General features: G+C 39.5%; 1 protein-coding gene across 1 annotated transcript; it reads left to right on the forward strand.

The window, feature by feature from the left end:
• The first annotated feature begins 9,404 nt into the window (after nucleotides 1-9,404).
• Nucleotides 9,405-56,734, forward strand: LOC306864300 (alpha-aminoadipic semialdehyde dehydrogenase-like). The gene is made up of 18 exons (XM_079408237.1): nucleotides 9,405-9,627; nucleotides 34,303-34,356; nucleotides 34,454-34,519; nucleotides 37,414-37,494; nucleotides 37,575-37,698; nucleotides 37,799-37,931; nucleotides 38,016-38,060; nucleotides 41,031-41,108; nucleotides 41,226-41,323; nucleotides 44,929-44,970; nucleotides 45,146-45,240; nucleotides 45,338-45,422; nucleotides 46,546-46,652; nucleotides 52,879-52,995; nucleotides 53,080-53,177; nucleotides 53,288-53,361; nucleotides 54,874-54,949; nucleotides 55,558-56,734. The coding sequence occupies exons 1-18, from the start codon at nucleotides 9,409-9,411 to the stop codon at nucleotides 55,610-55,612; spliced, it is 1,647 nt and encodes a 548-aa protein (XP_079264363.1). The 5' UTR covers nucleotides 9,405-9,408; the 3' UTR covers nucleotides 55,613-56,734.
• Nucleotides 56,735-57,392: the final 658 nt, after the last annotated feature.

Consider the following 57,392-nt stretch of genomic DNA (forward strand, 5'->3'; position numbering starts at 1 on the left):
TTAACTATGCATAAAAACCTGTCTGTTTACTTACAGTTTATGATCGCTATGACAATTTTTTCAATACTTCTAACAATTTTCCTAAACTCTTACAGTTTTTTTGGATTGCTTAAGCACGATTTTCAAAACAGGGCCCGTGTTTACAAAACACTACACACAATTAGCACAACCACACACCCAATTAGCAAAACACTACAGATCCTTTGCTTAATTAAACACTCTTGTAAAAACTATACACTTCTGTTTAAAAACCAGACTTTGTTACCATATGAAACACACGTTTCACAGTTTACTATACTCTGTTTGCACGAGTTACACTCTGCTGTGATAAACCTAAAACACTTTTAGCGCTTCTGCTTCCCTATGATTAGAGTAGGCTACCATCAACAAAGTACAAATATAAAGTAAATCCACCAAACACTACACAAGACCAATGTTGCAGACTGAAGAAACTCATTTATTTCTCAACACGCCCAAAATGTTGACATGGAGATTCATAATACTGTAACAAAATGTCACTTTACGTATTGTACTGCAAGTTTACTGTTACAAAAAAAAAAAACTAGACATGGTCTCATCGCCTAGCTGGATCTGGCCAGAGAATTTCATCAACATCGCAGGCAATGTGGTCATTAGCAAGACACCTTGGAAAGAAACGTCTTGAATGACGAATCCATCCTTGCATTGCTGCTACCTCCATCTGGTCACAGGCCTCCTCCATGGCTTGGATGAGGGGTACCTCAGCCTGGAGACGGAGATCATATACCTTCCACCGCCATGCCGAGAAAAACTCTTCTATAGGGTTGAGGAATGGAGAGTATGGTGGAAGATATAGGATGGTGAAATGTGGATGTTGCTGAAACCAGTTCTGAACCAGAGCAGAGCGGTGGAAAGACACATTGTCCCAGACAACAATGTATTGCATATGATCGATTTGATTTGCTGCTGTTATGTTGTGCAATTGGTCCAAGAATGTAAGTATGAGTGCTGTGTTGTAAGGGCCCATATGGGCATGGCGGTGGAGGACCCCATTCTGTGTAATGGCTGCACAGAGTGTTATATTACCCCCACGTTGCCCTGGGACATTGACTATAGCCCTGTGGCCAATGAGGTTTCTTCCCCTCCTTCGTGTTCTCGTCAGGTTGAACCCAGCCTCATCTACGTAAATGAACTCATGCTGGATCTCCTCTCCATCCATTCGTAAAACTCCCTGAAGAACAGTGTCAGGCAAAATTGTGTAGTTCAGTGTAGATCTAGTATACATATTACAGTACAGTAAAAGATTATGAGACCGTATGCAAGATCACACTGCTAAAGTGAATACATATCTCTGCATAATCATGCCGCAGTCGTTTCAGCCTTTCGGAATTGCGCTCGAAAGGCACTCGATAAATTTGCTTCATTTGAATTTGGTTTTTTTTTAGGATGCGTGCCAGTGTTGATGTTGAGACCTGATGGATATCGTTGAAACTGGCATGGTTATTGACAATGTTAGCTTGGAGCTGATTGAGTGTTATAGCATTGTTGGCCCAAACCATGTTTACTATCTCCTTCTCTTGCTGTTCTGTGAACATAGGAGGCCTTCCCCCTTGTCGTTCCTGACCTTGAAAAAACAGTATACAATAGTACAGTAATTTCACAGGAAAAGGTAACAGAAGTGCTGATACTGCATAGAATACAGTACTGTAAGCAGTTACTGAAACCGTGCAGATGTTTTTGATATGGTGATATTTTTACAATACCTATTTTCCAGTCGAAATGTTCTTATCACACTTGCCACTGTGTATCGGCTTAGATTTGGCTGTACTCGCAGTCCAGCCTCCCTCAGCGTCAGGCCGTGGATGACAACGTGGTCAACCAGTGTTGCGCGGATCTCATTTGTCAGATTCGGTCCCCTTCCTCCTCCTCCTTCTCGTCCTCCTCCTCGTCGTCTTACTCTTTCTCTGACTCTTTCCATTGTGATTGAAGACCGATGAAGTCACCTGCTGCTTTTTATAGTGCTTATACACCTGATTGGTGTGTCTACAATTAAGCAAATAAGTGTTTGCACACCTGATGACTGTGTTGAACCAATTGGTTGGACGGTGCGGTAATTTGACAGTCAGTGCTTTGGTATTGCAAGGAAGTGACTTCATGATAGATTTTTGTGTGTAATGTATGTTAAGTGTGTTTAGTGTTTTGCAAATCACTGTGTGTAGAGTTTTGCAACAAGTGTGAGGTTGACAATGTGCTTATAGTTGTGCAAATATGGGCTGATGTTTTGCTTCTTGAGTGTAAGGTTTTGCTAATAGTGTACTACTTTTAATTTTAGTGTGTAAGCAATCCAAAAAAACTGTAACGCATCAACACACGTACAACACACAATTGACAAAACAGTTAATTTCATGCTCAAAATCACACATTGCAAACTAAACTCCAACACTAATTTTCAAATTACTATAATACACTAACACAATACACTACGTCTACCAAAACACTGCGAACATGTCTCAAAATGAAATTATTATTCCAAAACACATGTTCTCTTCCAACAGGAACATTAAGTCAATCATAGCACAATATCATAAAAACACTAACATCAGACGGAATTACAGAAATTGCATTATTTTATAAGTGTCAGATCTGCCCTTATACAATACTATATTGTGTTGATCATACAATAAAACATTTGCAAAAGCTACATTTTTGTTTCTTTGGGTTTGGTAAATGCATGTATTTTGTTTCTTTTGCTGCAAAAATTCTCTGTAAAAAATGAATGACCCGTCTCAAAGTAGCTTTAAAGAATGTACAGTTTGTGAAAAAAGAAGACAGACAATATTACTGAAGTAAAGGCTTTATTTGCCACAGGACTTTACTGCAAGAAAACAAAAATATGCAATACAGTTGCCATTTATTATATGAAACTACAAAATATACAAACAGAAAAAGCCACAGAGGAGTCTGTGGTCTTCTGCATTTGATCACATGTTTTCATCCCCATCACACCTGATATCTTCTTCTCTGGCAAGGTATCTTTTGGTATGCCTTATCCACCCCTGGCAGTGTTCAGCTGTGATGTCTTGGTGTGCAGCATCCATTGCATCCAGGAGGGACATTTGGTCAAAAACCTTCCATCTCCAGGCTCAGAAAAACTTCTCAATGGTTTTGAGGAAAGTGGAGTATGGAGCAAGGAAAATGGACTCCATTCTCGGATGGGCATCAAACCAGGCTGTGACTGCACAGGAATGGTGGAATGCCACATTGTTCCATGTGATCACATATATCTACCTCTGGCACAAGTCTTTCATGCAGATCTTCTAAAATCTCACAATTATTGCAGGAGTGGACTTTCAACACAAGATCAGCCCAAAAAGATCCTCTTTTACTGTATACTGTATGGTCATGCAATTGAAAGAACCTCAACACCTGAGTGTGTTGATGGGAATCAGCTGTAATTTATATATTTGCATAATCCGCTGTTTCTCATTAGCAATGGAATAAAATACAGGGGACATATTTCTGTTTCAATTCACAATATGAACAGCTGTTCACTTTGACTTTAGCCTATAAGTTAGGTTTAGGACATGATGCTATCTTTTCTGACATACAGCGTGAAAGCATTTGAAAATTTGGCAGTAAAATTAAATTGTTTTGGTCTTGTTTGAGCTTGTGTGTAAAAGAAGTTCAAGCATTTTAAATTTGTGTTAACTGCATGCATTTTGTTTCAAAGCAACAAGAAATGTGTTAATTGTATAGACTACACAGACAGATGTTGTGCTAACTGTGTTAAGAGTTTAGGAAAATTGTTAAAAGTATTGAAAAAAAATTGTCATAGCGATCGCAAAAAAAAAAAAACTGTAATTAGTTTTTACAATCACTTTGCTACTATTTTCAGAGCCTTGATGTCATTTTTCCCAACTCTAGACAAAACTCAAAACGGTTATCACTTGTAACACAGGCTGTCTAATGTTCAAAACATTGCATTGTGCATTCACATCTTTAAAGAAATCTTGCACAATCATTGGTTCAAAAAACAAATTTAATTGAAACATAACTATAGATCACCCACACACAAGCAACCGATAGTTTCACTGGCATTGTTCGTACAATCATTAAATATTGTAGAACAAAATAGGTGATACAGGTTTCATTATGGTACTACATGTACAGTAAATACAGCTCTGTAAAAGTGCTGCAGGAGTAGAGAGAATACTACAGACACAGTGGAATCATTGAACAAAGTTTGTAATATATTGATGCAAAACACTACAGTACAATCACAACATAGGTTTATTTGAATCAAAGCAACAATACAGTAATTAGCTATGAAATAGAAAAGAAAAGACAGTACTGTAAAACATCAAATGCAGTGTTCCTCAGCTTGCTTGTACTGTAAGAAACAAAACAGGAGTGATTACTGTACTTCTACATTGTCAACAACTCTGTGTTGTGGATTTGGCCACAGGTTCTCATCTACATCACAGTGGATGTTTTCATTAGCCAAACATCTTGGAAAAAACCTTCGGGCATGGCCAATCCAGGCCTGACACTGGTCTGCTGTGATGTCATTGCAGGCGTCATCCATGGCCTGGAGAAGAGGGACTTGTTCATGAGGGTGCCTATCATGAACCTTCCATCTCCATGCGGAGAACAATTCCTCAATCGGGTTAAGGAAGGAGAGTATGGGGTTAAATACAGGGTGGTAAATTGTGCATGGGCCTGAAACCATGCTTGCACCACATGAGCATGATGGAACCTGACATTGTCCCACACAATGACATAGGTCACACCTTCAGCTCTACAAACCTGATCGAGCTCATCAAGAAAGGTGACAAGGAGAGCTGCATTATATGGTCCAATATGAGGTCTGCGTCCCACCACACCATCTTCTGATATAGCCGCACACATGGTAATGTTGGCCCCACGTTGTCCAGGTACTTGGATGGTTGCCCGCTGGCCAATGAAATTCTGACCGCTCCTCCTTGTCTTGGCCAGATTAAAACCTGCCTCATCCAAATATATGAATTTGTGATGGTCGTCATCAGCATCCAGCTCCATCACCCTCTAGAAATACATTTTGGAAAGAGATTTAGAGATTACTGTACAATGTAGAATTTTTGGGAATGTTTTTACAACCGCCATCTTGAAACTGAACTTACCTGAACATACTCAGTCCTCATTTGCTTCTCTCTGTCTGCATTTCTTTCGAAAGGCACACGGTATAGTTGTTTTATAGATACCTGGTGCCTTTTCAGTATGCATGCAATAGTCGGCAAACTTATGGATCCCACATTGTTGAACATGTCTTCATTGTCCAAGATATGCTGGCGAATTTCTGTAAGGCGAATATCATTTCTGGCCCGAACCAAATCGACCACAGCCTGCTCTTGTTGGTCAGTTAGAATTTTGCCTCTGCCTCCACTATTTGGCCTGGTCACAATTCTACAGGGAACATTAGAGTAAGAAGACACTTGGTCACATCACCTATTCTGTGATACACATTGGTATGCAGTCATTTGACAATTGAGAGTAGCATAATGTTTAGTGCATGCTGATAACTTACCGGTTCTCATTGCGGAAAGTTCTGATTATTGAGGCCACGGTTGACCTTCTGAGGTTTGGTTGTATCATTGTAGCCGCCTCAGTCATTGTCATGCCATGATTTATGACATGGTCTACAACTATTGCCCGAATTTCATTGGACACTCTATGCTGTTGCTGCCGCTGTCTTGATCCGTGGCCTTGTCCTCTACCACGTTCCCCCGCACCTCTCAAACGAGGCTCACGACCACCTCTCAGAAGGTAGTGCCTGTCCTCTACCACGTTCCCCCGCACCTCTCAAACGAAGCCCACGACCACCTCTCAGAAGAGGCGCCTGTCCTCTACCACGTTCCCCCACACCTCTCAAACGAGGCCCACGACCACCTCTCAGAAGGGGCGCCTGTCCTCTACCACGTTCCCCCACACCTCTCAAACGAGGCCCACGACCACCTCTCAGAAGGGGCGCCTGTCCTCTGCCACGTTCCCCCACACCTCTCAAACGAAGCCCACGACCACCTCTCAGAAGGGGCGCCTGTCCTCTGCCACGTTCCACCACACCTCTCAAACGAGACCCACGACCACCTCTCAGAAGGGGCGCCTGTCCTCTGCCACGTTCCACCACACCTCTCAAACGAGACCCACGACCACCTCTCAGAAGGGGGGCCTGTCCTCTACCACGTTCCCCCTCACCTCTCAAACGAGGCCCACGACCACCTCTCAGAAGGGAGGCCTGTCCTCTACCACGTTCCCCCGCACCTCTCAAACGAGACCCACGACCACCTCTCAGAAGAGGCGCCTGTCCTCTACCACGTTCCCCCACACCTCTCAAACGAGGCCCACGACCACCTCTCAGAAGGGGCGCCTGTCCTCTACCACGTTCCCCCACACCTCTCAAACGAGGCCCACGACCACCTCTCAGAAGGGGCGCCTGTCCTCTGCCACGTTCCCCCACACCTCTCAAACGAAGCCCACGACCACCTCTCAGAAGGGGCGCCTGTCCTCTGCCACGTTCCACCACACCTCTCAAACGAGACCCACGACCACCTCTCAGAAGGGGCGCTTGTCCTCTGCCACGTTCCACCACACCTCTCAAACGAGACCCACGACCACCTCTCAGAAGGGGGGCCTGTCCTCTACCACGTTCCCCCGCACCTCTCAAACGAGACCCACGACCACCTCTCAGAAGGGGGGCCTGTCCTCTACCACGTTCCCCCGCACCTCTCAAACGAGGCCCACGACCACCTCTCAGAAGGGAGGCCTGTCCTCTACCACGTTCCCCCGCACCTCTCAAACGAGACCCACGACCACCTCTCAGAAGGGGCGCCTGTCCTCTACCACGTTCCCCCACACCTCTCAAACGAGGCCCACGACCACCTCTCAGAAGGGGTGCTTGTCCTCTACCACGTTCCCCCGCACCTCTCAAACGAGGCCCACGACCACCTCTCAGAAGGGGGGCCTGTCCTCTACCACGTTCCCCCGCACCTCTCAAACGAGGCCCACGACCACCTCTCAGAAGGGGTGCTTGTCCTCTACCACGTTCCCCCGCACCTCTCAAACGAGGCCCACGACCACCTCTCAGAAGGGGGGCCTGTCCTCTACCACGTTCCCCCGCACCTCTCAAACGAGACCCACGACCACCTCTCAGAAGGGGCGCCTGTCCTCTACCACGTTCCCCCACACCTCTCAAACGAGGCCCACGACCACCTCTCAGAAGGGGGGCCTGTCCTCTACCACGTTCCCCCGCACCTCTCAAACGAGGCCCACGACCACCTCTCAGAAGGGGTGCCTGTCCTCTACCCCGTTCCCCCACACCTCTCAAACGAGGCCCACGACCACCTCTCAGAAGGGGCGCCTGTCCTCTACCACGTTCCCCCGCACCTCTCAAGCGAGGCCCACGACCACCTCTCAGAAGGGGTGCCTGTCCTCTACCCCGTTCCCCCACACCTCTCAAGCGAGGCCCACGACCACCTCTCAGAAGGGGCGCCTGTCCTCTACCACGTTCCCCCGCACCTCTCAAACGAGGCCCACGACCACCTCTCAGAAGGGGTGCCTGTCCTCTACCCCGTTCCCCCACACCTCTCAAACGAGGCCCACGACCACCTCTCAGAAGGGGCGCCTGTCCTCTACCACGTTCCCCCGCACCTCTCAAGCGAGGCCCACGACCACCTCTCAGAAGGGGTGCCTGTCCTCTACCCCGTTCCCCCACACCTCTCAAACGAGGCCCATGACCACCTCTCAGAAGGGGTGCCTGTCCCCTGCCATTACTTTGACCAACACGTCTTCCTCGTCTTCCTCCCACCACCGCTTGACCTCCATTGTGACCTGGATCACCTGCTGGCTCCATGTTACGTATCGCTATGCTCTTGCAATTGGATCCCAATCAACTCTTTATATACTCATTCCACAATGTGCACTCAATCATCAGTAACGAGTTGGCAGAATTGGACAAGCAATTACAAGGGCCTGCATCTATACAGTGCAGTACTGTCAATACTGTAAATAGTCTGAAAAGGGGGTACAGTATTTGGGACCATAGACACAGTGTCTGATGAAGCATTATGATAAAATATTAGGCTACATCCATGGATATTGTAGTCTAATTGGTTCATGCTCCACACTAATTGGTGACAATGAATCTCGTTACAGTATCGTGAAACTTTCATGATTTAAACATGGAAGATTGTTTGTCTGTTTCCATACAACTATGCATTAATGCAACAGTTACTTATCATTTTGAGCAGTTGTATCAATTGATAGTTAGATCATTGTAAGGAAATGAATAGACACTCATTTGAAATGTAATGTGAATTGCCTTTTGAAATAGTAGTACTTTGATGTTAAGTTGTGTCATATTGAACAGGTGATTTTTGTTGAATGAACAAATGATCTAAGTTTTATGTGTATTGTATCCAAGCAACTGAGAAAAGGGTTAGAGTTTTGAAAAATGTGCATTTTGATCATTGGTTGTGAGTTTTGTGTTTAGAGTTGTGAAAAATGACATCAAGGTTCTGAAAATAATAGCAAAGTGATTGTAAAAACTGTAACAGATATGGGCTTCATGCCATAACATAGTTTTAATACGACTGACTTTATATTCAATGTGAATTTAACACTGAAAGTTAATATGAATAAATCATTGTAAGTTAAGCTAGTTATCCGAACACTTTCACTGAGTCTAGAGTTCAAGCACTCAAACCACATCTGCACTTTATTATTTCTGAGAGAGAATTCTGCAGAAAGAGGTATTCAGTGAGGGAAGAAAACACGGGCAGTAAGCGATGACTCATCTGACGCCTCTGATTGGTCCCTGCATTCAGCAGCTCAACACAATCGTCTGTGATTGGTTGTAATGCGCAGCACACAGATTTGAATTTAGCAGCTGATGATATGACGCGCTGATCGATTTAATTATGCCGGTGTGATTGTATCAAATATGAAAATATTATTCTGCTATTTTTTGTCTTTTGGAAGCTGCATTCAAAATCCACTTGGCTCAGAAATCTGAGGGGGCGTGTCCTCACTCTCACCCTCCCCACGTGATCTGCGAGACCATAACTAAAATAAATGCAAAGAAACAGTTTGTGATTTTTAATTATATTCATTCATGAAAGAAAAAACAGCCACTGTCAGGGAATATAATAAAACTGGCTTTCATAATTTTGTGAGAGAGGATCCTTCTTTGCTAGACCTCAAAGTTATAATTACAATTATATCAATATTGAAAAAGCATTTCAAAGTAGCATTAAAAAGTTATATTTAACTAGTAGTCTAATTCCACTGTAAAATAAAGTGTAACCTAACAAGTTTATACCCTATGGTTTACTCTTTGAAGGGGCGAGTCGCCGGCTGACCAATCAGAAGCGCCGTACGCACGTGACCGCGGACGGCATGCGCGTGGCTCTCGGCCGCGTGCGTCAGTTCAGGATGCAGCGCGTGCTGACGCGGTTCTTCGCTCTGAGGACTAAAGTGTCGCGGCGCGTCGGAGCTGGAGCGGTGAACATGTCGACGCTGCTTGTTAACCGGCCGCAGTACAGCTGGCTGAAAGAGCTGGGCCTCAGCGAGGACAACGCCGGCGTGTATAACGGCTCCTGGGGCGGTCAGGGTCAGGTAAGAGGACCACAGACATGACGCGACGCTAAATATAGCCGCAGCGACCTCACTCTTTCACGATCAAATACACCTTGTGTTCGCTTGTGTTAGTTTATAGGCCTGTGTTCACTTGTGTAGGTTTATAGGCCTGTGTTCACTTGTGTTAGTTTATAGGCCTGTGTTCACTTGTGTTAGTTTATAAGCTTGTGTTCACTTGTGTTAGTTTATAAGCCTGTGTTCACTTGTGTTAGTTTATAAGCTTGTGTTCGCTTGTGTTAGTTTATAAGCCTGTGTTCGCTTGTGTTAGTTTATAAGCCTGTGTTCACTTGTGTTAGTTTATAGGCTTGTGTTCACTTGTGCTAGTTTATAGGCTTGTGTTCACTTGTGCTAGTTTATAAGCCTGTGTTCACTTGTGTTAGTTTATAAGCTTGTGTTCACTTGTGTTAGTTTATAGGCTTGTGTTCACTTGTGTTAGTTTATAAGCTTGTGTTCGCTTGTGTTAGTTTATAAGCCTGTGTTCACTTGTGTTAGTTTATAAGCCTGTGTTCACTTGTGTTAGTTTATAGGCTTGTGTTCGCTTGTGTTAGTTTATAGGCCTGTGTTCACTTGTGTTAGTTTATAGGCTTGTGTTCACTTGTGCTAGTTTATAAGCCTGTGTTCACTTGTGTTAGTTTATAGGCTTGTGTTCACTTGTGCTAGTTTATAAGCCTGTGTTCACTTGTGTTAGTTTATAAGCTTGTGTTCGCTTGTGTTAGTTTATAAGCCTGTGTTCGCTTGTGTTAGTTTATAAGCTTGTGTTCGCTTGTGTTAGTTTATAAGCCTGTGTTCGCTTGTGTTAGTTTATAAGCTTGTGTTCACTTGTGTTAGTTTATAGGCCTGTGTTCACTTGTGTTAGTTTATAAGCTTGTGTTCGCTTGTGTTAGTTTATAAGCTTGTGTTCACTTGTGTTAGTTTATAAACTTGTGTTCACTTGTGTTAGTTTATAAGCCTGTGTTCACTTGTGTTAGTTTATAGGCCTGTGTTCACTTGTGTTAGTTTATAAGCTTGTGTTCGCTTGTGTTAGTTTATAAGCCTGTGTTCGCTTGTGTTAGTTTATAGGCCTTGTGTTAGTTTATAAGCTTGTGTTCGCTTGTTAGTTTATAAGCCTGTGTTCACTTGTGTTAGTTTATAAGCTTGTGTTCACTTGTATTAGTTTATAAGCCTGTGTTCGCTTGTGTTAGTTTATAGGCCTTGTGTTAGTTTATAAGCTTGTGTTCGCTTGTGTTAGTTTATAAGCTTGTGTTCGCTTGTGTTAGTTTATAAGCCTGTGTTCACTTGTGTTAGTTTATAAGCTTGTGTTCGCTTGTGTTAGTTTATAAGCCTGTGTTCACTTGTGTTAGTTTATAAGCTTGTGTTCGCTTGTGTTAGTTTATAAGCCTGTGTTCACTTGTGTTAGTTTATAAGCTTGTGTTCACTTGTGTTAGTTTATAAGCCTGTGTTCGCTTGTGTTAGTTTATAAGCTTGTGTTCGCTTGTGTTAGTTTATAAGCTTGTGTTCACTTGTGTTAGTTTATAAGCCTGTGTTCACTTGTGTTAGTTTATAAGCCTGTGTTCACTTGTGTTAGTTTATAGGCCTGTGTTCACTTGTTAGTTTATAAGCTTGTGTTCGCTTGTGTTAGTTTATAAGCTTGTGTTCACTTGTGTTAGTTTATAGGCCTGTGTTCACTTGTGTTAGTTTATAGGCGTGTTCACTTGTGTTAGTTTATAAGCTTGTGTTCACTTGTGTTAGTTTATAAGCCTGTGTTCGCTTGTGTTAGTTTATAAGCTTGTGTTCACTAGGGGTGTGCTCAAAATATCGATTCTTAGATACATACCGATATCATAAAAAAAGATACAGTATCGATATTCTAGCCCTTAGTATCGATACTCCACCCAGCCATTAGGGGGCGCAGCGGCGCCCGCGAGTTTAAAAAAACTCATGGAAAATGTTAAAGCAAGATGTAGCATTTAAGTGATTTCATAGTGAAATATGTTATGGCAGTACATGGTGTCACAAAAAAGAATTATAAGAAGATTTAATAAGAAGTTAAGAATAAGAAGATTTTGTGCTTGTGTGAGCTCAGACTGTACCCTTGGAAAGTTAAATGTTGACTTGTGGTAATTTCCAGATTAATACAATTTGTGTACAATTAATCAGAGCACTTAAAGTTGCAAATATTTAAGCAAAATGCACTTTGTTATAATGCACTTTTGTCTTCAATAAATTGAAGAAAAATGCAGAGTTCTGTTTGTTGAGTAAATGTGTTCAGCATTAACTAATTGGCTCTGGCCCATGTATTTTTATTGAATCGTATCGAATCGTGTCACATTGTATCAAATCGTATCGAGACAGCTCTGTATCGAGGTACGTATCGAATCGTGACCTGTGTATCGAGGTATGTATCGTATCGCCAGGTTCTCCAAGGTATACAGCCCTAGTGTTCACTTGTGTTAGTTTATAGGCTTGTGTTCACTTGTGTTAGTTTATAGGCCTGTGTTCACTTGTGTTAGTTTATAAGCCTGTGCTCACTTGTGTTAGTTTATAGGCCTGTGTTCACTTGTGTTAGTTTATAAGCCTGTGTTCACTTGTGTTAGTTTATAGGCTTGTGTTCACTTGTATTAGTTTATAGGCCTGTGTTCACTTGTGTTAGTTTATAAGCCTGTGTTCACTTGTGTTAGTTTATAGGCTTGTGTTCACTTGTATTAGTTTATAAGCCTGTGTTCACTTGTGTTAGTTTATAAGCCTGTGTTCACTTGTGTTAGTTTATAGGCCTGTGTTCACTTGTGTTAGTTTATAGGCTTGTGTTCACTTGTGTTAGTTTATAGGCTTGTGTTCGCTTGTGTTAGTTTATAGGCTTGTGTTCACTTGTGTTAGTTTATAAGCTTGTGTTCACTTGTGTTAGTTTATAGGCTTGTGTTCACTTGTGTTGGTTTATAAGCTTGTGTTCACTTGTGTTAGTTTATAGGCCTGTGTTCGCTTGTGTTAGTTTATAGGCTTGTGTTCACTTGTGTTAGTTTATAAGCTTGTGTTCGCTTGTTAGTTTATAAGCCTGTGTTCGCTTGTGTTCGCTTGTGTAGGTTTATAGGCCTGTGTTCGCCTGTGTTCGCTTGTGTTCACTTGTGTTAGTTTATAGGCCTGTGTTCGCTTGTGTTAGTTTATAGGCTTGTGTTCACTTGTGTAGGTTTATAGGCTTGTGTTCGCTTGTGTTAGTTTATAGGCCTGTGTTCACTTGTGTAGGTTTATAGGCCTGTGTTCACTTGTGTTAGTTTATAGGCTTGTGTTCACTTGTGTTAGTTTATAGGCTTGTGTTCACTTGTGTTAGTTTATAGGCTTGTGTTCACTTGTGTAGGTTTATAGGCTTGTGTTCGCTTGTGTTAGTTTATAGGCTTGTGTTCACTTGTGTTAGTTTATAGGCTTGTGTTCACTTGTGTAGGTTTATAGGCTTGTGTTCGCTTGTGTTAGTTTATAGGCCTTGTGTTAGTTTATAGGCCTGTGTTCACTTGTGTAGGTTTATAGGCTTGTGTTCACTTGTGTTAGTTTATAGGCTTGTGTTCACTTGTGTAGGTTTATAGGCTTGTGTTCGCTTGTGTTAGTTTATAGGCCTTGTGTTAGTTTATAGGCCTGTGTTCACTTGTGTAGGTTTATAGGCTTGTGTTCACTTGTGTTAGTTTATAGGCTTGTGTTCACTTGTGTTAGTTTATAGGCTTGTGTTCACTTGTGTTAGTTTATACGCTTGTGTTCACTTGTGTTAGTTTATAGGCCTGTGTTCGCTTGTGTTAGTTTATAGGCTTGTGTTCACTTGTGTAGGTTTATAGGCTTGTGTTCGCTTGTGTTAGTTTATAGGCCTGTGTTCACTTGTGTAGGTTTATAGGCTTGTGTTCGCTTGTGTTAGTTTATAGGCCTTGTGTTAGTTTATAGGCCTGTGTTCACTTGTGTAGGTTTATAGGCTTGTGTTCACTTGTGTTAGTTTATAGGCTTGTGTTCACTTGTGTTAGTTTATAGGCTTGTGTTCACTTGTGTTAGTTTATAGGCTTGTGTTCACTTGTGTTAGTTTATAAGCTTGTGTTCGCTTGTGTAGGTTTATAGGCCTGTGTTCACTTGTGTTAGTTTATAAGCCTGTGTTCGCTTGTGTAGGTTTATAGGCCTGTGTTCGCTTGTGTTAGTTTATAGGCTTGTGTTCACTTGTGTAGGTTTATAGGCTTGTGTTCACTTGTGTAGGTTTATAGGCCTGTGTTCGCTTGTGTTAGTTTATAAGCTTGTGTTCACTTGTGTAGGTTTATAGGCCTGTGTTCGCTTGTGTTAGTTTATAAGCTTGTGTTCACTTGTGTTAGTTTATAGGCCTGTGTTCGCTTGTGTTAGTTTATAGGCTTGTGTTCACTTGTGTTAGTTTATAAGCTTGTGTTCGCTTGTTAGTTTATAAGCCTGTGTTCGCTTGTGTTCGCTTGTGTAGGTTTATAGGCCTGTGTTCGCCTGTGTTCGCTTGTGTTCACTTGTGTTAGTTTATAGGCCTGTGTTCGCTTGTGTTAGTTTATAGGCTTGTGTTCACTTGTGTAGGTTTATAGGCTTGTGTTCGCTTGTGTTAGTTTATAGGCCTGTGTTCACTTGTGTAGGTTTATAGGCCTGTGTTCACTTGTGTTAGTTTATAGGCTTGTGTTCACTTGTGTTAGTTTATAGGCTTGTGTTCACTTGTGTTAGTTTATAGGCTTGTGTTCACTTGTGTAGGTTTATAGGCTTGTGTTCGCTTGTGTTAGTTTATAGGCTTGTGTTCACTTGTGTAGGTTTATAGGCTTGTGTTCGCTTGTGTTAGTTTATAGGCCTTGTGTTAGTTTATAGGCCTGTGTTCACTTGTGTAGGTTTATAGGCTTGTGTTCACTTGTGTTAGTTTATAGGCTTGTGTTCACTTGTGTTAGTTTATAGGCTTGTGTTCACTTGTGTTAGTTTATAGGCTTGTGTTCACTTGTGTTAGTTTATACGCTTGTGTTCACTTGTGTTAGTTTATAGGCCTGTGTTCGCTTGTGTTAGTTTATAGGCTTGTGTTCACTTGTGTTAGTTTATAGGCTTGTGTTCACTTGTGTAGGTTTATAGGCTTGTGTTCACTTGTGTTAGTTTATAGGCTTGTGTTCACTTGTGTTAGTTTATAGGCTTGTGTTCACTTGTGTTAGTTTATAGGCTTGTGTTCACTTGTGTTAGTTTATAAGCTTGTGTTCGCTTGTGTAGGTTTATAGGCCTGTGTTCACTTGTGTTAGTTTATAAGCCTGTGTTCGCTTGTGTAGGTTTATAGGCCTGTGTTCGCTTGTGTTAGTTTATAGGCTTGTGTTCACTTGTGTAGGTTTATAGGCTTGTGTTCACTTGTGTAGGTTTATAGGCCTGTGTTCGCTTGTGTTAGTTTATAAGCTTGTGTTCACTTGTGTAGGTTTATAGGCCTGTGTTCGCTTGTGTTAGTTTATAAGCTTGTGTTCACTTGTGTTAGTTTATAAGCTTGTGTTCGCTTGTGTTAGTTTATAATAGGGATGGGCGATATGGCCTAAAAAATTTATCACGATAATTTCAGGTATGTATTGCGATAACGATACAATTGACGATAATATATATATATATATATATATATATATATAGATAGATAGATAGATAGATATAGATATATAGATATAGATAGATAGATACAGGGCTCCAGACAAAAAAATCGAGTAAGGAGCCATTGGCTCCTATAAAAGAAAAACTTAGGCGCCAAATTATTTTTTTAGGTGCCACAGAATAAAAGTGGTTTATTTTATTATTATCATTTTATTTTTCCCCCCTATTTTAACATTTCAATCATTTTGTCATGTGTTTGTCTTATCTTTTCTAGGCTTTATCAGCATTTTAATCCATCTTGTAGATGATCAGGTCGACCGGGGGACTAAGGTTCACTTAAAGTGTGAATTAAATGTCTTTTACAACTTGAAATATACAGTCACAAAGAATTGTTCGTTACACACAATCTGTAGCAATATCATGGACCATAAGCATCACTTGGCAACTGAGTGCAGTGCATCCTATAAATGTTGTCACGTCTTTCACACATTCAGTCTGTTTTTCTTCATTAGTAAAATGCAATTTTATAGGAGGAGTTGAATCATGTACAACAGAATAAGTAAAAATATTAATATGCAACAGCGCATGAATATAGCAAAACGCTCCTCTTTATAGTTATTTTTCTAGCTGACTGATGAGTTTATGGACACTGAGTGGTTATTCTGAGGTAAATGTATTACAATGCAATGTTTACAAGCTTTATACATTTCCTCAGTTTGAAACAATGAGCTTTTACATAAAACATTTCAGTAAGTTGTATTATAGGCTTTCTTATTGCCTACCTTTTGATCATGTTCATTTCATACTATAGTAGTAAATGGAAATATATAATGGGTTCACTTGCTGCTTTAACTGAGGTGCTAAAGAGATCGCGCCTGAGCATTAAGTGCGATACTCTCCGCTCGCGCGATCCGGACACATACACGGACCGTGTGGACGCGGGGTACTGCTGTTTATATTACCCAAAGTGTGCGCTTGTGGTCCGCATTAAAGAGCACCCAAACCGCATCATTTGAATTTCGTAGCATTTTAAAGCTGATACTTTGTTTATTAAAAAGTAAGACAGCACAAAGCTTTTTGCGATTACTGGATGGCAAGTGCGCTTCAAATAACAGGAAGCATTAACAGAACACAGCATATAGACTAAGATCTCGATAAGAAGATCGACCGGACAAGTGTAAATGCATCTGGTTGTTGAAACCACATATGGTAATTTTACTCCTCCCATAATATTAAAGTAATAGACGTGTGAGAGCGTTTTATAGGCTATATGGCATGTTATAGTCAGATATGACAGCGCAATGCAACAAGCATCACCGCGGATGAGTAGCGGAGTATTTCTTCAGCAAGCGACGCGCAAACTGAATGAACCTGAAAGTAAGCCGCAGACGCTCAACACACAATCTTCTTCATTAAAAGTAGCGAGACTAGCCTATCTTTCCAGTGCTGATGCCGCGCGCTCTCTTGATATTGAAATTAGCTGATAATTAATAAAATTATCCATTGCTTTCATTGAGGTGAACTCCGTTATATTTGCATATGAAGCGGGAATTGAAGAACGGATTTATATCCGTTTTGCGAAGACACATTTATGTGGCCAAGTGTAAATGGGGAAACGTTTTAACAAATCATATAGATATCCGATCAGAGAAAATGCATGAAGTGACCAACAGGCCCTTTCAGGTCTCTCTCACTGCGTTCAGCAGACTGTGTGCGGCAGAGACGAGGACTGTTTGAAACTCTTTTCCAGTAAAACTATGATGCGCATCGTCTTATGTTTAATACGTGAACATAACAAAAGATGTGAGCGCAAAACAATCGGGAAAAAAGTCCTTTCATGCAAATTATATATAGTCGCCAGTGGCGACCTCAGCAAAAACTTCACTCGCAAATTAATATTTTTGGTCGCAAATGCGACCATTTTAGTCGCAGTTTGGAGCCCTGTAGATAGATATATATAGATTGTTTTAAAGATTAAGTTTATTTCATATAGTATTATTAATGCAATTAACTTGAAACTTTCTGTACACAGCCAACTTATGGCCATGCTAATTATGATCAACAGCTCATCTCCATTAATTGCTATTATCAACCATAATAATGCGTTACGGACGCTTCATATTAAATCATATGCATAGGCTACTGGCACACGTTTACCACGTTGCTGATGACTGAAAGTCTGTGTATGGCTATACTGCTGTGATCTGTTTCAGGCTTTCCATATCATAACATTTTAGAAATTAATTCATTGTAATATCTCAGAAATGGCATATTTAACGAGAACATCGCGGAGATTTAGACTGCTTTGCTGTTTGGGTCAGAAATGCACAGGCGGACTGAAGGAAAAATCGCCAAAACTATTTTAAATGTCATATAATGTTCATTGTTAATATTATCTTATCTAAACTTTTTATGTGTTTCAAACAAACTTATGTCGCCATCTGCGTTGCATTCATGCAGAGAGCAAGATTTTGCGTGTTCACGCGCATGCTGTGTGAGACGCTCAAGAGATGTGGGCTACATCATTCTTATTTGTCTACATTTTTTTTTCTTCATTACAAATCTTGTTTGGTTTTATTTTGTATCATTGCATGTTAAAAATAATTCACTATGTTATGCAGATGCAAAACGCTAGACTGCGAATAAGATTAGCTACAGTTTCACATTTTATAAATATTTGAACAATATATTCAGCATATTTAACAACCTGTTTTGTATCTTTATTTAATGCATAAGCGATTTATTAAAACAAGTTTATGAGGCTATGCTCTAGAGTCTAGATTATTATTCATATGCAAGTGTTTGTGCGGAAAAGAATGTGCATGCATGACAGTGAGGTGCTCGCTAGGGCTGGGCGATTTTGCCTAAAAAAAAAATCTTCAATTTTTAAAGAAAAATTCGAGTTTCGATTCGATTTTCGATTTTTTTTTTTTTCCAATGCACTTAAAAAATGACTGCAGGCATTAGATATAGTGTCAAAAGTGCAACTTTATTGCTATGATTGTCCTCAAGAGTTAAAATGCGTAGAATCCCAAAACAAAAAGTAAATGAGGCACTGTCATTCAACAATTTCAAGCTTTAACCCAGGTTTAAGCAAAAGTGCAACAACTTCACAGTAGCTTAAATTTTCTGTTCAAGAAATCAGATAATTACAAATTTTGTAACATAACATTACAATAATAATAAAAAAACTCTTCTCAGTATAGTGTGAATATAAAAAATGAAATATGCCTGTGGCAGACATATAGCCTGCTCAAAGAGTGAACAAATGTAAACTTATCTATAACAACAAAACACGTGCTTGTTAGATCTCTGAAACATTGTGCATGCTCATTCTAAACATTTTTTGCAAGAAAGATGAGCCTGTCCACAACCTCTGGCTTAAGGCAGGCCCGGTTGCAGGTAACTATTCCCCCACCCACACTAAATACCCTCTCTGAGGGGGCACTAGTGGCTGGAATAGAAAGATATTTTTTAGCCAGTAAGCTTAGCCTTGGAAAGTTGGGCTGATGCAGCTTCCACCATTCAAGAGGATGTGTGTCTGGCTCTATGTCTGGAATAAGGAAATGCGTTGCAAGCTCAGTCTCAATTTTTGTTTTCTCAGATTGTTGGTGTGGCGTGTTGGATGGTGCACTGTTTTTAAAGAAGGCACCCAGAGTAATTTTCTTTTTTGGTGGGGTGTTCTCTTGAACAGCTGAGGGACCAGCTTCCTCTGTGGTAGAATTGCAGAGAGCAGAGATCTCAGACACCGCTCTTTTTTTGACAACTTCCAGTTTGCTTGCATCAATGTAGGTTGTACGGAACCTCGGGTCTAAAAGTGTGGCCATGTCCAAAAGTTCCTCTTTCTCCAAATCACAGTATTTACTTTCGAGGTAACGCATGATGTTAGCTTTGATTGTTTTTGTTAGCTCCAAATCTTCCTCCTCTGGCAGGAGGAGACTTGTTTTAAACAAATGCAGCACTGGTTTGATGCATGACACAGTGACATATGATTCCCCTGACAGTGCATCAGTGAAGTCCTGGAGAGGTTTCACTGCTTTGTTGGTGGCTTCTAATACTTCCAAATCTTGCCACGTGGGAACAAGATGACGCGTTTTCTTGTCCGCACCCAGGACACGAGTTATTGCCTTCTCTTGCTCAAGAAAGCGCTCAATCATCTTTTGACGAGACCCCCAACGTGTTGGGGATTCTGAGATCAAAAGATGCTGGGGAAGTCCAAGCTCAGCCTGCACCTCTGTCATGTCTCGCCTTTTTTTCCAGCTGTAGGAGAAGGCTGATACAGCTTTTTTGCAAACCCCTATGGCCCGAACGATCCTTGGATCCTTCACACCATTCTCTGTAATGAATGTGAAAAGATATTTAGTATATTTTTGTCACTCCAAGCTTAAACTATATATTTGATTACGTGAGTTTTCAAAATTGTTTTGTACTTTTATCACAATTTTAATAGCTGTAACACAGTTTAATACATAATGTATAATGAATGCAGATTAAGGAAAAGTCAGGGTTATTTATGTAACCCAGTCTATGTGTGTAAACCAGTTGAAATATATACCATGTTCTGGCTATTAAATTATGAGCAAACAGTACTTTACAATGTGCAAGTATGTGCACCTATTTATTCTTACACCAACTCTTACCTATAGCGTTGTGGAGTCTGTGGCCAAAACACTGCAAGCTGGGCCAGTTGTTGTCCTTAAGGGCTTTTATGATGTTGGTGCCACTATCAGTTGTCATGCAGACGAGTCGTTCCTCCGAAAGTCCCCAGGAGCTGAGAGCGTCTTTTAAGCCATGGGCAATTATGTCAGCAGTGTGGTTGTCGGGGAAATACGCTGTCTGAAGGCAGATGCTGCGCAGAGTCCAACTAGTGTTGATGTAGTGAACCGTCAGACTCGGATATGGCTGCATCGTCCGGCTGGACCACAGGTCCGTTGTGGCTGAGTAAAACTGCATCTCCTCCAGCTCACTGCGGATTTTTTCCCGAGTTGTATTGTACAGGTGAGGCAGCGCTACATCGGCGAAATACTTGCGACTGGGGACAACGTACCTCGCATCTAATACTTTAAGCATGTGATTAAAGCCTCGCTTTTCGACAGAATAAATTGGCAGCATGTCTGTGGCAATATAAAACGTGATCGCCTCTGTAATCGCTTTCCATCGCGCTCCGTTCTTATCATAAGGCACACAGTTTGTAAAGCTCTCAGGAAGTGTAGTTTGCTTTTTAGCAGGTGTGCTAGAGGAGCCGTTTTCGCTACGGAGCCGGCTGCACTTCTCCCATTCTTCGGGATGTTTATTCCTCAGGTGCTGGAAAAGATTTGTTGTACTGCTGCTTCCAGTAGCAACAGCCTTGAAACATATTTTGCAGCAAGGCTTCGTCTGTGTTTCGTCTGCTGCATCAAAACCAAACCATTTCCAAATTACGGAATTACCTGTGCCTTTCTTTGGAAGTAGTTCTCTGCTACACGCTGCCATGTTGTTTTGACTGTGTTACGCGGGGCGGGGGCTGGCTCATATCGCGCTACGGTAACCCACAATGACGAAACGCGGAAAAGTCCGAAAAAACTATTGTGGCAAAAAACTCGAGTTTGCAAAATAAAAATCGTTTTAAACTACAAAATCGATAAATCGATTAAATCGATTTTTTGCCCAGCCCTAGTGCTCGCGCGGATCACTTGCATTTTTTCCTGATAATGAACCAACTTAAAATAATAATAATTAAAAAAAGAAAACTTAAAATTGGGGCTCGTCACATACATGAGAAATATTTCTCAGGGCTCTACGCTTTTCTTTTTAGGAGCGCTTGTGCTTCTAATTTAAAATATTTAGGAGCACGGTCAAAAATGTAGCAGCACCTTCAAATCAATAATCAACAATTCTGATCAAAAATGAATCTTCCCATTATGAGGTAATATTTGACTCCTTAAAGTGATTTACAGGGAATTTTGTTTTTACCTTTGTAATGGCATTTTTCTAACTTTATTAAAAGAATGGCATCTTTTATGTCAAATTCAAATTGGACGTGTTTCCACTCTTTGTAACCACCATTTTTCTGTACACTTTGCATATTACGGTAGTTTGCTCCTCATCTGATTTTCTGTAACCAAACCAGTTGCAAATTGTGGAGGTAGCTCCTCGCGTAACAAGCTCCTCCTCATGGTGCGTTCACACCAGACGCGAATGAAGCGTTAAGCGCGAGTGATTTACATGTTAAGTCAATGCAAAGACGCGAATAGACATCCTGCAGCGCAATTCGTGCGAATGATGCAGCGCGAATTGAGTGTTTAGAGCGAAATTCTATATATCGTCGCTGTCGGGCGGAATCCTCGCATCTCCAAAACCATTATTTTTCAGGAAATAAAAAAAACTGCATATTTTTTGAGTTATTAAACATTGTATCGTTAAAGTTGGTATTATACCTTATATTGCTATCATATACTGCTGTGTACCAACATTAACACAACATTTCCCCAAAATCATGTTTAATTGGAGATACAAGATTTATGACTTGGGAGCAGGGAGATACGAGGTTACGCTGTCATTGATAAGAATGGGACGGACACAGACATCGCTGCTGCCAGCAGTGTTCATCAAAGTCTGCGGTCGCGTTGAGCCTTTTGGCAAGAGAAAAGGCTTTAAGAGCTAATCAGAGTTAATGATTGTGGTTACATACATCTTCCTAAACTCTATTTTAAACGTTAGAGCTGAGTGATGCAATACCAAAATAAAATGATAAACTGACTAGGCTGTCTAATAGGCGGAAATTAATCAGCACGCAAACAAAGTCGGCGGTCGCGTTGAACCTTTTGACAAGAGAAAAAAGGCTTTAAGAGCTAACCAAAGCTAACGACTGTAGTTACATACATCTTCCTAAACCCTATTTTAAATGTTTAAGAGCTTATAAGTGATGCAATACAAAAACCGATGAGCTGACTAAACTGTCTAACCTGCTCGCAAACTTACCTTCGTGGTTCACGGGCTTCCTTCTGCACCGAAGCATTACAGCTATCGATTTTTAACAAAACAGGCCTATTCAAATGCATCTAACCTAACTATTTTCACTCATTATTGTCTAAAAAACAGACAGTTATCCAAAGATAGGCTTACTTGGCGCCATTAGACAGCCCTTTTTTCTCCCATAAATGAAAACCTTGCTACTTGAGGTATTTTACATGCACAGTGCCAAGAGAGGCATAGTCTAGAACAGCTGAACTTAAAGTCAGTAAAATAATCATAAAAACAATCATTTAATGGTGGTATTCAAAACATTTAATTCAATTCAAGTATTATATTAGATACATTTTAAAACTTCAATGCACATGTATAATAAGCCTAGTAATAAGTAGATATTTAAAATACATCAATAACTGATCATAGTTTAACAGATAAAATCATAGTTAAGGCTTGCTTTATTAAGCCCATTTCTGAGTGTATTTGTGTTTGTGAGTAGGGTGAGCCCTTGTCTGTGTGCATGTATCTGTGAGGCTCTGTGTGTGTTGTTACATTGCCATCATATTGACTGTGTTAATAGTGTATCCTGTGTTAATAGTGTATCCTGTGTTAATAGTGTATCCTATATTAAGCTAGTGAAGCAAATTGTTGTAAAAGCTGTGAAAGTCCTTCGGGATGACTTCCTTCAGGTCTTGGAGGTGTCTGAATTTCAGCTCTTTGATCTTCAGGCGGTCTGAATGGAGTGGGGTGACTGTGTGGCTGTCTGAGGTGGAGTTTCGGAGTTGGTGACTCGGATGTGGATGCCAGTCATCAGAGTGGTTGATTTTGAAATCCATCGTTCCATTGTTGTTGTACCTAATAGCACAAAATATTACACAACAACATAATCACTGTAAGATTTTATAAAACAATATGCAACATCATAATGTTATGTCTACAGTATATTGGTAAGACATAAGATTTACATTGGTAATTACCTGATGGCTCTGATATCATGAACAGTTGGGTCACCAGGCCTTACTCCAGGGCGCAGAGACTTGCAGAGCCTCAGCTTGGTGAAGTCCTGGAAAAAGGTGTGGTCAATGTACTTGACTTCATATGGATGAGGCTTCACACGGGCCCTCTTCATCAGGTTAACATACTCCGCTGGGAGATACACATCCTGGTCCCTCAGACGTCTCTCGATGACGCTGTGAACGGAGTCGCATTCCATCTGCGTATGCCCTTTCTCAAGGTACTTCTGAATGACGACTTTGTTTTTCGTCATGGAGAACAGAAGAAGTGCATTGCTTAGAACTGCATTCCGGTTCTGATACCCGCAGCCGTCACTCCACAGAATAAATGTGTCAGGCTCAGTGTGTGCAGACAGGTAGTCGACAATGCATGAAGCAAACTCACTGGCAGACAGGGATCCCTCACCTTCATGCCAGACATAACATGTGGCACTGTGTGTCAGCATGTTGTACACGGTAAAATTGTGAACTGCAAGCTTTGTTTTGTAATACAAGGCAGAGGCTTTTAGCTTTGGGCACAAAAGAAGGGCTTGTAAGTCCATACATATGACCATGATGTTGTTGCTGGCCTTGCTTTTGTCGGACAACTTTTCGGCTCGGGCTTCTTCTTTTTGAAGGAGGTGGTGCTGCCACTCGTCATCAGGTAAGTTGCCAGTCTTGAAAGCACAACAGATGTTGCACTGGTCCTTTTTTGGGTGGTAAAGGCCTAGGTTGAGACGCTTGAACTCATCTGTGAACACTTGCCTTGACAAAGGTATTACAGTCTTCTCTGCTGCAGCGCGACAATACACTGCATACAGATCAGCCATCGACTGAAACACAGGTTCCAGATACTGTTTGGATGTTGTGGATCTGCAGTAGTGTGAGGGCACCTTTGGGAGGTCCTGCAAAAAGCTACGAATAAATTCATGGCCTGCCACTGAACGACGTGCGTTGCTGTGTGTTTGTCCCTCAGTGTCTGCTTGCGTGTGTCCCTCTTTTGCCCAGTTAAGGGCAGACCACTCGCCTATTCCTAGGGTAGACAAAAACATACCTTTGCAGACGCGTCTTCTCTGCCCGCTGACCCGTAAAAAAAACAACAGGGAATTTGATCTACGGGAATTTTCAGCCCCCCTTCTCCTTTGCACGGGGACCACATCAATTAGACCACGCACATACACCCTCTTCTCCTCCCAGGTCATATGTTGCCAAAAGTCATTGAAAATTTTGTTCCTTTCGGGCTCGCCGATTGCACTGCAGTGATGTTTAGCTGACTTGGCACATGCTGCTGATGAACATCTAGGCCCCATAGCCCGTGGCTCCCTCATTGTTTCCTTCTGCTTCTGTTTTCCAACATATGACTTCCCAACCATTCTTTTTTTCTTGTTGATGACTTTCTTCCAGGTGTTTTCAGTTCTCAGTCTTTTCCTTGGAGGTGCGCCTTCCTCAGCATCTGAGCCCGAATTCTCTGCATCCAGGTCCTCATCGCTTCCACCATGGAAAACTTCAAAATACACACACAAACCAAACGTGCATGAATGAGTTACATCTTTATAAACTGTCAACAGTGAGAGCTATAGTTGAAGGGGTAACACTTTATAATAACATTCAGTTATAAGTTACTTATAAGTTATTAGTTAATGATGAAATAATAATTTACAAAACATGACTATAGGTTCATAAATTATTAATTAGTGGTATGTTACCATTTTATAAATGTTTGTTAATTCAGTTAAAATTCATTTAAAAGGACAAACATGCAGGTATGCTAGAGCAGTATTTTTAAGAAGAGTAATTTATTTTTTTCAAGTGGATGAACGTTTATAAATTACTTACAGTCTGGGGATTGCAGTGGGTTATGATAAATCGTTTCACTCATCAGCACAGACTTGTGTTCTGTGTGGGATCTAGTGATGTGAACCTTTCTTACATTTTACTTGTATACAAATAATTTACAAAGCTTTCTGCATCCCCTAATCTAAAGTGTAAACTATTCATCACTGATATATACAGATATACAGTATAGCATACCACTTATTAATAATTTGTGAACGTATTAACTAATAATTTAAAACTAACTTATAACTGAGTTTACAAAACATTCACAAAATGTTAGCATACCACTAATAAATAATTTATGAATGTATAGTCATGTTTTGTAAATGATTAGTTCATCATTAACTAATAACCTATATGTGACTTATAACTAAACGTTATTATAAAGTGTTAGCGTTGAAGGACCTTATCCAATTTAATGAGAAATTGTAGAAAAGCATCTAACCTACCCGTGTCAAACTGCACCTGCTCTGGAGCCAGCAGCGAGGCCTCCTCTCCTTCCAGACCACCAGAGAAATCTTTTCAAACACATGGTACAATTAGTGTGAATATTTTTTATTTAACAAATGTCTATTGTTGTGAAATCCATCTGCATAAATCTCATAAATTTTGGCACGTGAAATCATGATTATGTCTCAGAAATTCACTCTACCAGCCTCCACCACTGTATCCTCCACCACTGTTGCTTCCTCTCTCTCTACACTCTCTCCATCAGAGCTCTCACTCTCTATTAGGGCCCTTGCCTGATCATATGGCACATTGACCATCTGACAGAGTTCTTTTAAGGACACAGACATGGTTGCTGCAAAAAATAAAATGAATAAAGATCAAATGATCGTTTCCCTAAGTTATACGGCATGTTTAAGTAACGAGGCAAGAAGCCAGCTAGCTTGCTTAAAGTGATGACGGTAAAGGCAGCTATTTGTTGAACATGACAGCATGCCTTGACATTGTAAGCTACAATCATGTCTTATCTGCAATGTACAGTGTTTAGTCCGCATTGCAGTGGATTGTCTTGCGCTAATTTCCGATCCTCAAGAGTGCCAGAACTAGCGGAGGTCGACATTTTTTTTTCTTTAAGCCCCATGAAAATCAAGTTCAAATCTCACCAAACATGACGACAAAATCAATGCATAGTGGCTAACTAAGTCAACGGCAGGCAATTTTTGTGCTTTAAATTCATTATTCTCTTCAGAAACAAAACCATGGAAGATTTCAATCAACAAGATAGCTAACTTTAGACCTAAATTAGCAGAAAGAAAAATCTAGCATCCTCAGAAACAATACATTACACCTTAGCACTACCATTACTACAAGATCGAGATAAAACTGTTATATATAATATATAAATGTTATTATATAATTCATATAACTAAATCATGAATAACCAGTGTTTTGAGGACATTTACCTCAGAGGACGTGTTGCTCGATGATGATTCGTTGAGACTTTCAATCAGGAGACGTAATGCCGCGAAGCTCCCGCAGAGTGAAGAAGAGGTGGAGTTACGAGACTTCTCAGATAGTGGAAGTGTCCAATGGAGTTAGGAGGTTTGCTCTCAAGCTATTTTCAACACTTTAGATTGGTTAATAATTTGTAAAAATAACAGACCCACGTGGGGACTGACCAATAGCATCGATTTATGAAAAAATATGAAAATGACCAAATTTGGACATAGGAGGTTTCCGCCCGACAGCGACGATATGTTCTCTGTGGCAGTCCTGCATGTGGGCCTGGCAGAAGCCCCGCCCATGACGCGAATTCGCGTCTGTTGTGCAGTGAATTTCGCGCGCGAATGAAGCGAGTAAACCCAAAATGTTCACGCGTCCAACTACGCGCGAATAGCGTGATGTATTCGCGCAAGTCGCGTCCGGTGTGACCGCACTGTCAGCCTCACGTCCGCCTTCCGCCATGCTTGTTTTCACTCCGCACGTGAACAGTGAATCGGGCGCGCACAAAACTACGTAATCAACTAGACTTATCGTTATTATCGTGAGGAGACAAATTTTTATCGTGAGGAGAATTTTCAACGGTATATCGCAAACGATAAGATATCGCCCATCCCTAGTTTATAAGCTTGTGTTCGCTTGTGTTAGTTTATAAGCCTGTGTTCACTTGTGTTAGTTTATAGGCTTGTGTTCACTTGTGTTAGTTTATAGGCTTGTGTTCGCTTGTGTTAGTTTATAAGCCCGTGTTCGCTTGTGTTGGTTTATAAGCCCATGTTCACTTGTGTTGGTTTATAAGCCTGTGTTCACTTGTGTTGGTTTATAAGCTTGTGTTCACTTGTGTTAGTTTATAAGCCTATGTTCACTTGTGTTGGTTTATAAGCCTGTGTTCACTTGTGTTAGTTTATAGGCTTGTGTTCACTTGTGTTAGTTTATAGGCCTTGTGTTAGTTTATAGGCTTGTGTTCGCTTGTGTTAGTTTATAGGCCTTGTGTTAGTTTATAGGCCTGTGTTCGCTTGTGTTGGTTTATAGGCTTGTGTTCACTTGTGTTGGTTTATAGGCTTGTGTTCACTTGTGTTAGTTTATAAGCTTGTGTTCGCTTGTGTTGGTTTATAAGCCTGTGTTCACTTGTGTTGGTTTATAAGCATGTGTTCACTTGTGTTAGTTTATAAGCCTGTGTTCACTTGTGTTAGTTTATAAGCCTGTGTTCACTTGTGTTGGTTTATAAGCATGTGTTCACTTGTGTTAGTTTATAAGCCTATGTTCACTTGTGTTGGTTTATAAGCCTGTGTTCACTTGTGTTAGTTTATAGGCTTGTGTTCACTTGTGTTAGTTTATAGGCTTGTGTTCACTTGTGTTAGTTTATAAGCCTATGTTCACTTGTGTTGGTTTATAAGCCTGTGTTCACTTGTGTTAGTTTATAGGCTTGTGTTCACTTGTGTTAGTTTATAAGCCTGTGTTCACTTGTGTAGGTTTATAAGCCTGTGTTCACTTGTGTTAGTTTATAGGCTTGTGTTCACTTGTGTTAGTTTATAGGCTTGTGTTCACTTGTGTTAGTTTATAGGCTTGTGTTCGCTTGTGTTAGTTTATAAGCCTGTGTTCACTTGTGTAGGTTTATAAGCCTGTGTTCACTTGTGTTAGTTTATAGGCTTGTGTTCACTTGTGTTAGTTTATAGGCTTGTGTTCACTTGTGTTAGTTTATAAGCCTGTGTTCACTTGTGTAGGTTTATAAGCCTGTGTTCACTTGTGTTAGTTTATAGGCTTGTGTTCACTTGTGTTAGTTTATAAGCCTGTGTTCACTTGTGTAGGTTTATAAGCCTGTGTTCACTTGTGTTAGTTTATAGGCTTGTGTTCACTTGTGTTAGTTTATAGGCTTGTGTTCACTTGTGTTAGTTTATAGGCTTGTGTTCGCTTGTGTTGGTTTATAAGCCTGTGTTCACTTGTGTTGGTTTATAAGCTTGTGTTCACTTGTGTTAGTTTATAAGCCTGTGTTCACTTGTGTTGGTTTATAAGCCTGTGTTCACTTGTGTTAGTTTATAGGCTTGTGTTCACTTGTGTTAGTTTATAGGCTTGTGTTCACTTGTGTTAGTTTATAAGCCTGTGTTCACTTGTGTTGGTTTATAGGCTTGTGTTAGTTTTAGGGCTGGGTATCGTTCAAAAATGTTCGATACCGATACCTTGAGTTCGATACCGGTTCCTGAACGATACTTTTTTCGATACCAATTTTATGAAAACAGTTTTAACAAGATTACATTATCTCAAAAAACTTTGGTTTTATTTTTTCAGCTTGTTGACATGTATACAGACTCAAAGACTCATCTCCTGAGCCACTGCACAAAGGAACAAAATATAGCCAACACAATAAATCAGTACAAATAATTTTAATAAAGCTCAAATAGTTTTCAATTTACACTAGTGCGTGCTCGTTTTAAAACGCATAGCTCAGACAGAATCATCATTTCTAGGTTGTTAAAGACTTCAAGAAATTTAAAATCTTCATCCACTTTCATAAGTGGATGTTTTATTTTCTTTCACAATATGTTTTATTGTTATTAAATTCTGGTGTAGTATGTCTAATTATTTGAATGCATAAAAACTACTTAGTTTATTCAAATTTATTCTTAAAACAGCCTTATGAAATGTTTTGTTTTTCCTCAGAAATTCTGTGTTCTGTATCTGGTTTTCAAATGAAGGCATAAAACATTAATTTCATTTTTCTTTTAAATTATAGAAAATAAAACTATTTATTTTGGCAAACAAAATTTTACTATTAAAATTAAAACATGGAAGAAATGCTGTGTGATCATTATTTAAAAAAAAATATTTTAATAGTAGCCTAGTATTAGCAGTATGTACACTCTGCTGAACAATATTAATTTATTTCTGCCGCAGTGTCTTCCAAGTTAATCCGAACTTTTATTTTGACGGGTTTCCGGGAATACCTTTACAGTTCTGTGTGTATATGATATGACGCTAGTTTTACTCGAATCAAACGGTAAAATGCTCATGAAGTGACTCTCAGAGCAGTTCTGGAGATGTTGTTCATGTGTTTATGTCCTCATTTAGAGAGGCGGCAGACGCTGAAATGTCACGCGAGCTTCAGTCTGTGTCAAGTAAGCGAAACTGCGCGATATAGAGAGCAGACTGCTCCGTGCGCTTTCGAAACGCTCTTGCGGATGTCAAACACTGATCAATCAGCGCCGCGCCGCTTCTAGTCAAACACACCTAGTGCTGCAGGATTATTGGCTCACTGACAGTGATGAGATTAACCCCTTAGGTATCGAAATTTGGTACCGAACGACAAGACGTTTTTCGATACTCGGTGGTATCGAGGCAATTCGGTCGGTGCCTAAAAAGTATCGAACTCGATACCCAGCCCTAGTTAGTTTATAGGCCTGTGTTCACTTGTATTAGTTTATAGTAGGGGTCGACCGATATGTGTTTTTCATGGCCGATACCGATTATTACAGACCAAGTAGACCGAGAACCGATATATATGTCTGGTGTAAAAATGAAAATGAATGTCAAAATTAAGAATAACAAGGTTCTGACAAAAATGGCCTTCCCTAGTGTTGGTTGCACTTCTTACTCTTGTCTTCCCCCATGCATCCATCTACAATAAGGGTAATATATAAAGAGAGAGTTAAAAGTGGGGCCACTGTATGCTTCATGATTAAGCCTATGAATACTAAATACTAAAGCTAAACAGCTTGGGGAAATGTAAGTATTTGGCTTCAATAATTTACATGTTAGAAATGTATGTGCAATGGCATAACCTCTCATAATTCTTCATTAATTATTTTCGGTTGACTAAATCATAACCTACAAGAGGTGACTATTCAATTCATCATCTAATGCACATCAATTGATTAATTTAAAAAGCGCAAATTATATAATAAGTGTAAATAATTTAATTGTCTTCATAGCGCCATTGTAGAAGTCGCGAAGAAGACCGCAACTATTTTAATGAAACTATAACACTAATAGCCTGTTATAGGCTCACTTGGTTCAATAGCCTATTGAAATGTCCCAATTTCCGTCATCATAATCTTGGCCTATGTGACAGTATCTTAGTCTTGGCCTATGTGACAGTATCTTAGTCTTGGCCTATGTGACAGTATCTTAGTCTTGGCCTATGTGACAGTGTCGTAGTTTTCATTTACAGAGCAGTGCAAATGAAGGCATAAAACATTAATTTAATTTATCTTTTAATCAAATGAGTTCAACTCAATTTTGGCAAACAAATGGGTTTACTATTAAAATTAAATCATGGAAGAAATAGCGTATTGTGTAATTGTTCTTTTAAACAAAAGTTGTAATAATTGTAGTAGCATTAGTAAATAAACCGAACTTTTATTTTGACGGGTTGCCATGAGGACCTCTTAAGTTTCTGTAGCCTATTTATGATATGATGATCGTTTTACTCAAACGAAACAATCAAATGCTCATGAAGTAACTCTCAGAGCAGTTCTGGGGATGATGTTCATGTATTTATGTCCTCATTTAGTGACATGGCAGATGCGGAAAACACCGCGAGCGTCGCGCACTTCACTGTGTGTGTCAAAACCGCGCGTCTGTGCCATTCACATATACAGAGACACGCTTACAATTCATAACACATATACAATTCATATTTAAATAGTCTTTTTGCAGCTTAATGTTTACAGATAGTCCATATTGTGAGTCGATTTAAGTGTACTGACCTACTTTTGATTAATTCATCCAAACTTTGACTAATTCCGTGACTCCGCGTTATACAGTAAATGCTATTTATATGACTGGATTTCGCGATTCCCCCTGCGTTTCCCCCATCTCGGAAACCATAAATAGATAATATTGAGGTTTTTACAACTTCAGTGTAGTGGATTGTAATTTATTGCAACTTGAGCAACGTCTGCTGCTGCCTTTGAGAGAGAACTGATGCGTGATGAAGCAGCACCAGTTAGCAAGCGCTTTCGGTGTGAGTGCGCCTTTAGTCTTCCACGTTGATTGGTCGGACTCCTGACTCTCAACAAATCAGATGCACGGTGGGCGTAGACTGCTCTAGGCCACAGAGTGGTGAGTTCCGACAGGCTGCATCAGAGCCAAATAGCGAGTTTCAAAATTAAATAATTTTATCGGCACATCGGTTTTGAAAATGACCGATACCGATTATCATAAAAATGCTTAATATCCGTGCCAATAATCGGCCAGGCCGATAATCGGTCAACCCCTAGTTTATAGGCTTGTGTTCACTTGTGTTGGTTTATAGGCTTGTGTTCACTTGTGTTGGTTTATAGGCTTGTGTTCACTTGTGTTCACAGTATAATCCTATTTATTATTTGATTATTTAAATCTGCTGTTTAAAAATAAGAAAATAGACGCGCTATAGTTATATATAATTATACGCGATATATATGTTTATAATACACATTTTAAAATTGTATTGCGTACCTGCTTCTGCCATGATAAAGACCCATTTCGAATGTTTACGTGCTTTTGTTCTCTTTCTGCTCCCATTCGCTGCTGTGGATCAGTCATGAAGTATTGTTCCTTTAAATACTTTCCAGCATTTCAGAAATATGTATGCTAATTACACCGAAGTACAACAGTTACCGTATGGTGTTCGGGAGCGCTCATGAAGGGTTTAAATACTGAATTTTGAACTGATTTCTACTCGTAAACTCAGATGTGGATTCGGACGGCAATTAAATGACCACACTACCTTGGTGTTTGTCAAAAAACAGTAGCTAATTTGGCCGGGGATTTTTACGGGGGTGGTAAGAGAAAAACACTGACATTCTGGATTCGGGCGCCATTAAAATCACCAACTACCTCCTGTACATGGTGAAAATCCCTTACGTCCCCCTGATATTTACAGTCCGAATAGGGCTTTAGCCTGCTTTTTAAAATCTTTATTTGAATGAGGTAACATTGCATTCTACAATCACTGTGTGCATAGTTAACAAGCATGCTGACAGCATCCATAGCAACAAGGTAAACCCCGCCTCCTTACGCTGAGCTTAAGACTTCTCTCTATTCCTCAGCACAAGTGTCTCACAGCAGCCTTGTGAATAGGTTTTAAGAGAAAACTCTTAGCTAAAACCTTTTACTGCTATTTAGAAGAACTCTCAGTGGTAAGATCAAATGGTTTGTGAATACAGGCCCTGGTGTATCCAGGCCCTATGACTACAAGTGGCAAATAATTCTAGATGCCTAATTTTCTGAATTGTTCTTATTTTCCGTCAAACGGTTAAAATTTACAACACAGACGTCAACAAAAGCAGCAGATGGGATGAATGAAAATGCAAGTTCACTCTCTGACAGTAGGTGGCGCTTTTGGACAAGCAGAAATTCAGTGGTTCACATTAAAATGACTAAATTCTGACTAATATCTTCACTGTTGACTAGCAGCAGTTCTGTTTAACAGATTAATCGACCAGTCCCAAATATCCCTGAAATTTACAGAAGATACACTTGATGCATCCTTCAAAACGAGCTGAAAGAAAGATGTGAAGCAAGGCAGCCTTCCAGCGATCCTTCTAATTAAGACAGCCTTCACTGCTCTTGACATGGTAGCATGACATATTCAGTTTGAGACGTTTGAGAAGCACCTGCTGATTTCATCATTAGAACCTCACTTCTACTTTCCTGACTTTATTCACTACACTATGGCCACCCAGTGATAAGGCTTGCCAATCATATCCATAGCTCACAGACTGCAAACTCATCCTATTTGCTTTCCCCACTTTTTCTTAAGTGTTTTATGAAGCTCTGCAGTAATTAACTTTTTTGAAGTGCTACATTATGGTAAGGTTTGGGATTAAGGATTGGTACCTATGATTACAAGACAATAAGGATGTGTTTTATTGCAGGGCTCGACGATAACGCTTGTCCCTTTTGTAGAGGATTTTTTAAGGGCCAAGTGAAAGAATTTTACATGCCCAACTTGTCAAAGTAACCAAAGAATAACTAGCAAAGCACTGAAACTTTGGCAAGAATCATTCTAATTTTAGTATGTTGAGTGTAAACGGTGGCTGATAATGGACAATGTATTGACAGAAACAAGGTCACGTTAGTTGAGGCTCATGCAACCTCCCTGAGTATGACAGAGAGACTTGCAGAGAAATCTAAACAAAAGAGCGCAGCAGCACAAAGAAACATGATAAACAACACAAATAACCAGACATCAGCACGATTGCAAATGTGACAATGATTTTATACAACAGCTCAATAAACATAGTTAATATTAAGTGACTTACATTTTAGACACAATATTGACCAACAATAGTTCCAAAGATCACAGCTGAGCAACACATGGTGGTGTTTATTTTTGAACAAATCAAAGTGAGTCAATGATTCAGTGACCAGTTCATAAACGCATTATCAACCATTAATCAGCCATTTGAACAAATTTGGTTGAATGAATGACTCTACGACTGATTAAGACAGTCACTTGCTGTCACCTACTGACGGTTTAGTTTCATACATTGCATGTTTAATATTTCACATTTGAATATTCAACAACATATATTCATATTTGTAAAAAAAAAAGAAAAAAAGTTGCTCTTGGAACATTATTCATGCATTAATTTTGCAATGTAAATGCATTCATGCTTCATTAAACAGGCTGTGTAAATGCATTTAAATTGCACTTCACATGATACAACTTATGAATTTGACAAAGTAAGAATTGGACATGAAAGATGATGCAAACATCTTAAAGTTTAGGAAAAAAGTACGTTTACAAACGCAAAAATGTGCTAAACCAGCTTTTAATAAGTCATGAAGCCAGATAATAAAGCATTGGCAGAATGCTTTTTGTTTGCAGAGTTGTCTTTCGTATGTCAGTAGAAGGATGGAAGTACACGATGCTGTTTAATGCATTCTCTGTTTCATACAGGTGGTCACGTCATACTGTCCGGCCAACAATGAGCCCATTGCCCGAGTGCAGCAGGTAAGCTAAACTGTGCTTTAGTTCATAAAACACAATAAATTAATAAACACACATTAAAAGACGTGACTCTCACTGAATGAATGTTATCTTTAAACAGGCAACCATGGCAGAATATGAGGAAACTGTACGGAAAGCACAAGACGCATGGAAAGTGTGGGCAGATGTAAGCTTTCATATTAAGTACTGAGTAATCAGCCACAACTGACACACATGACGTAATTTCATTTCTGGATTTCCATGTTCTATTTGCAACTTTCTCAATCCAGTTTATGTAAACATGCAACTTCTGATTAACTGGTTGGGGAAAAAGGTTAAAAAAAAAAGCCTTTTAAAGTATAGCAAAAATTTGTATGCAGTATGTATGTCAATAGTTTGACATCATGCTGACCAAGTTTGACCATATTTCATAATTTTAAGCATGTTAAGAGCCTCGATGGCTATGTTTACATGCACAATTTTTGTTTCATTTGGACTGAATTCATTCCAATTTATGATTTGGGTTGATCCATTTTTGGATAATATTACATATAAACTGCTGTGCCGTGCTGCTTATATCACACAGTAAAACATTACCAAAACCAGTTGTCTGTGGACGGGAAGAACCACTCATTCACATGTCATGTTTTATTTCTGCGTCATTGCACATGGGCAGTCCTTTCAGTTTCGGCTTTCAATCCGATCGAGCGTTTACATGCATTCTTGATCATATTAGAAAAGGAATAAACCACCCCTTTCAATCCGATCGAAATTTCAGTCCGATTGAGACTTCAGTCAGATTACAAAAAAAAGAGGCAACACTGCTTAAAGGGGTCATATGACATTGATTCAAGAGATTCAAGAGTTTTATTTGTCACATACACAATTATACAGGGTATAACCAGCAGTGAAATGTAGGTCAGGTCCGCTCCAAGGAAGTAGTGTTGCCTCTTTTTTTTGTAATCTGACTGAAGTCTCAATCGGACTGAAATTTCGATCGGATTGAAAGGGGTGGTTTATTCCTTTTCTAATATGATCAAGAATGCATGTAAACGCTCGTTGCTCATTGCTAAAAAGAACAATATTTTGTGTATTTGGTGTAATGCAATGTGTTTATGTGGTTTAAAGTTCAAAAAACACATTTTCCACATACTGTACATTATTGTTGCTCCTCTATGCTTTCTGAAACGCACCGATTTTTGTCAAAGCTCATTGTTCTGAGAAGCGAGGCGTGCTCTGATTGGCCAGCTATCCAGTGTGTTGTGATTGGCCGAATACCTCAAGCGTGTGCCCCTCACCATATTGTCATGCCGTGTCCCGGTGCGACGAGACGAAAACAATAAAACCCATTATAAACGAGGCATTTGTTGCATCCAGTGAGGACATATTTACTGATTATAATGACTTATTCCATGGTCAGCGCAGATTGTGCTGCACACACACACACAAACTTGTCAACGCTTCCCCGCGATTTTTATTACTAAAATAAAAGCTAGATACTAGATCGCTACATCATGTTCCCTAGCAACGAGGTGATAAAATTGCTGTTTTTGAAGTAAGGTTAACTGTTTGTAGAGAGAGATGCGTAGACGCAGCAAGCAGGTACACACAACTGTCTCTCTCTCGCTCTCGATTGATCGATAATTAATTGAAATACATGCTATAATTAAAATAAATGTGGTCTTACTGCACTATTTCATCTGTGTCTGATTTGAAGCAGGCAGAATTCTAGTGCCGTTCGGTCAAATATTGCACTGCAAAGAGCAGTACAAGTTTTAACTTGTTTATAACTTGGCAAATGACCAAATAACCAAGCGGGATAATCAATGGCTAGCCGTGCATTTAAGGATTTTAATGCACTTCGCGGAGGCCGGTTCTTTGCCTCCACGTTGTGCATTAAAATCCTTTAATGCACGGCTAGCCGTTGATTATCCGTTACTTATACTGTCTTTTCACACGTCGCGTTGCATATCACGCCGCGTAAACATTACTATGTCTGCATTTGTGATCGGAGAAACGACAAACAAGCACTACTCCACACTGCTCAAAACTCACGATTGAATCGTCAGTGATAAATAAGAAAAGAAGCAAGTGAGTCAGAAGCACCAGAATGTCCTTGCAAAGCTGGAATTGCCCCACTCTATAGAAACAGTCTTTGTGCAAGCCAGCATTGTAGGCTACTCTTCCAGTTTCAGGAAATAGTCCTCCGTAAAATGCGCTGCACACACTCTGTTTGGGTTGAACTGTTCTGGAACAGTGTTGTAAATACAGCTTAACCACTGATTTCTAGTTGTGTCCTCTTTTGGAAGCCTAAGCAAAGTAGTTTTGCTTTCACAGCGAAACACAGCGTCTCCAGGACATGGTGCCGGCGGCAGCAACAACACTACAGTGAGAATAAGAGTTCCGCCGCCTTTCATTGCGTATTCATTTGGGCGGTGTTTTGAAAATCTTCCCACACCGTGACGTCGACATGTGGGGCGTGTTTGAACGAGCCGTTTTAGGAGGGCGTGGACGAGTCTTAACTTTTATAAAGAATCTCTTTGGGTTTGAGACTTTAGTCTTTGCAACTTCAGGGATCTTATCTATGCACAAACAGCTTGTAACACTCCAAAGAGGAAGGAACACTTGAAATCGCATCATATGACTCTTTAAGATATATAGAATCTTTTCACCATTTTATATCAGCTCTTTACATCTATGTTTTGACATCATTCTACATACTGAGATTCTGGTAAATATAAGAGGATTTTCAAAGCGTGTTGTAAGTGACACAATTCTTGCAACCAGCTGAAACTCTGTGTGATCGCCTCCTTCAGCCAACATACTGCTCTAGTGTGATCTAAAGCGCTGGCTCTCAGCTCCAGGCCTGGGGACCCATTGCTCTGCTCATTTAGTGTGTCTGTCTTATTTAACACACCTGATTCAAATAAAGATGAATAAGAGAGACAGTGAGTACCCAGAAGTGAAGTTGAGATCCTGGGCCCTAATAAATCCTCTTTCAGTGCTTGGACCATAATTAAATAATCTTCAGGAAAACACTAACCATAATTCCTGCTGAACACTTCTTCACACGTCATCCAGGTTCCTGCTCCAAAGAGAGGTGAAATCGTCCGACAGATCGGAGAGGCTTTAAGAGGGAAGATCAAAGCTCTCGGCAGCTTGGTAAGATTGCATTGAGACGACTGTAATTCGTCAGGCGTGAGCGGCGGCACAGCGGCGTGACAGCGGTGTGCTGTGTGCAGGTGTCTCTGGAGATGGGCAAGATCTATGTGGAGGGTGTTGGTGAGGTGCAGGAGTATGTGGACGTCTGTGACTATGCTGTAGGACTGTCCCGTATGATCGGCGGACCCATTTTACCCTCAGAAAGTGAGTTCTGGTTACGCTTCTAATATACATGCAGATACACAGGGCTGTGGTGCTACTGAGATGAATGCAGACGCTGAGTGTTGTTTCTGTGTGCTTTGAGGGCCGGGGCACGCGCTCATCGAGCAGTGGAATCCTGTGGGTTTGGTAGGAATCATCACTGCCTTTAACTTTCCCGTGGCTGTATACGGCTGGAACAACGCCATCGCTCTCATCTGCGGCAACGTCTGTCTCTGGTTAGACCTCAGTTATCTCCGTGCAGGATGTATAGTTGCAGCATTCAGTGTGCAGTCAATGACTTATATTTCTTTGCTTGACAGGAAAGGAGCGCCGACGACACCCCTCACGAGCGTCGCTGTCACCAGGTACGGTTTTCTGTCATCTGACATGGATCCGTTTCCCCCCAAATTCTCATTTCACATGCATTTCAGAGTGAAGCAGTTTAAAAAAAAAACACTGAGGGGGACTTGATTTGTTTGTTATTTTTTATTGGTTAGGATTGATTGGATTGTGAAAAGTTAGTGTTGCGTAGAATGGAGGCAGAACTGAATGCACTTAACTGTACTGCATATGTGAGCGTATCACAGGAAGAGCATTTTATGACATTCTGATTCAAGAAAAGAAAAGTTGCTTGGATGAATCATTTGCCATAAGACCAATAACCAAATTATTTGTGGATGCACTTGAGTGAAAACCAAAACCAAAAATGCTTTTTAATAATTATTTATTATTTTATTAAATAATATAAAATAATTTGTAAGATTGTTTAATTCCATAATTTTAAAAATACTGCATTTAAAAAATAAAATATAAATAACCACACTTTTATTGAAAGTAAAACCATAAAATTGGACAGAAAAATCAGTATTTTATTTTTGTTCAGTTCTATGCAAAAGAATCAGATGTAACTGATTTTTTTTTTGTTCAATTATCCAAATAATCTATAGTCTTACTAAGCTATTATTGTCAGAACATGTGAGCAGAGCATAGCGTCACAAGAGGGTAACATCTTTTTACCAGCCATGGCATGTTATAGCACAGTAGCGCTAGTGCAAACAGGAGTAAGTATACTACATAGAAATATTGTGTATTTGAGTGGACTTTGCTTTGCTCCTGTGAGAATGAGTGGTACATGAGCGTTCGCATGGGCCTTGAGCTACTCAACAGAACGCACATTTATAGAGCGGAGCGTCACACACTCGGAAAATGCCATTTTCGGCAGCCAAAGTTTCAGTCCATCCCTAGTAAAAACATACTATGTGTAAGTCAAGCCAATGGCTAAACTGTCAACTTCAAAGTTCTTTGTTTTAGTAGCATGAACTAAATTAAATTACAGAATGCATTCAAAGAACGTTTCTTTTACAGCCTGAATTCCGGAAATGTTGGGATGTTTTTTTTTTTAAATTTGAATAAAATGAAAACTAAAAGACTTTCAAATCAAGTCAATTGTCAAGTCAATATTATTTGTATAGCGCTTTTAACAATGTAAATTGTGTCAAAGCAGCTTTACATCGTCTTAATATAAAGATGGGTGGCTTTATATCAGCTTTTTGCAGTATTTAGACGGGAAAATAGTTTGTCGATATAGTGTCATTCTCCTCTGGCCAGACAAAATCAGCAGTTTAAATCTAGGCTAAAGCAGAATCGCATGAGCCAATATTTTATTCACATAGAGAACATAACAAATGTTTAAATGGAAACATTTTACACTTTTATCCACTAAATGAGCTCATTTCAAATTTGATGCCTGCTACAGGTCTCAAAATAGTTGGGACAGGGGCAACATAGGGCTGAAAAAGCAAGACATAGCAGCTAATTAAGTTAATTGACATCAGGTCTGTAACATGACAGTGTCTCTCAGAAATAAAGATGGGCAGAGGCTCTCCAATCTGTGAAAGTGTGTAAAAAGATTGTGAAATACTTTGCAATTTGACATTGAGGAATGTTGTTTTTAAAGGCTTTGCAAATCTCATCATCTACAGTGCATAACATCAACAAAAGATTCAGAGAAGCTGGAGAAATCTCTGTGTGTAAGGGACAAGGTGGAACACCTTTTTTGGATGCCCGTGGTCTTCGGGCCCTCAGACGACACTGCATCACTCATCAGCATGATTCTGTCATTGACATTACTGAATGGGCCCAGGAATACTTCCAGAAACCACTGTCGGTAAACACAATCCACCATGCCATCTGCAGATGCCAACTAAAGCTCTATCATGCAAAAAGGAAGCCATATGTGAACATGGCCCAGAAGCGTCGTCGTGTCCTGTGGGCCAAGGCTCATTTAAAATGGACTGTTTCAAAGTGGAAAAGTGTTCAAATTTGACATTCTTGTTGGGAATCACGGACGCCGTGTCCTCTGGGCTAAAGAGGAGGGAGACCTTCTAGCGTGTTATCAGCGTTTAGTTAAAAGCCAGCATCTCTGATGGTATGGGGGTGCATAAGTGCATACGGTATGGGCAGCTTGCATGTTTTGGAAGGCACTATGAATGCTGGAAGGTATATAAAGGTTTTAGAGCAACATATGCTCTCCTCCAGACGATGTGTATTTCAGCAGGACAATGCAAAACCACATACTGCAGCTATTACAACAGCATGGCTTCGTAGTAGAAGAGTCCGGTGCTGAATTGGCCTGCCTGCAGTCCAGATCTTTCACCTATAGAGAACATTTGGTGCATCATTAAACGAAAAATACGTCAAAGATGACCACGAACTCTTCAGCGGCTGCAAACTTATATCAGGCAAGAATGGGACCAAATTCCATCACCAAAACTCCAGAAACTCATAACCTCGATGCCCAGACGTCTTCAAACTGTTTTGAAAAGAGATGCGACACCATGGTAAACATGCCCTCGTCCCAACTATTTTGAGACCTGTAGCAGGCATCAAATATGAAATGAGCTCAGTTTGTGCATGAAATTGTAAAATTTCTCAGTTTAAACATTTGCCATCTATGTTCTATTGTGAATAATATATTGCCTCATGTGATTTGAAAGTCTTTTATTTTTCATTTTATTCCAATTTAAAAAAACGTCCCCACATTTCTGGAATTCGGGTTGTATAATCACTGAGGCTGTCAGTCCCTTCAGTTCAGTGTTCCTGTCTCCTTAAATATCACTGCTCACCATCTCAAACGCTGTCATTCTGAAACGCCTGAGCCAAAGTCTGCCATCAGAAGTATAATTATCTCCCAGAACTCTCTCACACGATCGCATTCCCAAACGTCCGGCATTTAAAAAGCACTGATTTTGGACTAATAATGTATTGTGTACCCTAGTTTCAATTGATAGTTTCTAAAGGTCTTTAGCTGTGCTGTTTTTCATGTTTGTGTGTAGGATTGTAGCTGAGGTGCTGGAACGCAATCATCTTCCTGGAGCGATCTGCTCTATGACGTGTGGTGGTGCTGACATTGGGTATGACACGAATACACAACTGAAATAAAGCACATTGAGTCTGTTAGTACATCAAGAACCAGAACCAAACTCTTACTATACAGAGAAAAGCATTCAGTTGTGTGTGTGTGCACGCAGCACGGCCATGGCTAGAGATGAGCGAGTGGGTCTGCTGTCCTTCACAGGCAGCACTCAGGTGGGCAAACAGGTGGCTATGATGGTACAAGAACGGTTCGGTGAGTTTTATTGTTCATATATACATTTACTTTTACATTTAGTCATTTAGCTGAAGCTTTTATCCAAACTGGCTTTGATAAATGATAAAAGCAAACAAACCAACAAAAGACTAAGTGCTGTGATGAGTCCCATGTAGTCTAACAGTACACATTTGCCTTTTTTAATTTTTTTTATTAATAATAAATAAAAGTAGATAGAATAGAAATGGTATCAGAGGGCAGTTATTATAATGTTTTTCTGTAATAAAAAGAAAACAAGTAGATATAATATAAATAGAATAAAGAGAGCTAGTGTTAGAGGTCAAGCTTTTTATATATAGTTAAAAAAATGATTAACATCACATTAATATCAAATCATACATCAACATGATACACTGACGTTACATACCTTTAGCTTTGATAGCAAAGCCAAACCCGTCCTTCATCTCAACTTTTCTGTGTATTAGTGTTCTGGCCAAACCTTAAAGGCAGGGTATGTAATTTATCAAAAATGTTTTAGAAAACTGAGTCGGGGCCGAGTACCAAAACAAATGTGTAGCCAATAAGCAGTAAGGGGCGTGTCTACTCATGATATGGAGGAGAGAGTGTTCAGTGAACAGCCGAGCCACAGAAAGATAGAGATGGCGGATAAAAAACAAAAAGAGGAAAACGTCTGTGGAACTCAAGGAGCGATCGGACGCCGAGGTTGCTTTGCTTCTTGATAGGTGAGTTATAACACCGTGTCTACACCGGACGCGCCGCTACAGCTAAAGTCTGCATACAATGGACGCGTGTATTTCCGCTCGAGAATGCAGTTGTTTAAAACTCAAATCTGTGGTTTATTTATAAAAACGGTGCCTATTTGAAAATGTGCTTCGCCGATTTCGGAGTCATGAGCTCCATGCAATCACCGGCTCATGTATCCCGAAGAGAGGAGCATAACCTCTAGTCCTATGTCCTTCTGACATTTGCCGCTGGTTCTGATGTCTTTGTAGTGGATAAACATAAGATATAATTCGTTTTGGGTAAATCTAACAGGTAATCTTTGGCCTTTATTCTATTGTTCTATTAATATGTTTAAATGAAAACGAAAAGAGGCAATGTTTGATATATTTTGTCTGTAAATACAGTGAGGAAGATTGCAGCAGCCAAGGCGAGCTGACTGACGTTATCAAGTACGCTGCTCTTTGCAGAATTAACGGACTTGCGAAATTTGCGTACTTGGTATTAAGAAACGCGTTACATCACCAGACTATTTGCCTAATCTTCTCGGTACTTTAGGCTGCGATGGAAACGCGGACAGCAACAGGTCTGGGGGAAAAAAAGTTCCTGGGACATATTGTTCCAGGTAATTTCGGTGGACAAGCGGCTTATGTTTCACAGAACTAATCGTTGCCTGGGTTGTGTAGGCTACATGCATATGTGGGGCAATATTACGATTACACAGATTCTTTCATTCACTCATGGGTTCTAATTATCAGATGCCAGACGATGTTTTATGTACTTAAACCAAAGATAAGTTTACTTGGAGATTTTGGTACTTTTCATTGCTAAAATTATGAAGTTCACTAAATGCTTGATATGTTTCTGCACTATGCCAATAATGCTGTGCACACGTTGCATCGCACTGATGCTAATACCAAATTTACTGAAAACAACTGAGAAACGCTGACATTTGTTGCATATAAGAAACATTAAACTGCAAATGTGCCAAAAGTGCAAGAAAACTTTTTTGAACTGCGCTCAAAAGACATGAGTTTGGAGCAAATGCATTTGCTGGCTGGCTTTTCAAAAAGCATTGTAAGATCCAGTGAGAAGCGGTAGAGTTCAGATCATACGTCTCTGACACTAACCACCATTGTCTTAGTTATTCAAACTAGTTTAAGCCTGTTGAAACAGCGCTGATATTCTCAACAACACTAACCAAGTTTCCATCCAGATTTTGCGCTGTTTTATCGACAAAGAGATATGCGTTTATAAAAAGTTTTGCGAAATTTGCGGTTAGAGCCCGTTTCCATCCATTTGGCGTCCACAAAATGGTGTGCGTCATGACGTCATCCCTAAAAAAACGAATTGTCGCAAGTTTTGGTGTATCGCAAAAAAATGTTGCCCTTGAGCTGTTTCCATACATAATTTATCCTACTGCGTAAATTATAGGCTAGGCCAGCTGTTCTTCATCTATTTGAAACAAAAAAAGCCTATATTGTATAGGCCTACATAACATATTTATTAAGTGTCATGAGTTTTTTTTTGTACTTGTTATAGACTAGACTAGATAGGCCACTGTTTATAATCAAACAACTGCAACTGTTTATGACCATTGCATTATAATTTTTCAGATTAATTTTTATAGGAAATATGAATGTTCATTCCGGTTATTTTATTTCTCCTAACCGACCATCATATTAACCGTTAACCGACAAGATTGTAAAATTACAATTCAATTAAATTTAAATTGACAGGTGGCTTGACCCATTACAAATACCTAAATTTATTTTCCAGGGATTCATTTTATTCACGCAATAAGCAGCATAAACAACATGAACATGAGGATTCACGCACCTGCAGCGAAAACATAAGCTATTATATATAAAAGAAACAAAATATAGTTTTCTAAATAATTAATGAATTAACAAAAGAAGAAACTGCAACATCAGCAGCCTATATGCAGAATGTCGGTTCATTTTTGTGATGCACTCTTGAGAAAGCGGCAGTTTACCTTTATTTCACAGATACGTTTTTTTTTATTGTGAATGTACACAAATAAAATAAATATTTTGAATAATGTCTTACTCTTATATGACCACAAATGAAGGAGTAGGCTAGTGCAAGTTGTTTCCAGGGGAAAACAAACAAAAAAAGTGTGTTGATGTCATAAACACGGACTACAGGCTATTAACCTGAACAGTGCACTGTAAAAACATTAATAATCATGTAAACGTAGGCTAGTCTACTAACACTAAAGTAAGATAAGTGTGTTTGAGAGGTAACTCGTCTTTTTCTTACCATGTATAAAATAATTTGATACAATTGAATAATATATGATTTAATGTGCTTTTGAACTACAGGGAAATGGTGCTTTAAAACGGTGACAAAGTGTTTCCAAACTAATATTTGTGACATTTGAAGTATTTATGGAATTTATGCGCTAAAGTTAAACGGAAAAAGATCTTGTCGACACATGAGAAATTTAATTGATAACTGGCATTTCCATCAGCTATATCGTAAATATTTTAAAGCGCTAAATATTTTTTGGCAAAAAAATCCTTGGATGGAAACCTGGTAACTGATGCAGAAGAACAGGAGACACACAGTGTGACGCGACTTAATTCGAAGGCGTTTCAGTCCACAAATCCTCAACATTCACCACAGATTTGTCTTGTTCTGAGCATAAAGCCACAATTAACTACCTGCCTTAATTAACCGCCACAGAAACAGATTTGACCTTTATTGTGGTAATTATCTTTGTCAACTGATATGAACAATTTTTGGCCATATTGCCCAGCCCTAGGTAAGAGAATTGAATCCTGAAATGTTGTCATCAGGACAACCATAGAGCATTGTTTTGGTTACTGATTTAACTTAAGAATGATGATTTTTAGAGTAAATATTTTAATTTCATACAGGTCGTCAGCTGCTGGAGTTGGGAGGAAATAATGCCATCATAGGTTTGTTGCATTTAATTTATTGAAGGGCTCTTTGAATTAATTGTATTAGTCTTTTGAGTTATTCTAACTGAATAAACTAGGGCTGCAACAGCTAGTTGATCTAATGAAGATAATGCACAAGTCTTTCCATGTTTAATATAGTACACGATGTCATTGCATAATGTTTTTGCCCCAGTGTTTGAGGACGCTGATCTTAATCTGGTTGTGCCGTCTGCTGTCTTTGCCTCTGTGGGAACGGCTGGCCAGCGCTGCACTACTACCAGACGACTGGTTAGTACAGTGTGCTAAAGATAAGACTAACCGAATGATCATTTAACCAGACAGGTTTCAGTCTGATTCTTATTCATGTGTTTTCCTGCTGGATTAGATGCTGCATGAAAGTGTACATGATGATGTTGTGGAGAGGATCGCTAAAGCTTACAAGCAGATCCGCATCGGTGACCCCTGGGACCGTAAGTTCAGTGGAGAATCATGGGTCTCAATCACTGATAATTGCATGGGCAGTTTATATTTATATGCACACGAGCATTTTTATTTTTTTGGCACAAATTTGTACATGTGTGTATACATTAAAAATTAGCTGTGCAGACACAAAATACATTTTTTATTTTTTACTTTTTTTGTGTTGGGTGCAAATAATTAGAGGTATAAACATAATTATAAACACAATAAATGTGGTCATTGTCTAGTAATTGATATCCAAAAAAAACACCTAAAAACAAAAACAAGTTCTGACAGATTTTTGACTATGAAATTCAAGTAGATAAGGATAATTCAGAAAATAAATCTGCGCCCCACAAGTACAGTGGGGCAAATAAGTATTTGATACGCTGTCGATTTTAAGTTTTCCCACTTACAAAGAATGGAGAGCTCTGTGATTTTCATCGTAGGTACACCTGTCAAGATGAACCCATGAGATGTGCCGCTGCTCCGTTATTCATTCAAAATATTCCAAATATAGAAGCTCAATGCAGAGAAGATCTTGATTAGGTTAAAACCCAAACCAAGCCATTCACAGAGAACACATATTCATTTTTTAGATGGACATGCATAGAAACCGTGCAAAGTTAAGAGTTTATACTTTTAGAAAATGCGTCATGAATTTGTGGAGGTTTATTCCATTTCATTGTGTCTCATATGTTTTTAAATGCAATCTAATATGCGATATGAAACATTATATCGTTGATACATTTTTTTTTAGCTATAACACTCAGCCCTACCTAGCTATATGAGAAACCACTTGCATCTAGTTGGGAGCCGGTGTATTTTTTTTATTTTGTAGCAGCTAACATTTTTCACTTTCATGAATCCCAAAATTTGCGTCAGAACAGCTTAAAACGATTTACACACAAAAAATCATTCTGCTTGTGTTGCATGTATGAAGCCCATTGCTTATAAAGATTTCAGTTAAAAAACAGGATATAATGTAAGCTTGTGCAATAATTATGGGCTTGCTCTTAAATGGTGATAGTGTAACTGATTCAAAATAATTAATCTTTTTTTTTTTTTTTTTTTGGTAAAAAGACGCAATGTGTTATATGTCTGTTGCATTAATTCTTCTGCATTTGTTAACAGCAAACACTCTTTATGGACCTCTGCACACCAAACAGGCTGTTGAGCAGTATCTGGCGGCCATAGAGCAAGCAAAGCAGCAGGGTGGCACTCTTGTGTGTGGGGGAAAGGTAACGCTCTTCATTCACTGGGAATAGTTGCAGTATATTGTCATTATTACACTAGAAACAGGGCATATTCTGACTGTTACTGCCCTACATTTGTGACTGTGATGTTCCTCTAAATCAGTGCTTCTCATTAAAGGGTTAGTTCACCCAAAAATGTAAGTTAGACCATGATTGACCCTCAAGCCATTCTAGGTGTATATGACTTTCTTCTTTCAGACGAATCCAATTGGAGTTATATTAAAAATTGTCCTCGCTCTTCCAAGCTTTATAATGGCAGTGGGTGGGTATTTCTGTTCAACAGTCCAAAAGACGTGCAATAAAGCACATCCATTCATAATGAAAAGTGCCTCACACTGCTCCGGGGGGTGATTATTCCTCCTGTAGCGAATCGATGCGTTTTTGTAAAAATAATTTAATAATTTAAAACGTTATAAACTCTTTTCTCTAACTTCCGCTAACTAATACGTGCAAGCCGTTCCAGCGGATGACGTGTGCGTAGCGCATACGCATAACGTAGAGCAGCCCGAAAAAACAAAACGAAGTATTTCGTATTGCATGGAGAGTTGCTGAAATCGCGTTTGGTCTCGTACTGTATCGCGTATCTTGTCAGTGTGTGCACTTGCTTGGCCATTTTTAGTTGATAAACAGGAAAGTGGGTCCAGCTGAATGGAAATGGTGATTTGTTGGATTGGTATAAAAAAGGTTATTATACCGCGGCAGTCGTCGTGTGAAGCCCTCCTAGTGTGAAGACCATCAACTCTACCGTGTGACTCCACCGGGCAGGGACACCGGCACAGGATAGAAGTATTGCTTTTTATTTTAGTTTTTTCATTTACAGTATATGTTTATTATTGAAATGTTGTTATATGCTTGTGTCAGTTTTATTTAATTTCTTTATTTTCTTAAATATGTGGGTATATAGTATTTATAGAGTTGTAACTTTTAGTTTTAGTTACTTTTTCTTATTTGTAAGTCGCTTTGGACAAAAGTGTCTGCTAAATGACAAAAGTAAAGTAAGTAAAAAGTAAAGCATGGCTGGAAAGTACCTTCTCCTACAGAAAAGCCTTAAAAACTGCTAAAAAATCTGATTGCTTTTTTTTACCTCTTTTAGAAGAAAACAAACACAACCCTAGGTAATTATTCAACACAGTGGCTAAATTAACAAAAAATAAAAAGCATCAACAGGCGTTGACATTTTCCAACAGCATAGCAGTAATGACTTTATGAACTACTTTACTTCCAAGATCGATGTTGAGCGCGTCAACACAATGACCAATCAAAACCAGATTTATACATACATCAATGGAAAGCTGATGTATTCAGCTTTCAGATGATGGTTTGTTAGGATAGGACTGAGGATATTTGTCTGAGATACAACTATTTGAAAATCTGGAATCTGAGGGTGCAAAAACATCTAAATATTGAGAATCGCCTTTAAAGGTCCCATGACATGCGGTACCATGCGCTAATGTTGACAGTGGATGTATGGCAATGGCTCGTAGACACGCAGTCGTTCAAGCTTTTCAGTTTGACCCAGGATCTGATCTAGATGAAGAAGCACCAGATGAAGAAGTTGCAACTCAGCGGCTAAAGCAGGACGTCTCCTAATGGTTAGTTTAAAATATTGTGTCTGGATACGGTCAGTGTTTCCCACACATAGACTTTACCTGAGCGGACCGCAACAATATCCACCGCCTGCTGCCATCAGCTCCCGCATCTCACACACACGAGCGCGACTTTAGAACAATATTTAGTCACTTTCAGAACCTTTTGGTGGCTCTTTTCCCATAACGGATACATACTAACAAACCTAGCGACTTAAAAAAAAAAAACCTTATCATTAAGTTGTAAGATGCCTCCAGTACTGCCCCGCGAGCACGAGGTCTCTCTCCCGGCGAAGTGTCGCCTCTCTCGGCGTCTGTTCTGAGCAGCGAGCGGCAGAGAAGCAGCGCTTTCAGTTTGCCTTAAAGCAGCAGACTCATCAATAAATCATTTACTAAACAGCGTTTACAAGCACTTGTGGCTTACTGACTGTTTGACCTTTTAAATATGAACATAATTTGTCTGTTAATATGCGTAGTTTATTAATCAGACACAAAACAGTAATATAGCCAAAACCACTGCATATAGTCGCATTTTAGTGCAAGTTAGATGTATATTGATTTTATCAGACGATGTTGCGATTATAAATCAGGATTTAAGGAGTAAAGTGTGAGTGATTCAGGGTTAACATGTATTATTAATGGATCGTGTTTACTATTTATACTTGTTTTGTATGACAACTGAAAATATGTAAATGTGAACAGCTTTATTGGGTAATAATAATAATAATATATTTTGTATAGCGCCTTTAAAAGTAGCTTTCTCAAAGCGCTTTACAGACAAGCATAACAACAAAGGAATAACACAATGTAAATACAAAAAAAAAAAAAAAGAATGAATGCATGAAATTAAGATAATGTAAAAGCAATCCTAAAATAAAATGTTTTAAGAAGAGATTTAAAAGACACTAATGTATTTGCTTCCCTGATGTCGACCGGGAGAGAATTCCAGAGCTTAGGAGCATAGACAGAAAATACTCGGTCACCCCACGTATGAAGCCGTGTCTTCGGAACGACCAAAAGACCACTCTGAGAGGAGCGCAGATTACGACGTGGTGTAAGGGATTAATAAATCAGTCAAATACTGAGGTGCCAGATTGTGCAGAGATTTATAGGCCAGCATAAGGATTTTAAAATCAATACAGTACCTAACAGGTAGCCAGTGCAGGGACTCCAAGACCGGGGTTATATGGTCCCTGGCCCTGACCCCAGACAGTACTCTAGCAGCTAAATTTTGAAGATACTGCAATTTATCCAAAGATGATTTAGATACCCCAGCTAGAAGACCATTGCAGTAGTCGATGCGCGAGAAGACAAAAGAGTTTATCAACTTCTCAGCTACCGAAAAGGACAACATAGGACGAAGCCGGGCTATATTTCTGAGGTGATAAAATGATGTCTTAACTGTATTCTGGACAAAAGGCTCAAATGACAGTGTGGCGTCAAATATGACACCCAGATTTTTTAATTTGGTCTTAAACTCCAGTGCAACACCATCAACAGACAGAGTAGGAGACCCAACCTTTCGTAGTTGATGTGGAGATCCACGGAGCATAACTTCTGTTTTTGAGCCGTTTAGAGACAGAAAATTATTGGACATCCAAGTCTTTATCTCAGCAATACAGTTAGAAAGATGCCCAACGTTCACTTGCTGACCCGGTCTAGTGTGTATCATCAGCATAAAAGAGATAGTTAAGGTTGAGAGATTGTAGTAATTGACCAAGTGGATAGATGTACATACTAAAGAGTAGGGGACCCAAGACTGACCCTTGTGGAACACCCGTACAAACAGAGCCAACTTTGGACCTATAACCACCCATAAAAACAAATTGACTGCGGTCAGTGAAATAGGACTTGAACCAGTCAAGAACAGTCTCTGAGAAGCCAAATACATGTTCGAGGCGATTGAGTAACAGTGCATGGTCAATAGTGTCGAAGGCTGAACTGAGATCCAAGAGAATGAGAATGGACGTGGAGTCGGAGGTAATTAGTAAGTCATTAGCGACTTTCACCAACGCGCACTCAGTGCTGTGTAATTTTCGAAATCCTGATTGATGGGGCTCAAATAGTTTATTTTCAATTAAGCGTTTGTTTAATTGGGCTGCAACCAGTGTTAATTTTGGCAGGCATTTTTGATTTAGTCTTAGTCTTTATCTTGAGACGAAAATGCTTAGTCTTAGTCACATTTTAGTCATTTGAGTCTATCATAGTTTTAGTCTAGTTTTAGTCATTTGAGTCTTTCATAGTTTTAGTCTAGTTTTAGTCATTTGAGTCTTTCATAGTTTTAGTCTAGTTTTAGTCGACGAAAAGTCATTGCATTTTTGTCAACTTTTAGTCAAACTGCAGTTACCAACATTTATTTTGGTAGCTATTTTATATGTAATATTTAAACAAAAACAGTCATCAATTCTTCTCTCTTTAGACCAAATCAATTAAGCTTAGTTATGAGAAATTTGAATCAAGGATTGAATTTGGAAAAACTGGAATAAATATTCATTTTTTGGTAGAAATATAAATTAAACTCATTTTTCAGATACAGTAGGTTTACTTAACAAGTATACATTTATTTAACATCTTTTGTTGGTTAACATTTATGACAGATAATTAGGAATGCTGTCCATTTAAGACGGAAGGTATGTATGTAATAGCCTACTGACATACATTCAGTTTTCACCTGTTTAAGCTCACTTAAACCATAACGGACTGTATTTCCGTGAGATACTCTACATGAGAGACATTTGGACTGCTGTGTATTTGAGCGCTGAGAACTGATCGCGCGCTGTATGAGAACTGAAGAAGTGGAGCGCGCGCGAGAGAGCACTTCTATCAGCGCGTTTCCGCACCTTCACTGACTTTAAGTTAATCGACAATGAATTGTGACTCCCGGGAAAAACGGGACGTCTGGTCACCCACTCCCTAACCCTTCGGGTGCTGAGGCCATTGTTTCAGATCGCTAGTTCGCGTTTTGGTAGCCTATCCGTCCACTGCGGCTGCCATACTGAGACTAGATATGCAAACGCCCCTTATCCAATGACAGAGACGCACATTTTGAAAGACAAGTTCGTTAACTTAGCCTATAGGATGTATTTTGAATGTCCGGTAGTCCTCAAATAACATTTTAGTCCCGTCTCGTCTTGTTAACGAAGACGCGCATAAATTTCGTCATAGTTTTTATCATCAGATATTAGTTTTAGCTCGTCAACGTCTCGTCTTAGTCACAGAAAAAAGGTTCGTTGACGAATATTTTTCGTCGTCGTCTTAGTCAACGAAATTAACACTGGCTGCAACCACACCCTCCAAGATTTTAGACAGAAATGAGAGATTTGAGATTGGGCAATAATTTGACAGATTTTTCACATCAGAATTTTGCTTATTCAGTTGTATTACAGTATGTGACAGTTCATAGAGTAGAACAGATCTGAAGTGCCAAAAAACAATGCTTCGCTCGTTTGCAAGCCATGATGTCTCTCGCTCGCCTCGCAGGGTCGTAGCTGTTTTTCTCATGGGTGGGCAAAGCAGAGAAAGGGGAGGTAACTTTTCCCCGTATGACGACATAAAGGGAAGATTCCAGATCGGGCATCTGAGCTTTCATTTTCTCAAAGGAGAAGCAGGATACCCAGGGCTCAGTTTACACCTATCACCATTTCTAGCCACTGGGGGACCATAGACAGGCTGACATTTAAAGACATTTTCATGCCATGGGACCTTTAAAGTTGTTCAAATGAAGTTCTTAGCAATGCATATTACTAATCAAAAATTAAGTTTTGATATATTTACAGTAAGAAATTTACAAAATATCTTCATGGAACATGATCTTTACTTAATATCCTAATGATTTTTGGCATAAAAGAAAAATCAATAATTTTGACCCGTACAATGTAGTTTTGGCGCTTGCTACAAATATTCCCAACGACTTAAGACAAATTTATCTGGATTTACTGGACCCTTCAACGCATCATTGTTTCTATTAAAGGGGTGATATGTAGAATTCAGAAACCCTTGTTATTAGCAGCACCGGTGGCCATTTAGTGATCTGCGGTCAGCAACATATTTGCTCACGCTCGCAGTTGTGCACATTTAACGTTCAAGAGACTGAACGTGACTCACGGCAAAGTGCTTTTTTGGTTTTTGCTTAGAAGTAAAAAGTTGGAAATGCCTTTTGGGTTTTCATTAATAGTATATTGGTGCAAACACCATCCACGCTGCTGAGAGTGGTGTTTAGATGAATATTTAAATATGTGCTGCACACTTTCCTCTCAATAACAAAATAAGCAAAAAACACAACAGTAGTTAAGAAAACATCTGATTTGAAGCATACTTGAAGCATTCTTTGTTTCATTGGTGAAATGTTTGAAAAGTTACTTTTTGGTTCACTTTTTTTATTTCGAAGATCTTAATTCATTGTTAGATTTGTAATGAAACAGGTAAGGCAGGTTGCTATCAAACATCATCCATATGCACTGCTCTAGCGTGATCTAGTGCTCACCAACAGGAAACTCAGTCGTTTCATCGTTTCGTTCGTTCTTGTCTCTTATATTCATAGCATGTTTGTGAAATGTAAGCTTTTGCATTTTTTAACTTCATTACCGAGATGATGCATTGAATTTGAGCACTGAATTCTGATTCAGATTATGGATCGCCCGGGTAACTATGTGGAGCCTACCATTATCACTGGACTGCCACACGACGCTCCCATAGTTCACACAGAGACCTTCGTGCCCATCCTTTACGTGCTTAAATTCAAGGTGGGCTTCTTTATTGCATTCTGGTTTTGCATACATTGTTATATTATATAATTAGAATTTTGAGAGCTTCCCCACTGGTTTCAGACAGAGGATGAAGCATTTGCCTGGAATAATGAAGTGAAGCAAGGGCTCTCCAGCAGCATCTTCACTAAAGACATGGGTCGAGTGTTCCGCTGGTTAGGGTAAGTGTGCAGGAGCGCTATAGGTTTACCAAGACAATTCCATGACCATTAAACAGATTTGTGAGTTCATTTAGAGAGTTGAATAGAGTGTAACAGTTGTTTGTCTATAGTCCCAAAGGCTCTGACTGTGGCATTGTGAACGTCAACATTCCAACCAGCGGCGCAGAGATCGGAGGAGCGTTTGGTGCGTATCTACACATCATCCATCACTCAGCAGCAGAAACCATTGACAGCGCTTCAGTGTCCCTGGCTCTGCCAGTCGGTTAGCCATTCTGAATGGAGCTTAGAAGTTTGGAAACACTGCCACAAAGGGAAAGGAATAGAGACCAAAATAAGGGTTAAAGTTATCCTAGAGTCCAACAATATCTCATTTGTCAGGGTCAGACAAATTACTTCTCTGCTATTCTGAATTCTGATGAAGCACTAGATTATCTTTAAACCAAGCTACACAAGCTATCAAAAGAAAAAAACCCACAGGCAAGTCCAATTAAAACCATGCAGGAATTGAGTCTGTGTTTTCAGTGTTCTTGGGAAGATTGTTAGCATCGTGTCCTCAGGTTGTTGTCCCATGTCATGACTGTTTTTTAGATTTAGCTGTATTTGGCTGAGCAGTCATAAAATAAGTAAGCTTGACCAGAGTTCTTGTGTCTGTGAGACACAGGTAGACTTTATACCTGAAGAAAAAAACAATAGATACAGTTAGGACCTCCCACTGGAGATCCTACAGTCTACAAGAGGTTCTTGAGGAATACTGTGCCTTTTTAATTCTTACTGTATGGACCATTAGGTTCACACCTTTACAGACACAGTTTCAGGTGATTGCATCTGAAGCAGTCACAATCTGACTAAAGACACATATAATCTTTGACGACTGCCGTCTCTAGATTCCTCTGGCCATAGGATACCCATTTATTTTTTTATTTTTTTTTAAACTTCCACTGCAATCATTTGACCTTCATTAAATTTGAATCAGTTCATATTAGGGCTGCACGATATTGGGGAAAAAAAAACTCGCATTGTATTTTGTTTTTCTGCAATATACTGCAATATGAAAGAAAAAAAAAAATCACCAGATGACTTGAATAGCTCTATTTGGAAAAAAAGAATGATTAGGGTGATTTGGTAGGTGAGCAAGTTAGCATAGGAAATAAACAAATTACAAGCATAGATAAATATAATAGAACAAATATACAAATGATCGCTCACCGTGATATCAATGCTGAAACCATATGTCATGCAGCCCTAGTCCGTATTTAGAGCAATTTAGTCTGAATGAATTAAACGCTTGTTGATTTTCCAGGCCGTTCATGGGTAGCACATTGAGGACTGCATAGTGAGGAGGATGTCTAACAGGAAGTGCTTTGCAGTGCTTGTGCAAATTGACTTTACTTGTCGTTGCAATTCCCTGACACTTTTATCAGTTATTAAATTGAAATTCTTATCATGGCTTCTAAACTGATTCTTTAAATCATCGGTAGAATGTCAAATTAATTTCCAATTCCCTAAAAAAAAAAAAAAAGTCATTGTGATGCTTCACTCGGGTCTCAGTCAGTGGAGAAACAGACCGGTTCGTAGGTCCAGCATAATTTCAGTGGAAAAGGAATGTCAGGAATGTCTCTGTCTGTCAGCCTGAGCTCATTTCCCAGTTGATCTGTGTGGTATGTGCTGTCCACGGTGTAACGCTGTGTTTGTACAGGAGGAGAGAAACACACAGGCGGCGGGCGCGAGTCGGGCAGTGACTCATGGAAGCAGTACATGAGAAGATCCACGTGGTGAGTGTCGGTCTACATCAGATCCTCAGGGAATTATCCTGCATGCTTGAAATAAAACCGAGGTTATTATCCACCTTTTTCCTACGCCCCATGACGCTTTGCACAAATTATGGGAGTAACTTCCGTTTACAACAGTCTGCAAAAGCTTCACTCTATGAACACAATAATAAGCATGTTCAAAAACATTATTTTACTCTCTCTCACGAAAGAGACTGAGAAAATGAAAGATTCTTAGTGCATTCCAGGGAATTATTCATGGTTTATATGGTAAAATCAATCGGGAGAGCAGACCACAAATGCACAAGATGTGTTGTCTCTTTCATTTGCTTACAGCGGAATATAAAGGAAACGTGAAAATAATCAGGCTTAGAAAAATCTGAAAATAGAAAATGAATGAACATTTACAGCCCATTCAGTCAAAATAACAAGGATTATTTATAGCACAATTTTAGGATTTGAAATGATTTGTTGCAGTCTTTTTGAGTGGAACTTCAAACCGGATCATTTAAGACTCAGTAGGCTCGTTAGGAACAAGGTGGAGATAAAATAGAGACCGTAACTCTCCTGTTGACAAATTACACCATTAATGAGACACCCTTTTCTTACAGCACTATCAACTACAGCAAAGATCTGCCATTGGCCCAGGGGATCAAGTTTGAGTGAACCGCAGCGTTGCCTAGTTAACAGTCTGAAATAGCATTGATTTCGTTGTTGGTTTCATGTCGATCTGTTTGTATTGCCACATAAAGTAGTCTCAAGCAGCTCATCATGTAATGCATTGTTTGATAGCACTTACTCATAGCTTCAAGTCTTGATACTGTTCCTTACCAATAAACCACGAATGACTACGCCAGTTTCTGTCCACTATCTGAACATATTTTCATCCAAGCATATTACTAAATAATGTCACGAGTTCACACTTGCATATAATAAAGGATTAATAAATAATTGTTAATGAAGGTTGTGTATTTGCGGTGCTGTCCAAGGGGAGGGCTCCGAGCCTGGAATTCTGGGCTGAACCCAGAGTACCCCCCCCCCAGGTTACGATAGGATTATTTAGAAGTGAGGAGAAACTATATACCTCTTATCTTGGTAATTGAGTTGATTATTAAACATGCTCCTCTCGTGTTAATTATCTGAAAGTGCTCCCTCCGAACTTTAATAAAATATTATTCTGTAATATAATTTTGTGCCTCATTTCAGAACTACAGAAACGATCACTTCATATGATGTTTTTTTGTTTTAGCATAGAATACTGTTAATATGAATGAAAATCTAACTTTTCTTGTGCCTTGTGTTCAGGTGAGAAGTGTGATGTGTGATTGTCTTTAGCTCAGTGCAAAACATGAACCGAACTGGGCTGCATCTCCCAAAATCATTGTAAGCCTAAGTAGATCATACACACCTTGAGCTTATGATACAAAGAAGTGAGAAACGCAATGTTTGAAAATGTTCCTGGAGAAGAACGCTCATGACATCATGACGGAGTACATGTTAACTGGCATAAAATTAAATGTGTAGTATCCAAACACCTGGGGAAAAAATGTAAAACAACCATGAAAACAAATATATTCAAGTGTTTGGTGAATTCAGTTAATTTTTCTCTAATCCTAGACAGTTAAGTTAAATAGATCGAACCATTTACTTTAAACATGTGGGTTGCTGTCTTTACAAATAAAACTGAATTGAGCCCATTCTTTATAGTGCTTTTTACAACACATTGTCCCAAAGCAAGTTTTACAGGAAATAATGATGATAAATGGAAAATAAAAACAGTGCCTTACAGTGATCAGATGTGTTTCTGGAGTTTTCCTTGCCATTACTGCTTCAGTCTATGGTGAAGAAACCCTGAGAGAAATGAAGACTCACCTGGAGAAACCTTCCTCCTCGAGCTGATATAAGTTATGGCTTGTCTGTTGTCAAGTTCACATTTCAAAAGAAAATGACACACAAATAAGAACGAGGTGCAGTACTTTACAACAGTGATGGGAAGATTGGATTATTTTACTGACTAATTTGATCTTTTTCATCTTTATTCATGTCAGTTATATTTTCTACAAGCAAACTCTCCAAACATGTGTGCGTACATAATATGGATTAAAGTGTTGGGGAAAGTTACTTTTAAAAGTAATGTATTACAATATTGCGGTACTTCCTAAAGTAACTAATTACATTACTTAGTTACTTTTTATGGAAAGTAATGCATTGTTACTTTCGTGTTACTTTTTAAATATGAGCAGGGCTTGATTGATTGTTTTTATTGCAAGAAGTTGTAATTATAGCAAATATAAAAGCCCTTTCACACCAGAAAGTGTAATGAATAAACCTCAGGCTGAAGGACGAGTAAATTCACGTCTGTACAGTAGAACGCAGGAGAAGAAGCTTCAACACTCTTCAGCAATAAAAACACAATGAAGCACAACTGTTAGTTTATCTAAAGTCA

The sequence above is a fragment of the Barbus barbus genome (genome assembly GCF_936440315.1).
Source record: "Barbus barbus genome assembly, chromosome: 45".
In the NCBI taxonomy this organism is placed as follows: Eukaryota; Metazoa; Chordata; class Actinopteri; order Cypriniformes; family Cyprinidae; genus Barbus; species Barbus barbus.

Excerpts from the sequence above, each read along its gene's own strand:
- LOC306864300 (XM_079408237.1), top strand. The coding sequence starts at position 9,409 with ATGCGCGTGGCTCTCGGCCGCGTGCGTCAGTTCAGGATGCAGCGCGTG. Across the intron at positions 34,520-37,413 it reads CATGGAAAGTGTGGGCAGAT|GTTCCTGCTCCAAAGAGAGG; the intron begins GTAAGCTTTCAT and ends CACGTCATCCAG. Across the intron at positions 41,324-44,928 it reads GATGGTACAAGAACGGTTCG|GTCGTCAGCTGCTGGAGTTG; the intron begins GTGAGTTTTATT and ends AATTTCATACAG.